Here is a 72,089-nt window from a genome sequence, read left to right as displayed (position 1 = left end):
CGCGTCCGTTTCCCCCCTCCAGGTGCCGGCGGCGCCGCCGTCCGTGAGGGGGGGCACACCCCGGAGACGTGTGCCAGGCGTTTGCATCCGCCACAACACTTCCAGACTTGTGAGAGGCCGCCCACGCAAGATTTGGCGGCATGCTAGCCCCCGGAGGCCGCCGACCACAGTCGTAGACACGCGAAGAGCAATCCGCATAGAGGGAATTGTTCAGATACTACTCCATCACGAACAATTATGAAAAATTACCATCAGTCCTACAGCACATGTGCCCGCGTCCCGTAAAAAACTCATGATTTTATCGCGCTCCGAGTATTTAATAATATTCACGCTGCATCATTACCGCAGAACGTCTAGTACCCTGTCATCGCCGTTCGTGAGGGGGGGGCACCCCCAGGAGACGCGTGCCGCCTCTTCGGACATGCCACCACACCACCCCACATGTATGGGGGCCCGGTGAGACGCTCGGGTGGCATTGCTAACCCCCAGGGCCCCCGTCCCGCCTAACCCTGTAGCGTTTGACCACGGGATCTAGCCATTTGATTTTGCACGGACGGGCTTTGAGCAGTGGACCTATCCACCCGATTGTGGTAGGTCAGCCCATAGGAACACTTTGGAGCAACATCCGGGCCAGACCCACGGCAAGATCCCCTCTGTGTAGACCCGACGCGTCTGTTTCCCCCCTCCAGGTGCCGGGTACCGGGTCCCATACAGACGGTAAAATAAGAATCTAAAAATGTAATAATTGAATTGATTAAAAACTCCGGTATTCATCATTGAAAATGTACAATTGATGTGAACCTTTTAGTGCTCGGGCACCGGACGGCTGCCCGGGCACGCCCGGTGCCCGAGCACTGAAAAGTTCACAGCAATTGTCCATTTTCTTCATATAAGTCTAATGAATACCGGAGCTTATAACGTATGGATTAGTGAACTATTTAAACAGGTCAAATTGCTTTTCCCTCGGCGAGGTGGGACTATTTTTTCAAAAAAAGTAGTTGCCATCTATGCCGACGGCTTAGCCGTCGGTATAGGCCTCCCATCTATGCCGACGGCCGGGCCGTCGGCATATGTCCACGTTATCCACTCCCCCCGGGTTGCTGACATGTGGGCCGAGCCTATGCCGACGGCCATGCCGTCGGCATAGGGTCAACCTTATCCCCTCGGCCGCCCTCCTCCTCCACTCATTTCTCTCCCTCACCGCACCCGACCCCGACCCCTACCGCCACCGCCCACCTCCTCCGCCGCCCGCCCTGAGCACGCCACCGCCCGCGCCGCCCCGAGCACGCCGGCGCCCGCGCCTCCCCGCGCCGCCCCACCCCGAGCCCGCCGCCGCCCGCGCCTCCCGACCCCGACCCCGAGCCACCCCGCCCCGTCCCCGGGCCGGCCGCCCCGCCCCGACTCCGCGGCGCCCCGGGCCGGCCCCGCGCCGGCCGCGCCGGCCGCCCCGCCCCGCCCCCCCTCCGGCCTCCCTGCCCCGACCCCGCGCCGCCCCGCCCCGACCCGCTCCGGCCTCCCCCCCCGACCCCACGCCGGCCGCCCCGCCCCGACCCCCCGCCGGCCTCCCCGCCCCGACTCCGCGCCTCCCCGCCCCAACTCCGGCCGGCCCTCTCGAAGGTGAAAAATTTATGTATTTTTTAGTGTTTTTTTAGTAATTTTGTAGCTAGTTAGATAGGTATTTAGATAGATATTTAGATATTAGATACATAGTTAGATAGATAGTTGTATACATAGTTAGATAGGTAGATAGTTAGATAGATAGTGAGATAGGTAGTAAAAAAACTTGGTTAGATGAGATGCTATATGTTGCATATCTTGCAAAAAAAAATTGGTTCGATGAGATGAATCAATGATTATGACGAATAGGTGATAATGATGATGGTGAATATGTGATGACGATGATGAATATATTGTTAATGTTGTCAGTTTTTTGCCTACATGATGCAAAAATAAATGAATGCATGTTTAAATGTTTTAAATATGCTCTATTAGTTGTGATGTTCTAAATTTTTGTCGCGATGGAATTTGCAGGCTTTGTGGTGTCGATGTGATGATGTTGCTATTTTTTTTATACTCATAATGATCTTGATAAAATAATTGAAGACAAAATTTTGAAACTTACTAAGATGTGATGATCTTGCTAAAAAAATGATAGTCATGACGATCTTGTTAAAAGAATAGAAGACAAAAGTTTGACACTTGACTGAGATGTGATGATCTAAGTTGTTTTTTCGGTGGAATTTGCAGGCTTTGTGGTGTCACATTTCACCGGAGTGGCCGTTGTCCGACCCGTTGGTCCCTGAGCATCCCTCTGCTGTTCGACTACTTCCTCTACAGCGGAGGGTGAGCTACAAATCCATCACCTCCTTTTTCATGTGACTAGATTTCATTCTCAAGTCAACTGGTGTAACCTAGGCGTCTCCCGTCTGAAAGGGTTGCATCGGTAAATATGCATTCAATTGCATATTTATCACTGCAGCTCTTTCAGATTGTCCAGCGTTTTCCAGGGACAGCCCGAGGATGTGTAGATTGGGTATGTTCTCCATGTTCTACCCCGTTCCGAGACAGGATTTCGGCGGCGCCTCCCCATTGTTCTCCGGAGCACATTCTCTCGGCTATTTGCCGAGACGTGTATCTGGAGAACAGCGGGGAGGTGCTGCCGAAATTTTCTCTCGGAACGGGGTGGAATGGAGAACGTACTCAATCTACACATCCTCGGGTGGGATTAGGACCCATCTTTACCTATTAGAGATGTAGGTGGATTAAACGCGGTAGAAACTAAAAATTTGATGTGATTAATTTCAATGAATCCTTAATTTTGGTGTGTGGCTTGCAAAAAGCAGAGGATGGCAGATAATCAGTGGATGTACAGTGGTTTTATCCGTCGGAATAGAGTAACATCATAGTGGATCGCGAAAACCGATGTCTATTTGAAGGAAATCTTCCGTCGTCCAATGAGAATTATCCCACCATGCCCCTGTGCGAGATGTGCCAGACGTCACCGTAGAAATCAGACGGACATGAGTGGGCACCTTCGCACGCACGGATATATGCCAAACTTTGACATGCCGCCGATAAACATAGCCGAGCAGGACCGTGGTAGAGAGGAGGTGATGCGACAACGCATCGATGGATATGAGGACGACGGGGTCAGGGACATGCTAGATGATGTCATTGTTGCAGAAACGGCAAATGCGACACCTTCAGAGAATGAACCGGAGGAGCCGGAGGCAACCGCAAAGGCCGTCTTGGAGGTCTTGGCCTCGTCGAAGAAACCTCTTTATGCGGGTGCGAAAATATCTCAGCTGGATGCCATCTCGCAACTGATTGCAGTCAAGGCTGAGTACGGCTGTAGCCAGAAATGCTTCGAAGCATTCTTGGGAGTATGGGCTAACAGCCTCCCTGAGGGTCATGAACTGCCGAAAAGCATGTACGATACAAAGAAAATCATGAAGGCACTCTCTATGGATTATGAGAAAATAGATGTTTGCCCAAAGAATTGCCTTTTGTTTAGGCACGAGTATGCGGATGACAAGTACTGTAGGCAGTGCGGTTCGTCTCGGTACATTGAGGTGGTCGGTGAGGATGGTGAGAAAAAGCAGCTAACCATCCCCTTTAAGGTTCTTCGGTATCTTGATTTTATAAAAAGATTGCAGCGCCTTTTCATCACGAAGGAGTCTGCCAAAATGATGAAGTGGCACAAGGAAGGTATAAGGTACAATCCAAAAAAAAAATCGTACATCCATCGGAAGGGGAAGCATGGAAGTCATTCGATGAAGAATACCCCGAGGAAGCAGCCGAGGCTGGGAATGTCAGAATAGCCATATCAGGTGATGGGTTGAATCCATATGGTATGTCGTCCAATCCATACAGCTGCTGGCCCGTGTTTGTAATTCCGCTCAATCTTCCTCCCGGTGCCCTAATGCAACGCAAGACCATGTTCTTGTCGCTCATCATTCCGGGGCCTGATTATCCGAGGAAGCAATTGGGTGTTTTTATGCAGCCGCTGGTGGATGCTTTGCACCATTCTTGGTACTTTCCGACGTTGACATACGACCGGGATCTGCAGAGAAATTTCTTGATGAAAGTTTGGTTGCACTATTGCATGCATGACTTTCCCGGCTATGCTCTATTCTGCGGATGGTGTACAAGTGGGAAGATGCCATGCCCAGTGTGCATGCAGGCTCTGCGAATGATTTGGCTGAGTAAGGGTGGCAAGTATGTAGCCTTTGACCTGCATCGATAGTTCCTCCCTCCAGACCATCCAGACAGGGAAGATAAGAAGAACTTCATGAAAGGCCGGGTTGTTCATGAAGTAACCGAGATTCCAACATTTTCGGGGGCAGATGTTCTTGCTCAGCTAAAAGCTCTCCAGCCTAAAGTCAAAGGCAAAGGCAAAGCCAAAGCCAAAGGCTTCAAGGGATATGGTGAGACGCACAACTGGACTCACATTACCCCCTTCTCACAGCTTCCCTATTTCAAGGACCTCAAACTTCCTTACAATATTGATGTGATGCACACCGAAAAGAATGTGGCAGAGTCCCTTTTCCACACGATCCTCAATATTCCTGATAAGACGAAGGATAACGTTAAAGCTAGAGCCGATCAACAGAGAATTTGTGATAGACCACGTCTGAACATGAAGCCTCCCACAGGCGGTCGAAAAAACTGGTTCAAGCCAGATGCTGACTTTGTTCTTAAACCGCCAGAAAAAAAGGAAGTACTTATCTGGCTGAAACACATTTTGAAGTTCACCGATGGTTATGCATCGAATATAAGTAAGGGAGTCAATCTTTCAACGGGCAAAGTGACCGGCCTGAAGAGTCATGGCTACCATGTATGGATTGAGCGGATAATGCCGGTGATGGTTCGAGGCTATGTCCCCGAGCATGTCTGGCGAGTGCTTGCCGAGCTAAGCCATTTCTTCTGCACGCTCTGTGCTAAAGAAGTAAGTAAAGACGTGATTGAAAAATTGCATAAGAAGGCACCGGAGTTGATAGTCAAGCTAGAGAAGATCTTTCCGCCAGGCTTCTTTACACCAATGACACATCTCATTCTACACCTCGCGAACGAGGTATTGTTGGGAGGGGGGCCTGTGCAGAATCGCTGGCAGTACGGCCCTGAGAGACACAACAAGCATCTCCGACAGAAATGTGGAAACAAAGCTAAGATTGAAGCTTCCATAGCTGAGGCAGTTATCCTAGAGGAGGTGTCAGACCTCAGGACATCATACTATCCAGACCACGTTCCCCATCTGCATAACAAGGTGCCTCGATACAATATAGAAGAGCCAAATTATCAACCCAAGCTCCATCTATTCAACGCGCAAGGTGGGAGGGCTGGGGCCTCGAAACCTTATAAAATGCCACGACAAGAGTGGGAGGACCTCATGTTCTATATCTTGCACAACATCAGGGAAGTTGAGGAAGTGTGGATGAGGTAATACCACTACACCATTCCTTTATGTCTTCCACATCATCATGTTTTATGTTCACTTAGTCCCGGTTTAACACCGGTTTTCTTTTTTTTTAGTGATTTCGTTCAAGAGGAATGGATGGGAATGAATCCTCCTACTGAGGCGGAGGCACTTACTCTTCTCCGTCATGGAAACCCTGGACGTAAAAATTTTGTTGCTTGATTCATGGAGAAAGTAATTGTCCACACTCCCCTATTAAATACGTAGTTCAACATTTATTAGTTAACTAATGCACGCAACAATTTCAATTATACTTGTAGGGAAAAGATCCGAACATATCTATGGATGATGAATTGAGATGGGTTTCCATGGGTTTTGACCCTGCCGTCATGACATGTAAAATGTATGATGTGAATGGGTATCGCTTCCATACAGAGGATCACCAGAACAGCCGGCCTGATACCAAAACTATAAATACCGGAGTGTACACCCCCGGTCAAAATTCAGTAGACTACTACGGAAGGGTACAAAATATATACGAGATTAAATTCCACCAGGGGCGCGAGACCCTAAGTCTGCCTGTGTTCAAATGTCGATGGTTCGATCTGCGGGAGGGGGTAAAACATACGCCTTCCATTGGTTTGGTCGAAGTTAAACCATCAACCGTCGATGCCGGAGCTGATCTCTTCATTGCGGCTACCCAAGCTACACACGTATATTATCTGCCTTACCCATGCCAGAAAGAGTACCTAAAGGGTTGGGAAGTTGTGTTCAAGGTGTCGCCACATGGTAAGCTACCGAACCCGAATGAAGACGATTACTACAACATTAACCCCATGACATACGAGGGAGTGTTCTATCAAGAGCAACCTGATGATGATGATGTGGTTAGAAACGATGACGCTAGACCATTGGGTGATGATGATGTGGATCCAAATGACGACGAAGCACGGAATGATGGTAAGACCATTGTCAATGAAAATGACATACTTATGCTAGAAAAGTTAAACGAAGACGCTGACGACGAGGAAGAGCCTCCACCTCCGTCAGACAACGAAGATGATATGATTGATAGTGATGATGAGACGGACCGAGAAAGAGGTTACAACAGTGATGATTCATATGGTTTCTAGCAGATGTACGTGTCAAGTCTTTTTTTTCTATAGTTTAGAAATATGCCTTTTATGCATTTTTATTAATGTGTTTATTATCATGCCTTTTCCTTCATTTCATTAATTTACTAATTGCTTATTCTCTTTTCAATGCAGGTTCGTGGAACATGGGCAAGGGGAAGGCCGACGGCGTGGGTTTCCTATGCAAGGTCGTTGGCCTGCCTAGTCGGAGTGGTCGAGCACGTAATCCTCCCCCCGGGCTACTTGACGATGACTCCTCACAGGGAGGTCGAGGGAGAGGTGCCCCTAGAGGAGGAGGGGGCGGGGGGAGAGCCCCTAGAGGGCGAGGTGGTGGGGGGAGAGCCACTACAGGGGGGTCGCGGCCAGAAAGAGCGCACCCTCACCGACTTAGGGGTGTTGTCTTCGAGGCCATCCTCTAGTGAGGTACCCTCCTCTGTTGAGGAGGAGGAGGAGGACGAGGCAGGCGAGGAGGAGGAGGTTCGGGATGGGGCCGAGGAGGAGGTGGAGGAGGAGGAGGACGAGGAGGAGGATGAGGAGGAGGTTGGGGAGGGGGAGGCAGGCGAGGAGGAGGGTGCTGGCGGGGATGATGGTGCTGGCGGGGAGGGGGTTGACAACAAGGGGTGGCTGCGTGGTAACGCAAAGCTACCAAAGCAGGTTCCTGCTACTGAGGAGTAGAAGTGGCTCATTGAGCCCACGGGGAAAGAGTAAGTGCCACTTTATAATAATTTCATTATTTTGCTTCTCACATGCTCATTCCGGTTGTTATTTATTTTGCTTGTCACATGCTAATAGTTCATTCTTTTGCAGCAACTGGATATATTCTAAAGGGGTCCGTATTCCCAACGGCCTCATCACCGTCTTGCTGAAGTTACACTGGCCGGGGTTGTACTGTCCGGATCCAGTCAGGCACCCGAACCATCGGGTCTTGGCCACGAGCTGGGAGCACTGGGAAGCGGCCCTCCACGAAGACCATGGGACCCATGCCAAGGCCGTGATCACCACTTTCTGGGTGAGTTCTCTTCAGAAGCACAAGTCCATTCTAGTTTCATGAATGATTTAACTCATGGCTTCTTCCATTCTTGTTTCGTGCATGATTGTAGAAATTCTATCGAGTTCTCCCGGAGCACAGGGCCAGAGTGGACCAGATCGTGCTACGCCAATGCAAGAAGAAGGCCCGCCAGATGCAGTACGAGGTGCGCTATGTGGCCATCTCGACATACTACCACGACTATCTTGGTGTGAAGATGACCAAGGAAGAAGCGCGGAGGATGGGCATTACCTTGGAGAGGGACGAGTTCTTGGCGGTAAGTATAAAAGATTTTTCATTATGCTTTCATTACCTTGTGGTACATTTCACCGTTTCGTGTTGACATGCCATTATGCTTTTATTATGTAGGTGTGTCCAAATTGGTGTTATGGAAAAGACGAGTCCTGGGCGGCATTGGTGGATCTTTGGTGTGATGAGGCTAGAGCCTGGGCGGCTATGAGAGTCAAAAACAAGGCTAACCGAGGGAAGGAGGGAGTACATGCTCCGGGAAACCGAAACCACTATCTCCACAAGGCAGTTAATGTATGACTAACCCCATTAAACATTCTTCTTCTTCTATTTATCATTACTTTCTTATGTATGACTAACCTCTGTTTGGTGGTGCAGGAGGAGAAACTGAAGCGGCCGCTCTCACACATGCAGGCGCGGGAGATCGCCCATACGCGGAAGGACCCCAAGCCTGGCGAGCCCAAGTACTACGGCTAGAAGACCGCGCATAGGAAGAAGGCCTACTCCGATGGGTATCTGGCGTTACATCCTGACACACCTGACCCCATTGCGGCGGATCTGGACGAAAGGGTGGTGCACTACAGGAAACAGCTACTTTGCCGTCTGCCATGGCGGACGGCAAAGGCTCGAAAGGCGGACGGCAAAGACCTTTGCCGTCAGCCGCGGACGGCAAAAGGCTCCGGCAAAGAACGCTACGGTAAACAGCTCCTTTGCCGTCTGCTTCCTGGCGGCGGACGGCAAAGGCTCTTTGCCGTCTGCGGCGGACGGCAAAGAGGGCGGACGGCAACAATTGCGCTGTCAGTCCGTTAAGTGGCTAACGGCAGACCTTTGCCGTCCGCCGCAGACGGCAAAGAGCCTTTGGTCTTTGCCGTCCGCCTTATGATGTCATCTACACGTCACTAGATGGCAGGTTCTTTGCCGTCTACCGCTGATGGCAAAGTGCAGGTTCTTTGCCGTCTGCCACGGACGGCAAAGTCTTTGCCGTCTACCACTGTAGGCAAACTGACCAAATGGGTCAGCTCCCAGGAAGCACAGTTGGCTGCCACGTGGCTTCTTTGCCGTCCGCGGCAGACGGCAAAGAGCTCTTTGCCGTCGGTGGCAGACGGCAAAGAGCCTGCATATTGTCTGTTTTTTCTGTTTTTTGTTAAATCCCACAATTTGCACAGAAAATATATATGACATATAGATATATTTCACAGGCATTCATCACATAAACAAGTTCATACATCATTTCATACATAAACAAGGTCCATCCATCATTTCATACATAAACAAGTTCCATCCATCATTTCATACATAAAGAAGTTCCATCCATACATAAAGTAGCACTCCATAGCTAAGGTGACTAGAATGAGAAGACAATAATGAGAAGACAAGAAGAAGAAGAGTAGAACAAGCACTCCATCCAGCACATAATGAAATCTGCAAAATGGCAAAATAAGAAAGTTAGAAATGGATCGTTTTTGAGGTAACTAAGGTGAAATGGATAATTTTTGAGGTAACTAAGGTGAAATGGATCTTTTTTAGCTCACTTAGGTCAAATGGATCGTTTTTGAGCTAACTTAGTTGAAATGGATCGGTTTTGAGCTAACTTTGTTGAAATGGATCATTTTAGAGCTAATTTAGTTGAAATGGATCTTTTTGAGCTAACTTACGTGAAATGGATCATTTAAGAGCTAATTTAGGTGAAATGGATCGTTTTTTAGCTCACTTAGGTCAAATGGATCGTTTATGAGCTAAATTAGTTGAAATGGATCGTTTATGAGATAACCTAGGTAAGATGGGTCATTTTGGAGTTAACCTAGGTGAAATGGGCCATTTTAAAGCTAACGTAGGTAAAATGGATCATTTAGGAGCTAATGTAGGTAAAATGGGTCATTTCTGAGCTAACTTGGATGAACTGCATCATTTATAAGCTAACCTAGGTAAAATGGGTCATTTTGGAGGAAAATAAGCTAACTCTAGGTCATTATGGTAAGCATATTGGAGGAAATAAAGCTAAGTCTAGGTCTTTATGCATTTGTTAAGCAAAACACTAGAGAAACTTACCGTGATCAGGGAGGTGTAGGAGCGGGGTGGCTAGTGCCGCTACCTGGAGAAGGATCGTGCGATGCGTTTCTGGAGTTAAGCTGCACCAAAGATCATTTCCAATGTCTCGTTAGCATTACGACACTCAAATGTTAAGACTACCAAGTAATGTCCATTCAAACTAAACTCACCGTGCTCCCAGGAGCAATCACTGGCATCAGCGGAGCGGGCTGACCGGACTTCTCGCACACAGACTGCACATTTGGTTTTCAGAACAGAGTCATACTAGTTAGTAATGAGACTCAAATGTTAAGACTAGCAAGTAATCTGCAGAAGAAACTTACCACAAGGAGCTCGTACATGGCCCTTGCCTGCATGTCATTCCGTGCCCTCTCCTCCTCCATCATCTTTCTCGTCCTTTCCTCCATCTCCCGCTGCCTCTCCGCCGCCTCCGCCAGAAGTTTCTCCGTTCTATCTCTCTCAGTCTGTATAGCAGCCTGCAACACCACTCACATGACCATTTGTAATCATTGATGGAAGCGCACACAATGTAATGGAGAAAGATAACTGAGTACGTATCACTAACCTTGATGGCGAGTTGCACTGGCCGTTCACGAGGCCTTATCTCAGGAGTGGAGCTCGACTGGCGCGCCTTGATCTCCGGGAGAGTGCTAGGACAACGGATAAGTCCATCTCCAATGGCTATGGAGCCATGGGACCTCCCGCCACCAGATATCATCACCAGCTCTGGATCAATGGGACCCTGGCTCGGGTTAAAGTCCTCCCCTTTCCTCGCCTTCCCCTCATCTCTATATCTCACGAGCTTGTTGTGGGAGGAGATGTTGGTGAAGTTGTTTGCATCATCGAGGTCAGACTGAGAGAAAGCCTTGACTTTCTTGTAAGAGCCAGTGTGGGCCATGGCATACAGGTCGTACACCTCTGGCACCTTATCCGCCTTATTGTGGCGTGCCTGAAAGAGAGAAACAATGAAAATTAGTAATTAAAGGGCTCAAGCTAGCATGATGAATGAATTGCATGAATCATGAAGCAAACCACATACCCAGTTGCGCCCGAACTGATATAAGTTTGAGCTGCCTTGATGGTGTGGCACACCTTCCATTTGGGCACGTTTGTCCTTGGCCTGGTTGTGGAGGGCTAGCCATTCTTGTGAGCACCACTCATCGACCAACACCTCCCAACAATCCATCTGATCCGCACACCATCTCGGAGGCGCCTAAGTTAGCAAATAGAAACTTGAGCGCTACGGCTAAGAATTACTAAATGAAGGAACTTAAGTAGAAGGCCTTAAGAATTACCTTCATGTACTACTCCTTACTCAGGAACTTATCGCGGCACGCCGGCTTGGTCTTCTTGATACCACGCAAGGCGTAGTAGTCTCGAACAGCCTGCACCCGAGCCTCGTGCCGTAAGTTCTGGAGTAGGCGCTTGCAGACGTTCTGGATAACATTTGCGCAGTCCTCCTCGTATCCCTCCTCACACCTGTAGAATGTCTGCAATCAAATGAGACAATATTGATTAGTACAATTAATAACTAGCTAGTTGAAGATTTTGAAATGTGTAAAGGAGAAATTACCCAGAACGTCCTGATCACCATGTCTGCCCTCGTGTCGCACACGACACCGTCGATAATGACATCCGGCGGGGCCGGGGCAGCCACGTAGTGCTCCCAGCTCAACCCAAGCTCTGGAAGCCGACCCTCACCAGGCAACGTGACAAACCCCGGGAAGTTTTGCCGGCAAAGAACTCCAAGGACGGAGTTGGGCCGGCGGACACTATGATGGTGGTCCCAACCCCTGCAGCATGACAAGGCCAACGCATTAGTTATTTGAAGAAACGTGAATGCAGAAGGTACAAAAATATTAAATGCACTTACGTACCTCTCCCCATCAGGGAAGATCAACCACCTCTGCTCGCGGGTCGCCGGCACGGACGGGAGCCGTGTAGCACCACGCTGGTAGACGGTGCCACCCTCCTCCTCAAGATCAGTCGGCTCCCCGCCATCATCAGCATGGCCACTCGGCTCCTCGCGCTGATCCGGCCAGGTACCCCATCCGGACGTGTGCTCCTCCGGGGTCTCGTGGGCCGAACTCTCATGGGCCGAAGGCCAGTCGACCCGAGGCTCGTGGGCCCAAGACCCGTGGACCGGAGGCTCGTGGACCGGAGTCCGTGTAGCCTCCTCCTCGGATGAGTCCACCCTAGCAGTCACGTGCTCGGGTGAAACAGCTGGGGGTGGCGGCGAGGAAGGCGCCCTAGGAGTCACCCTACCTCCTCTCCCGCGACCACGTGCCCCACCTCCTCTCTTCCTACCTCGTCCCCTGCTGGGCACCGCGGTGGACGAAGAAGGGCCTGGCGGTGTGGACATACTGTCCAGCAACGCTCGGCGAAGAGGTACGTCTGGAATCGAAGACCTCAGACCACGCGCCGAGGAAGAAGGGGCCTTGGCGCGCTCCCGACCAGCGCCCACCATCTTTCAACACCTGCCATGACAAACAGTAAACGAAATTAGTACAACATAAAAAAAAGACCGACATGAATAATAATATGTGTATCACTTAAGTGTATCATCATCAAGTACAACATTAAAAATTTTAATACCTGACACTACTAATAATCTCGATCAGTATCATCAATAAATGCATAATCATCATCATCACTATAATCAATGACGGGCTCATAGGGTTCAGTGGCATCAACATGTGCAAGGCCACCTTGACGTAATCGGTCAAGCAATGACAGGTCATCCGCAGCAGTAACCTCTTCTTGTTCCGGCTCTTCTTGTTCCTCCTCTGGGGTGATGTCGGATTCACTGTCCCTGTCTACTTCAATGTTTTGGGGTGAAGTATAGCGGTTCTTGAAACGCTTTTTGGAAAGACGTGTCTCTTGGAAGAATTCTCCTTCATATGTGTCTGGGTTAATGTGAGGTTCATAATCCTCTTCCTTTGGGGGAGATAGTCTAGCACGTGGTGGCACTTCATAAACGACATCCCAACCTTTCAGATTTGGATTAGTTTGGCAGGCCCACGGTAGATAGAATACTTGGGTCGCCTGTTGAGCCGCAATATAGACATCAGGAACATCTAAATGGGTGCTTTGGTTGATTTCAACTAGCCCTATATGTTCATGAGTTCTTCTAGTCTCCTTCGGCTGCAACCAATAACATTTGAAGACTACGACATTCGGTGGGTTTTCACCATAGAATAGAAGTTCATAAACTGCTTCAACTCTCCCATAATACTCGGTACCTCCTTCGCCGATAGCAGATACACAACAATTTGTAGACTTTCGGTCGGCCATAGATAGCTCTTTGCCATAGGTACGAAAGCGATACCCGTTGATGTCGTATTTGTCAAATGAACGGACCTTATAGTCAAAACCATTAGCGACTTGTCTCAATTCGGCTCCATTTGTTTTTGTGAACCATTCAGTGCTCCATTTGTTCTGACCAGTGTGACCGGTGTACATCCACGCACGATCACTCATCTTGACTTTCAGAGCTACTAGACACACAACAAATATATATATATATATATATATATATATATATATATATATATATATATAATTCACCATGTATGTATTCATCAGTTGATCTACTTTGTCAATTTTATTACGTCCATGCAACCTACACTCTAATAGGTAATGATAGGTCCTAATCCCACCCGAGTATGTTTAGATTGGGTTCATTTTCCCATGCTATGCTCCGGATCCTACGCAAAATTTCGGCAGCACCTCCCCGCTGTTCTCCTGATACACGTCTCTGCAATAAACAGAGAGGATGTGTACCCGGAGAACAACAGGGGAGGCACTGACGAAATTTATGCGTCGGATCCGGAGCAAAGCATATGGGAAAACGAACCCAATCTAAACATACTCGGGCTGTCCATGGATAGCGTTGGACAATTCGAAAGAATCAAGGTTATAAATATGCAAATGCATGCATATTTATAACTATGACGCTTTCGAACGGGAGACACATATTGGTTACGCATACTGATGATTCAAGACACATATGTAGCTAGCTATCAAGTTTCATCGGAATAGATCAAATAATTAATGGGGGAGGAGGACATGTCATTTGTGCTCATCCACGACCGAAGGGGCAGAGCTCGTCAAACGCACGGCGAGGTCGTCGAACACCAAACCTCGCAGCGATGAAACAACTGCACATTTAAAACTACCCGATCAACACAATTATTATGATGTTTTTCATAACAAAATCGAAAGATATATGACCTAACTAATAATTCACAAATATATGACCCCGTCGGCTTCTGGAAGGCCAAAGAACACCTTTTCGGGAGGTGTCGGGGGTCGGGGTGTCGTGTCGGTCTCGGGGTGCCGTGTCGGGGTCGGGGTCGGGGTCTCGGGGTCGGGGTGTCGGGTCGGGGTGTCGGGTCGGGGTGCCGGGTCGGGGTCGGTGTGCCGTGTCGGTGTCGGGGTCGGGGTGTCCGGTCAGGCTCGGGGTCGGGGTGTCGGGGTCGGGGTCCGGGTCGGGGTATCGTGGTCGGGGTCTCGGGGTCGGGGTGCCGGGTCGGGGTCGGGGTGCCGTGTCGGTGTCGGGGTCGGGGTGTCGGGTCAGGCTCGGGGTCGGGGTGTCTTGTCGGGGTGCCGGGTCGGGGTCGGGGTGCCGTGTCGGTGTCGGGGTCGGGGTGTCGGGTCAGGCTCGGGGTCGGGGTCTCGGGGTCGGGGTGTCGGGTCGGGGTGTCGGGTCGGGGTGCCGTCTCGGGGTCGGGGTGCCGGGTCGGGGTCGGGGTGCCATGTCGGTGTCGGGGTAAGGGTGGGTGTGGTGTCAGGGTGTCGGTGTCGGGGTGTCGTGTCGGTGTCGGGGTCGGGGTCTCGGGGTCGGGGTCTCGGGGTCGGGGTGTCGGGTCGGGGAGCCGGGTCGGGGTCGGGGTGCCGTGTCGGTGTCGGGGTCGGGGTGTCGGGTCAGGCTCGGGGTCGGGGTGTCTTGTGGGGGTGCCGGGTCGGGGTCGGGGTGCCATGTCGGTGTCGGGTCGGGGTGTCGGGTCAGGCTCGGGGTCGGGGTCTCGGGGTCGGGGTGTCGGGTCGGGGTGCCGGGTCGGGGTGTCGGGTCGGGGTGTCGGGTCGGGGTGCCGTCTCGGGTTCGGGGTGTCGGGACGGGGTGCCGGGTCGGGGTGCCGGGTCGGGGTTGGGGTGCCGTGTCGGTGTCGGGGTAAGGGTGGGTGTGGTGTCAGGGTGTCGGTGTCGGGGTGTCGTGTCGGTGTCGGGGTCGGGGTCTCGGGGTCGGGGTGTCGGGTCGGGGTGCCGGGTCGGGGTCGGGGTGCCGTGTCAGGGTCGGGGTGTCGGGTCAGGCTCGGGGTCGGGGTGTCGGGGTCGGGGTCGGGGTGTCGGGGTTGGGGTCGGGGTCGGGGTGCCGTGTCGGTGTCGGGGTCGGGGTGTCGGGTCAGGCTCGGGGTCGGGGTGTCGGTGTCGGGGTCTAGGGCTCGGGGTGTCGTGTCGGGGTGCCGGGTCGGGGTCGGGGTGCCGTGTCGGGTCGGGGGTTTTTCCTCTTTTTTCCTTTTCTTCTTCTTCCTATTCTTCCTTTTCTTCCTCTTCTTCTTTTTTCTTCTCCTCCTCCTCTTCTTCTTCTTCCTTTCCTTTTTCCTCTTCTTCTTCTCCTCCTCTCCTCTTTTTTCTTCTTCTTCTTCCTCTTCTTCTTTTTTCTTCTCCTCCTCCTCTTCTTCTTCTTCCTTTCCTTTTTCCTCTTCTTCTTCTCCTCCTCTCCTCTTTTTCTCTTCTTCTTCTTCTTCTTCTTCTTCCTCTTCTTCTTTTTTCTTCTACAACCTAAACCTAAAATTAAACCTAAACCTAAACCTAAAACTACAACTAAAACTAAATCTAAACTAAAACTAAAACTAAAAAGGAAAAAAAAGAAAAAACAGAAAAAAAAACTGAAAAATGGGGGCTCACCTGGGGGGTGGAGGAGGCCGGTGGAGGAGGGGGCGGGGCGGTGGAGGAGGCGGCCTGGGGGCGGCGGGGGGCTGGGGCGGTGAGGGCGACGGGGCCCCGGGGCGGCGGCGAGCCGGGGCGGCGGGGGCGACGGGGCGGCGGCGGCGCGCGGCGGGCGGCGGCGTGGGAGGAGAGAAACGGCGGCGTGGGAGGGAGAGGGAAGAAGCGAGTAACGGGCGGGGGTACGGGCCGTTAGGTAGTAGGCTCTTTGCCGTCCGCCCCCCTTTGCCGTCCGCTTTTTTGCCTCTTTGTCGTCTGCTAGCGGACGGCAAAGAGGTGTCCCGTTAAGTTTTTCAAAAACGGGCGGGGGGTGGGGGCCACCTCACTCTTTGCCGTCAGCTGGCCGACGGCAAAGAGCTGGCAGATGGCAAAGAGCTTCTTTGCCGTCTGCTTCTGGGTAGCTGATGGCAAAGAGCTGGCAGACGGCAAAGAGCTTCTTTGCCGTCAGCTAGCAGACGGCAAAGAGCTGGCAGATGGCAAATTAGCTAATTCCAGTAGTGGTGGTGGGCATGGGGCCGAAGGAGCACGGTCGGGAGGCGGTTCTCGATGCTGTGATCACTCCTACTATCTCCTACACACAGCTCCGTCGGATCGACCCGACCCTGAGCCAGCGCACGAGCACGGCCATGAGCAGTGCACCGTCACTGTCCCTCTTTCAGGAGCAGCAAGCTATAAGTATTTTCCCTTTTATCTTCATTGCTCCCTTTATTTTCCGCATTTAGTAGTTTTATGAGTCTCATGATGTCATACTGTAGGCCTACATGGAGTACACACGCCAGGAGACCATGGCGTGGCACGACCGCCTTCATGCATACCATCAGCAGAGGGATCGCGAGATGCAGCACGCTTTTCAGGAAATGGCGGCCGGCAAGTGTCCTCAATGGCCATCAGCAGAGGGTCCTCCAGCACAACCAGTGCTGCTGACCTTTGAGGAGTTTGTGGCACAGAACGCTGGCCCCTCGCTGGTTAGTTCATCCCCAATCAATTCACCCAAAGCATGTCATGCCTTTCAACATAGTCTTATATCCCGTTAATATATCTTTTCAACATCCAGGGAACAGGTGGATCTACCGTTGGCGGTGGTCTTCGCAGCACTCCGAGACACGGAGCCCGACCACTCCGATCCACGGAGGCGGAGGCGGACGTGGAGGCGGTCTTGGCGGTAGCGCTGCCGCTAGCAGTGACGACCTGGGCTTCGGCGGTCTTGGCGGTGACGACCTCCGCGGTGCTCGACGTCCTGGCGCTTAAGCCTTTCGGGCACATTGTGGCGGTTCTCGATGCTATGATACTTATATGCTTGTGATGTTTCTTATCTTATTGTTGTTTGTGAGATTCTTATATGCTTGGTGGTGATGATACTTATATGTTTATGCTTTGCGATCCTTCTTATGATGTGTGATGATGAATTTGTTGTGTGATGCTGCTCCATATTGTTACGTGATGCTGCTTCTTATATATGATGTTTGTTATATATGCTGTGTATATTCAAATGAATTGAGCTAAAAAGAAACAGAAAAAAGAAAAAAAAACTGGACAGAAACTATGCCGACGGCTTGGCCGTCGGCATAGGCCTGGCGTGAGATCCCAGTGGCCGACACGTGGCATGTCTATGCCGACGGCCTAGCCGTCGGCTTAGTTTGAAACTATGCCGACGGCTAGGCCGTCGGCCTAGACCTGCCCCAGGAGCGCCCAGTTTCTGACACGTGGCATGTCTATGCCGACGGCCTAGCCGTCAGCATAGTTTCAAATTAAGCCGACGGCTCGGCCGTCGGCATAGACATGCCCCATGCTGAACGGCGTCTCGCCACGTGGCGAGAAGCCATTGGGTAGTACTTGACGGCGGCCGCCGTTAGGCGATGACGTTGCCGACGGCCAGGGCCGTCGGCATAGATGTACGACCACCGTCGGGATAGGGTCTATGCCGACGACTTTTCTACGCCGACGGATATGTTGCCGACGGCGCTATTCCGACGAGGGCCGTCGGCATAGGCCTGCCCCGACGGCTAGTCATGGCTATGCCGACGGCCCTGGCCGTCGGCATAGGGTGCGATTCCGGTAGTGATACCACTAGTCGTCAACCCGTGCTGCTGCATGGGCTAGTTTTTTTTTCAAAATTCATAAATACTGTAAGCCACTAATAGTATTTGGAATATAGTACTTTCATCCGAGCCTGCTCAACCAACTTTGCTATTGTATTCTTCAATCTATTCTAGATAATATAAATTTATTTTCTGAATATGATCAGTAAACAAACTAAAAGTAGTAAGCATGAATGTTAACGGAACATCCGTAAATTGTATTAATTTATAAGCAAAATCTCCAAAGCACAATCACATTTACCTTAGGAACTAAATAATGGAACAACGGCATATTGCATGCCTCCTTCTTTCCTAACCCCTATTGCGAATTGTGTCCTATAAACGATTCAAAGCTCATAAATTTGTGTGCGTTAAGACCATTAGAAACATAGCATATGACATGGCAACCGTGTTTTTTCTTCTATTTCCAAGTTATCCAGTTTGTGTGAGGCCGTAATATTGTGAATTCTTCTACATGAATTTCGGCATGGGGTACTCGACACATATGAGTTTTACCAATGTCATCAACTCAAATGACCTTGGATCAGAACTTAAAGTGTGATGTGAACTAAATGCCAAATAGAATAATAGGTACAATGAAGCTCCATCTAAGACAAACATGTTAGAATTACTACCAAACATGATACATTCATCGGGTGCTACAACACACTGGGAAATGAGCACAATATGTGATTTTGATTTGTAACTATATTCATGTGTGTATTCTAAGTCTGGGTGATATAATATAGCACTGTCTGTCATATATATGTTCTTTATTGCTCCCAACGAACGGAAGAGCATGTGTAGCAGTCTTCATTCGCCTCCCAACATTAGGATTGTGGATCATACTCAACACAGATGCATTCTTGGTCGTCATATAGTAGTGTCGTTGTTGTGTCTGTTGACCGGCCCACGCCGATAAATTCCCATCTAATTTCATGCTCGCACATTAAAAAATCAAAAGAAATAGTGGAAATAGGTATTAATTAGCTTACAGTTAATTAAGATTGAATGGCACATATATGTTAATGAGGCATAAGCCTATCAACCATTGATGGCACACTTTATTTATTACATCATTTCCTATTGGCTTACCCGTACAATCAGCTCCACGGCAGTTTTCAGTTCTCACTCTCTAGCAAAAGGCACATTTATTAACTGAACATAATCATAAAAACTGTATGTCTTGGAAGTAGAAGGAACTGAGAGATACCTGTAGGTAGGAGGCATATAAATTGCCGTTCGCATGTCAGGAATTGTGTTCAGTATCTCCTACAATTTTTTCGTACACGGGAAAAGCTATTAATCATCCCAACGGGGTTTAAACTATGTAAAAGAGATCCTCCATGTCTATTTTTCAGATCAGCAAGGTTACTAAGTACATGGAGAAATATATTTCCGGCCCTTGGTTGCTTCCTAGGATAAAACAACTAGTGGTAGCATCACAATATATGGGAGTATTTTGTTTTTGTATAAGAAAATAAGTAATATGGTATGCTGCACGGATGAATATATATATTCATGGACTAATTAAAAGCTATAGAAACCTTTTTTTTCTCACCACATATAAAAGTTCTGCAAATTCTAGATTTGCACACCTGTATATATTGTGATAATCTGAAAGATTTATCATCTAATATGTGAATGAATGAATAGAGGATAGAGATGGACTCACGGGAAAAAACATGTCATGCACACGATGGCAATATTGTGATTGTCGTCCTTCATTTCTGTATATAAATGGTGGGTAAAAGATGTGCTCTCACAAAGCTGAAGGTTGGCCATCAAAGTTAGATGGAGTGATGGGCTGGAGACGATAACTTAATGTCCCTAGGAGGGTCATACGGGGTGACCTTTGGGAGCAAAATCTGTTCTAGAAGAGCAAGGGAAATGAACTACAAACTCCAGATGCCTCAAACATTACAGATATTATGATTGTTGCTGAATGAATCACCATTTTCTATCCAAAACCAACGGGGCTCATTTCCTTGTCAGACCTGCACAGATGATATTAGACAGCGACACAATATTTGGTTAAATTATCTGTCGGTCAAATTATCTAAATCTAGAATGTTCTTTGATTCAGCTAAGCTGGTGACATTTTTTCTCCATAATATACCAACACTTATAAGAAAAATGTCGATGTGAACTTTCTTTTAATTCAGGGCCATAGCCCATATGAGAGTATAGCTGAACATATACAAATACATAAATGGTTCCTACTAACTCATCAAGTACTAATCTACAGAGATTGTCAACTTTTCTCAAAGAGATACAAGGACTGGAAACTGGATGACGGAATTAAGCATCTGCAAGAAATAAGAGAAAACATTGGTCTATTTTACAATGCTGGCTCGATTTTAAAAAGAATTATATGAAACATGGAAAAATTGAAACAAACAATTAAATAACTCATTAAACATTAGCTATACCACATGTTCCTAATTGCTCACAACATTCTTTGCGCCATTTACCGTTGAAGTATAGAACTAAGGGAATAACTAAAGATTTAAAGTTGTGGTTGTAACATGTACAATCAGGGAAGGGCCCTGTAGATAAAATATATTTGTAAAAATTATCTAAAGTAGAGAATTATAAGTGTATATAGCCACCTTTTCCTGCTAAATGGGCATTGGAGCGTCATACAATGAATTTGTATAGTGTCGAGCAGGTGAACAGCTTCGCTGCTAGTCTTTACCAAGAAGTTTACTTGAGCATATTTTTTCTGGTGTTGCTTCCAGCCAATACTGCTAGGGCGATACCTTGTTGACCACTTGAATGCATATACGCTCCATGTGTGCAAACAGTACTATCAAAAAATTCCATCAGGACAGAGTATAGTCGTGCTTCTAAGATACACAAATCCTATTTGATCATTGGGTGAGCATAATTGAAAGAACAGATCCATGAAAACAAAGATGGAGTTTTGCTTGTAAAAAACAAAGAGAAGTATACTGGACAGATCATGTAATGCTAAAACGACTTATCCAATTCCCAACAAAATTTTAGGAGGTGATGGAGTCTGTGCGCAAGTACATCCCAATATTTGGTGAACTGAATCCCTTAATTGGATGGTGCATCAACTAGCAATCTTATCCATCCTACTAATACCTATCTAAACAGGCCGGAAACCAAATGACGCACTTCACCAAAAGCCAACAAAACAAAACCCTAGGCTGTACGTAATTGCTGATTAGAGACCAAGTCTCAAATTGCAGGATGGACAACATAAAAATCTTAAGAATCTTCAGAGAATGCTGCTAAGTGCACCTGTAACAACGGTCATGTTGTGAAGTTGGGAGTGCTAATTCTTGTGTTTCACGACGCTTCTTAAGTAGTCCATTCTTCTTTTATTTATCTATCTACCCATATCGCTTCCGAGCACGTTGCCTATTGCGTTCTTTCGTATCTACAGGTTCCCCTCCATTACTGATGTCAACTACACCTAATAAAATATACACAATCTAGAAAGCTGTTGAGCATCGGATGATACACTTACACATTATATCATCGTTGTTACTTGTGTTGATGGAGTTGGACAGGTCTTTCAGTGCAGTATGTTGACTTGATCATGTCGGAGCATCCATTTGCCAGAAAAAAGTAGACTTAATCAAATGATTCTATGGTGACGAAGACTCCATCCTGACCATTAATAACAGAAAAATAATTACATTATATAAGTTTTATCAAAAATACTGCAAACAAAATTAACATTAACATTATTTTTAAAAGTGAAAATTAATCATTGTTTTTAAAATCTAAATTTGTACAAAGCCCTTATGCAAACTCAAAAAGGAAATGAACCTAATCATGATAGCATACCTATTTATAACTTCTGATATCATGCATCTAAACTTTTAAAACAAAATCCTATGAAATAATAACCTGAATTTGTATCACACACTGAAATAGCACATCCTACTATTTTTATCCATAAATGCTTCTTTCATGATAGCGTAGAAGTGTGCAGGTTGCGTGGCATTGTGGTACTCAAGTTCTATGTTGTAGATGTTAAAACGCAAATTTTGTGCAAAATGGAAAAGGCCAACCACGCAAAGGGTATCTAAGTTAGTATTAATATCAGCTCCAACTCTTAAAAAAGCTATTATCAGCTCAACGCCTTGACCTAGAAGGGACGGAGAATCTGCGACCTATCTCACCACAGAGGCACATCAGCGACCTCACGGTGCCCTATCTCCCCGATGCCTGCTCTCCCCAACACGGTGTCGACAGCGCCCCCTCTCCCGCCACACGTCTTCTCCGTCTGGCTTCCCCTCCACACTACAGCGTCGTCCGACACATCCTCTCCAGCCACGGGTTTGTTCGCCTCCAGCCGAACTATGGTGTACCTTGTTTCAAAGTTTTGCTTACAGCTTTGCTGCATTGTCCTATAGCCAGGGTTCTCAACTTAGTAGCCAGTAGAGGTGGCGACCTTATTCAGGGAGCATAGGACAACAAGTAATAAAAAGAAAAACTACGTTCAGGAATAAGCAAGTTTGATACGCACTGCACCCAAAGCCTTGTGCAGTAAGCAAGTCCAGCAGGTCACATACACACCTTAAACCATGGATGGCTGAGCTCCCTTGTCGCTTGAAACCTGAAGGCCAGATTGGTTGTGCGCGAAGCGAGAAGGCGGAGGCAGTGTTCCTCGTCCAAGTGCTTGGAGATGGCATCCACGGGAGGCAGCCGCCGAAGCGTTCAGGTGCGAGGCGACCGCGGCAACGTCTAGCCGCGGGAAGACGACGTCCACGTGAGGCAGTGGCGGCGGTGACTTGCGTCGTCCAAGCGCGATGCCGCGGCGGCGGTGTACGAAGGCTCGAGGCCTTGATTGCGGTAGCTTGGAGGAAGCAATATGTACGTGATTTTAGGAAAGCTTTTGACCAAACAATCACGTGAAAGAGTTTTTCAAAAACGAAAGTGCAGGTGGGACAACCGGTGAGGACTCTTTGCTATATCGCATCTGTCGGCTATAAATTGTTAATATGATGATTATATACGGGTATGTCTCCATCGTAATAATCGGGTAGATCTTCACCATAGTAATTTGGTCCCACCAAAGATGTACGTCTTTTAATTTCTAATTAACGTGCTAATTTCTAGGGAGTCTGTAATTAGTATAGATATATATAGATATAGATATAGATATAGATAGATAGATAGATTGTGAGTCACAGAACTTATGTGGCATATTCAGTTTGGTGCTAGAACTTTGAAAATACGGTTTTGTGGTCACTTAAATTGACTCACGCATACAATATTGTCACATTACGCGTATGCCGGCGTATCCCTGTGCATGGCCTCAGTTGTCAGCGAGTGAGGGCGCTGTGCATGGTGTATTTTTACACAAAACACCCTCATGAACTTTTTATTCACGAAAAAGTAAAGCATTGCGAGTCATCACTATACCCCCTCACAAGTTTTTTTATTTACAGAAAACCCCGACCGTAGTTCTGCACAAATGTTCGAAAATTTTAACAACGAAAAACAGTCCGCTACGACTTGAACCCACGACCAATTTTTTCTACAGGAGACAATCTAGCCAATATGCACAAATTAATGGAGATCTTCACAATCAATCCAAAAATATCCCTATTGACTGGCAGGCCAATATAACCCATCAGCTGTGGCATGTTTCCATGACCTAATGGAGCCTCCATATAGGCAAACACATGACCTAAAATAGGAATATAAGCCTGCAATCAGGCATGACAAGACCTAAAATGTGTGTGATGGATGAAATTGCTGATCAATGTGTGGCCACTCGATGGCTCTCCTACATTTTAGCTATATTCGCTAGAGTTGTAGTCAACCAAAACATATGGCGTTGTTTCGTTGCTCCTTCGAGATGGATTAAAGACCAAGCATCCATTGAAATAGAAGAACTGTGTACCTCCGTGCTCTGATTATGATGTGTAATGCCACGTTGATTAAACATTAACACCTATTCCGCAGTTCCCCTTTTGAACAAATTGATGGGACGTTATTTTTCCAGATAGAACTCTAGACCGTTCACTTCATGAATTGTTCAAAGAAATCAAGGACTAAATTAAGTTCCCTATCTTTGGTTGGAGGAACACAAAATCTTCGATGGCCAAGGCTCTATTCTTTTTTAAAGTGGCACCACACTTTAAAAATTAAAATAATCATGGTTGGTTGTTGGTCGAGGCGGGAAATATGCTAAACATATTTGGCACTTGGTTACGAACCCTATATTTTTTTTTCTTTTTTCAAAATGGTTTCACTCCTTTCGTACTCAGCTCAATTTCTAACACAGTATTAAACTTTTCTAGTATTTCCTGTCATAAAATTTATATTCAAGATGCCTCTAATGGTAACAAATTGGGGAAACCATAAAAAATGTATTGCTAGTTCGGTGATCTCCATCTCTGAGCTGGAGATAGGCTAAATCTCATCCCCACCCCCCCCCCCCCCCCCCCCCCCACCCCCCAGTAAAAATGTTCAATACAAGCTTGACTAGACCTACTAGACAGGCCAAGGTCCTTGCAATGATGTTTCATTATAGTTTTTCCAACAAGTTCACATAAACATGAGAATTTTGTGCGGTGATATTGGGAAACAAAACAAAAAAAGGGAAAGTTGAATATGCGAAAGAGTTGTGCGCTATATAGTAGACACAAGGTAAAAAAGCCTCTTCATGGTATATTCAACATTTTGAACCAGTTATTTATGACTTACCTATACATGCTAGTCACCATAGAAAGTCACTAAGTCAACTTGCCGCTTTACTCCTTTATGATGTGTTATAAGAACTCTTACCTTTGTTTATTATTTTTTGTGGCAGTACAAAGAACATAAGAAGCAATAAAAATTACATCTATGTCCGAAGACCACCTAGTGACGACTACAAGCAGTAAAGCGAGCCGAAGGTGCGCCGCCATCATTACACCTCTCTCACCGGAGTTAGGCAAACCTAGTTGCAATCTACAGTCAGGAAGTCATCGTGCTAAGGCTCAAAGGACCAGCACACCAGAACAGCGAGCGCAACTGATGATGAAGAGAAGTGTAGATCAAAAACATCTAACATAAAGATACACAAACGAAGACAAACGAGGACTAGATACAAGTAGATCAACCAAAGACAAACGCCGACTGAATCTTGCACGATCTGTCGGACACCCACCTCCACACGCCCTCGGACGATGCTAGACACATTGCCGGAATGGTGGCTAGGCTGGGAGAACCTTATTCCATTTTCATGGATCAACCGCCATCTCGTCTTCCTGAGCAGGACACATACCCTAAAAAAAATCTAAAAAAAAAACTAAAACGGAGCATGAGCACTCCCACCCACAACGGCCAGGATCCTCTGCGCCTTCATGACCCTAAAGCCTCAAGGGACAAGGCATGTCAGCGACGGCGCCGGTGGGAGGCATGGAAACCCTAGTTTGACTCTCTCGTGCAAGGACAGGAGGAAAACTTTTACCTTTGTTTATTATGTGGTACTGACTATCACTATGTCGACATTGAAATAGTTATTTCACACTAAGGTCTACATGCTAGTGATCCAGTGGAAACTTTCTCATCCGTGAGTACATGCATGAATTTCAGTTGTTATTAAGTCAGATGATCATTGGTGTTGACTTAGAAATAGTTATTTCGAATCGTGTGCAACAAACATTAAAATCGTTAATATTTATCTTGGTCAGATCCATGAATGGAAGCTGAATGGTTAAACACATTGGACGCATTAATATTCTCCGAGTTGTTCCTATAATGCAAATGCTTCTTTCATGCATCGAGTTATCATTACACTCCGAACAAAGCTATCCTCCAACCGGTACATGAGAATGTGTAAGCTGCCAGCATGTCACTCATGCGCAGCTTACACATTCATGTCAGTCATCAAACACTCGTAAGTACCCGCATGACAAATAATTGGCCAGCTGCGTTTTGGAAAAGTTTGGCGAAGCATTGAAGACAGGTGACAGGCCCAAGTACTTTATGCGCTCATCCTCTATCGATAAATATTTGGCTTTCCTTTCCATGTGAGAAAAAACTGTCGCTGAATAACCGAGTAACAGCACACTCCTGCAAGACCACCACCTATTTGTTTACACTTTACAGGGAATAATAATAGTGGAGGCGGACGAGAGCAAAGATCAGTAATATACAAATTTGCACCGCGCCGGCTGCTGGGTTGAGATATCTGCTTATACTGGGGATGAGAATGAGATGCATCAGTAATGGGAGTTGGAACTCAGTTGCAACAAGTAGCCGCGCAGTTCTTTCAGGCAGATAGGACACGCGCTACAGGAATTCAAAACTCTGGTGATATGGTGCAGCAAGAAGAAAGAGGAGCACTACAGCAGGATGTGAGCGCTGGATGACCCAAAGAATGGGTACAACGCCAGCTTCAACGGTAGGATCTCAGGCGCGCATGAAGCCACGGTGCCAATCGCACGGCACGACGTGTCCCGGCGCTCTATGCCATATGCGCGCATGTTCGCCCGTTAACTATATGAAAAGCCCACCCTTCACCCGAACATCGACTAGGCTTTTGATTCGCTAGGAAGTGCTTTGTTTTTGTTTTTTGCGAGGAAATTTCTGATCTATTCATCTTTAATCATGATAGTAAACTGAAAACTAGAAACAATAATAATTACATTCAGATTAACAGACCACCTACCGACGACTACAAGCACTCAAGCGAGCCGCCACCGTATCGCCTTCCAGAGCAGTACACAAACCCTACCAAAACGAAAAATAAAAAAATTAAAAATGAAGCTTCACCACCAGCAAGGGCCGGGATCCACCACACCTCGATGGCCCTGGGGACACCGGAGACGAGGCAGACTGGTGGCGCCACCGGCGAGATGCAGATGAACTCGAGCCTTTTTTGGAGACGTGGAAGGAAGTGCTTTGTTATTCATGCTTATTTTTGTTCTGCAAGGAGCTTTGTCATTTGTGCTAAGCATTAGTTGGAACGTGGAAAAGCAAGCTATGATTACATCTTACAGTCCTTAGATTTTAGGCCCCAACAAGATTTTCTCATTGGTTCCTCAAAGACGGGGCGTCCTCTTACCATGGTGCCAAACTATCACATCAGGACCCCCTACCCAAGATCTGCTGGATTCAACTTTTAAATCAAAACATAATAATTAAGATTCATACAATTCACAAATATTACAAATTCGAAGTTATCAAACCAAATTATTCAAATTGAAACACGCTGAAGGGTTCAAAAGAAGAAAAGACCAAGAAAAGAGCACAACTATGTAGTGCTATATGGAAATGCCACCATTGCACAACAAGATCATCATGGATCTCGGTATGGACTTCTCAGTTCTAGATGTTGCGATGCACTATGAGGAAACTATCTGTCCTATCTGCATCATGCTCCGGCTCACTAGGATCCCCATTATAGATGTATGAGAAGTTATCTCGCTTGCCTTTCTCATCTCAATGATCATTATATGCAAGAATATGCAGTATTGAACCTCGGGGTTCCAGCACTTTACAGGACCACGGATGATGCCAAAGCGCTACTGAGCACACCGATACCTCTCTCCACATCCTTGCTTGTTGAATCTTGACGAATTGCCAAGTGAAATCTCTAGATACCTTTAGGACGCACGATAATCTTGACCAATGTGGATCACTGAGGATAGAAGCCATCTTCAAGGATGGCCGTAACCCATCTTGTAACCACGACCATTGACAACATAGTTACAAGGAGGAGCATCTCCGGTAACAAGCCTAGCAAACAGTAATGATCTCGGTAGCACATTCATGTTATTATTAGAGCCAGGCAATCAAAAGAATGAATGTCAAATCCTAGATCCTACAATGCAAAAACTTAAATAATGATTGTTGGACCTGTGTAGCGGCCTTTGTACTGACCTTACTGTCCCGCGGGACAATTCTTCCATGTCTAGTGAAAGAAGTCAATTGATCCAATCATCCTAGTCCATCCTGGATCTTCACTCAAAGCCAAAAGTCTCTCGGTGTCTTCATCATTTGGTGACCACAAGTACTTCGCCAATAGATCTCAATCACGGCTTTTGTGTACCTTCGAACCGCCTACAAAGTTATATCTCCTCAAACATGGACATAGTCATCAACAACATCGACCGAACATCTATAGGCAAGCACATGAACAACCGCGATACACTTCATCAAAGAGCTCGCGCATACTTCTTAGGATGCACCCCTCCTGAGCTTCACCCAATCCTCTTGCAGTAGTAGAAAACGGGGCCTTGGTCCTGGTTCCAGAGGCCCTTTAATCCCGGTTCTGCAACCAGGACAAAACGATTGGGACATAAGCCCAAAACTTTTAGTCCCATTTGGCTTATGAAACAGGATGAAAGGGGCTCCACGTGGCTGCTATGGGGGCCCAGGCAGGAGGACCTTTAGTCCCGGTTGGTAACAGCAACCGGGACAAAAAGGCTACCACACATCAGCAGCTGCCTGTCGCTGGGGTTTTGTTTTTTTAAGGAGGGGTTTAGGGGTTTTCATATTGTGTTTCCCCCTTTTATTTTTGTGTTTACCCTTCAATTCTATTACATTTAGAGTTTCATTTTTATTTAATATTCTCCATTCAACTCGACGCTAGCTACTACATATAGCAATGAAGGACCATTACACAAGATCGTCATGAACATATATAAAGAGAGAAGTGACCTCTCCATCTCCGTGCTTGGTCGAACAATAAGTGTTCGTATATCTATCCGACACTACAACATATATACAATATAATATCTCTTACGATGAAATCATCTACCAACATCTTGCAGTTCCCGATGGTATTCTCCGTCTTTAGGTATGACGTGGTCAACAAAGAATCCCGCCAATTACTCTTGAAGTGCTCGTATGCGATCATGTGATAGGAGTTTGTCCCGCATTTCGTCCCGCATCTGCCACATCTAATTTAAAGTAGGGGGTCAATATATATATGAATGAAACTCAACACAATTGAATGTAATAAAATAAAATTGTGAATATTATTTACGTACTTCATATTGTTGGTCAGATAAGCCCTGCTCAGTGGTCGAGTGGAGAATGAACTCGCAAACATAGTATCTACATAAATTATTCCCGCCTGTCTGCCACAAGCACTTTATAAGAATAGAGTTCAATCAAACTGATAAGCAAGCATGGTAATGCTATTGATGAAACTAGAATCAATGAGAGATGCGCGGAACTAGCTAGTACGACTTACTTTCGGGTGTCTAAATCGTAGCTCCTTCTTCTGTAGACCCGGAACCATTCCGGTGAACTTTTTCCAAACCCCGTCGGCAAAGAAAATGATCACTTGATATCAGAAAATGAACGAAAGTTCCGATATGGTGCGATAATGATTGAACTTACCTCTGGAGCATTCATGTCCAACCACTCCTTAGCCTCTTTACGTCTCGAGTCCAACATAGTTACTAGTCCCTTTTCCAACTCAATGGATAGCAGAATAAAGTGGAACCTGCGCACGCATAACTCATCAATTACACTTAAAAACTATGTGGCGCTTTGGCTCATCGTATGATGTATTCGCTTCATTATCTTTTCTTTTTATCGGTTTGGTAGACATGTCCTTCACATAGAAAACCTGCGCCACATTATTTGCTAGGACGAATGGTTCGTCTGTGTACGCAAGATTGTTGAGATCTACTATTGTCATTCCGTACTGCGGGTCTACCTATACCCTGCCTCCTGACGGATTGACCAATTTGCACCAAAACAAAGGGACCTTAAAATCATGTCCATAGTCAAGTTCCCATATGTCCACTATATAACCATAATATGTGTCATTTCCCTTGTTTGTTCCTGCATCAAAGCGGACACCACTCTTTTGGTTGGTCCTCTTTTTATCTTAGACGGTTGTGTAAAATGTATTCTCATTTATCTCGTACCCTTGGTAAGTCAATATAGTCAAAGATGGTGTCATGGCCAACAAGTACAACTCATCTCCAACAATGTTGTTACCCATGAGATGTGTTTGCAACCAACTGCCGAAAGTCCTGATGTGTTCACATGTAATCCAGTCGGCAAACTGCTCCGGGTGTTTGGAGCGCAGAGTATTCTTGTGCTCATTGACATACGGGGTCACCAAGGCAAAATTCTGTAGAACTGTGTTGTGTGCTTGACCCCAAGAATGCCCGTCCCTACATATTATTGACTCCGCTCCTAGCGTACCTTTTCTAGTCAGTCTCCCCTCATACCGCGATTGAGGGACACCAATCCGCTTAATGCCAGCAATAAAGTGAACACAAAACCCAATGACATCCTCTGTTTGATGGCCCATGGAGATGCTACCTTCTGTCCTAGCAAGGTTACGAACATATTTCTTTTAAGACTCCCATGAAACTCTCAAAGGGGAACATATTGTGTAGAAATAAAGGGCCCAGAATGGTAATCTCGTCGACTAGATGAAGTAGGACGTGCGTCATGATATTGAAGAAGGATGGTGGAAACGCCAACTCAAAACTGACAGGACATTGCACCAAATCATTCCGTAACCTTGGTACGATTTCTGGATCGATTACCTTCTGAGAGATTGCATTGAGGAATGCACATAGCTTCATAATGGCTAACCGAACGTTTTCCGGTAGAAGCCCCCTCAATGCAACCGGAAGTAGTTGCTTCATAATCACGTGGCAGTCATGAGACTTTAGGTTTTGGAACTTTTTCTCTGTCATATTTATTATTCCCTTTATATTGGACGAGAAGCCAGATGGGACCTTCATACTGAGCAAGCATTCAAAGAAGATTTCCTTCTCTTCTTTGGTAAGATCATAGCTAGCAGGACCTTCATACTACTTTGGATGCATGCTGTCTTTTTCATGCACACGTTGTTGATCCTCCCGTGCCTCCTGTGTATCTTTTCTCTTCCCGTACACGCCCAAGAAGCCTAGCAGGTTCACGCAAAGATTCTTCGTCACGTGCATCACGTCAATTGCATAGCGGACCTCTAGGTCTTTCCAATAGGGTAGGTCCCAAAATATAGATTTCTTCTTCCACATGGGTGCGCGTTCCTTAACGTCATTCGGAACAGATTGTCCGTCAGGACCCTTTCCATAGATCACATGTAAATCCTTGACCATATCAAGTATGGCATCACCAGTACGGAGGACGGGCTTCTTCCGGTGATCTGCCTCACCTTTGAAATGCTTGCCTTCCTTTCTTAAGATATGGTTGGACGGAAGAAATCGATGATGTCCCAGGTACACATTCTTCCTGCATTTGTCCAAATATATACTTTCGGTATCATTTAAACAGTGCGTGCATGCGTGGTATCCCTTGTCCGTCTATCCTGAATGGTTACTAAGAGCAGGCCAATCACTGATGGTTACAAACAGCAAGGTATGTAGGTTAAATTCCTGATGTTTGTGCTCATCCCACACACGTAAACCTTTTCCATTCCAGAGCTGTAAAAGTTCTTCAACTAATGGCCTTAGGTACACATCAATGCCGTTGTCGGGTTGCTTAGGGCCTTGGATGAGCACTGGCATCATAATGAACTTCCGCTTCATGCACAACCAAGGAGGAAGGTTATAGATACATAGTCACTGGACAGGTGCTATGATTGCTGCTCTGCTCCCCAAAAGGATTAATGCAATCTGCACTTAAATCAAACCATACGTTCCTTGCGTCACCTGTAAAGTCCCCCCACCTTCTCTCAATTTTTGTCCACTGCAACCCGTCAGCGGGTGCTCTCAACTTCTCCTATTTCTTATGGTCTTTCTTGTGCCATCGCATCAACTTGGCATACTCTTTGTTTCTGAAAAAATGTTTCAACCATGGTAATATAGGAGCATACCGCATCACCTTCGCAGGAACCCTCTTCCTGGGGCGCTCGCCCTCAACATCACCAGGGTCATCTTGTCTGATCTTATATCGTAATGCACCGCATACCGGACATGCGTTCAAATTCTCGTACTCCTCACCGCGGTAGAGGATGAAGTCATTAAGGCATGCATGTCTCTTCTACACCTCTAATCCTAGAGGGCAGAGAACCTTCTTTGCTTCGTACGTACTGTCAGGCAATTCGTTATCCTTTGGAAGCTTCTTCTTCATTATTTTAAGTAGCTTCCCAAATCCCTTGTCAGACAAACCATTCTCTGCCTTCCATTGCAGCAATTCCAGTGTGGTACCCAGCTTTGTGTTTCCATCTTCGCAATTTGGGTAAACCCTTTTTTGTGATCCACTAACATGCAATTGAACTTCAACTTCTCCCTACTTTCGCAATCTCTCTGTGCATCAATAATGAACCGGCGAAGATCATCATCGGGCACATCGTCAGCTGGTGCCTCTTGTTCTTCAGCTCCCCCATCTTCTTCAGTAGTATCACCGTATTCAGGGAACATAGGATAGTTGTCATCATCCTCTTCTTCTTCATTGTCGTCCGTCATAACCCCTCTTTCTCCATGCTTGGTCCAAACATTATAGAGTGGCATGAAACCATTATCAAGCAGGTGCCAGTGAAGGGTTTTCACGGAAGAGGAATCCTTCATATTCTCACAGACAGTACATGGACAATACATAAAACCATTCTGCTTGTTTTCCTCAACCACCTCGAGAAAAATATGCAGGCCGTCAATGTAGTCATTGGTGCGTCGGTCATCATACAACCATTGCCGGTTCATCTGCATGCATTATATAATTAAGTATATCAAAAACCATTACAGAACATCATGAATAGAGAAGTGACCAAATTAATACAAGTTCATCATCACATTAAAACCAAAGTACAGTAGTGATCAAAAGTTATTACTGAATAACTTAATTCATAAAGTTCATACATATATAGTTCTCATAGAACAACATATAGCTCTCTAGATCATCTAATTAAAATATACATTAAAACTAACATACAAATATGTAAAACATTCAAATGCAACAACAAATGCGATCATAATCACAACTAAGGTAACAATTGATCCAACAGCATAATGATACCAAGCCTCATTATCAATGGCATATCCTCTAATCTTTGTAATCTTCAAGCGTATTGCATGCATCTTGATCTTGTGATCGTCGACGACATCGGCAACATGCAACTCCAATTTCATATTCTCCTCTTCAACTATTTTCAATTTTTCTTTCAAGTAATTGTTTTCTTTTTCAAACAGATTTAACCTCTCGACGATATGGTCGATTGGAATTATCGGTCATAAACACTAAATGAAACAAATATTTATAAAATAAAATATACCACATCCGAATCATAGACCGAACGAGGGCCGACGGGGGTGGATACCAAAACCATGGCACTATATAATAACAAACAATAATAAAAGTAAGAAAATTATACAAGTATCTATCTAAATCATACAAGTAAGAAATTTTTTCTTTTAGAAAGAAGATAAGAACAAGAGGCTCACCACGGTGGTGCCGGCGACGAGATTGGCGCCGGCGATTGACGGCGGTGAGGACGGGGACGTACGGGACATGACGGACCGCCAAATCTAGAAAAATCTTGGGGAAATGAAGCTTCGAGGTCGAGCTTGGAGAGGAGAAAGATTAAGTGTGGCATTTCATCGAACACCTCATGTGCATCGGAGGTGAGAGCAGTCAAGAACACACCTCCCACACGCTGGACGGCCAAAAAGCAGAGGAGTGAGTGCGGGCAGGGGCGAGCATATATATAGGCATCTCTTTCGTCCCGGTTGGTGGCTAGCACCGGGACAAAAGATAGACCTTTGGTCCCTGTTCCAGCCACCAACTGGGACTAAAGGGTCTACGCCAGGAGCGAAGCCCTTTGGTCCCTGTTCGTGTCTGGAACCGGGACCAAAGGGGTCAGACGAACTAGGACCTATGGCACCCGAGGCCCGCCCGGCGCCCTGGCCTCACGAACCGGGACTAATGCACCCATTGGTCCCGGTTCGTAAGAGAACCGGGATTAATGGTCTTATCTGGCCAGGACCAAAGCCCTGTTTTCTACTAGTGCTTCTCCACGGATTTTGCAATGGTGAGAAAGAGACTTGTGCGCATCCGAAATCGCTAGCGAAAATATATCTCCAGATATGGATCGGGGTTGAAATAATCCCTTGTGATCTTGGCATGGCCCTCCGCTCCATCTCGGCCTATTTGTATACGACAAAATTTTCAACCTTTTCTCAGCCGCCAAAAATCCTAGTTCAAGAACATGCCAATGGCCATTTCGAGGTCATCATCGTCTTCTTCCTCCTCTGACAATGAAGAGTTCACGAAGATCATGTCCTCAACCTCTTTATCTTGACTGGAAATTATTCGGATCAATTCAATTGACAGAAGGAAGAACGAGATGAAAAAGCAGAAAAAGTACTCATCTAGGCAAATCGTCGAACACTTGTAGCACGACGGAGGTCTCACAGCCAGCCGACGAGGTTGAGCATCTGCTAGTTGTCGGCGGGACTTGGAGATAGCCGGCAATGGATGGAGAGGCTAGGAGGAAGAAGATATGGTTCATCCGTTCAGCGACGGGATCAATCCGCTGGCGGCGAAGGAACTCAATTACAGCAATGACAGTGGGGTGGGTGGCCAGCTCGGCCAGAGGTGGCTGCAATGTGTCGACAGAAGTGCTGGGTAGTCAACGGGAGCAACGCCGGCGCCGGTGCAGCAGGGTCGGAACGGCGCAGGCGTGACAGAAGTGGCCAAATTTTTTTACCCTAGATGGGTGGCCGAGGAAATCTAGGAGTTAGTACAGCCGCGGAGGATAACTACTTTTCCTCTAACATCGATAGGTATTCAGTTATGTGCAGGTTCAAGGAGGAAAACAGAATTTATCCTCCTCAAAGATGGGATAGGGAATCTTTTAGAAACACTCTTAATCTGATGCCTTCGAAGATGATATCATTTTTCACATTACACGTGGTCCTTGAAGACAAGGGTAGCCATTTTGGTGATTGTACAAATGCTACTATTGGATGTTGGATGCTGATTGATGTGGTGAAAGAAATGTCGGAGATATTTTTCCTAGGTAAGCATATGAAGAAATTTTTTTCTTTGTTGTGTGTATCGTACGATGCGGACGGGTTATCCCCTTTTTGAATAAGAAAAAAATCCAACCTTTCTATGCTTGGAGAAGCATGGTAGGCTACAGTAGCAAACACAATTTTATTTTCTACAGTACGGTAGCAAACAAGCAATATTGAGAACTCTATTCAACATACGCTATTGTAGAGAATGCTACCCGTGCTAAACTAAAAGCAGACATGTAGTGACGGCTGGACCCTTCCATACTACCGTTTCTTAGATAAACCCTGGCATACCGTGAGCATAATATTTTTTTTTGTTGCTTGTACCCCCTTGCGTCAACTCCCCTGTGAGATCTAGCACCGCCAGCCTCCCGTTCAGGTGCTCTAATCCCGTGGGCAGCAGTTAGGGCGGCGCCCCTAATCTTTGTGGCGTTGGCCGGCCCTCCATGGCCGACGTGGTGGGCGAAGCTGTGGGCTGCTCTGCCTCTAGATGGGTGGCGGCGGTGGCTGCGGAACTGTCATCGCTTCTTGATCCATTGCGGAGTGGCCTTTGTTGGTCGATGGGGCGTTGAGGGACCGGTGACGAGCCTCGGTTCAGATCCAGTCAGCTGCGAGATCAGGGTGACGGGAATTCTGGTGAAAATCTGTGATTTATTAAAATGGATGACGGTCCCCCTTTTGATATTAGCAAGAGATCGTTGGTTGAGCACATGATTGTGAATAAGTTTAATGAATTGTCTGACAACGTGTATTGAAATAGCCGGCAGAAAAACTTGTATTTATTCATCTTCTGTCACGTCCTTTCACAAGCCATAACACGGCATGCGACTAGCCTATAAATAGATGGCTCGCCGAAATAGTATGATCAGCTTATGTAGTGCAGTTTCCTTCTCCTGCTAAGGGGAGAACATGTGAAAAGAGTGTAACTCATCATCAAGTGCGTCTTGAATGGCTCCACATACTTTGTGGTTTCCTGCTTGTGACTGGGATGCATTAGGAATCTGATTCAAGGATAAAGTAGTCGGGGCTGCTTCCAGCGCAGATTCCTTCCATGTTCAACTGTTCGTGTCAGCGCTGCTATCTTCTAAGCATCTCAGCGGCACGGCTGTGCATAGGCTGCTCTATTGAACACCATATCAATCTTTCGGCTACGACCAAGTCGTCGATGGATATCACGTGCAACTCCGCAGTGCGGAGCTGTCTATTACTCTGTTAGGAGTAATCTTTACCAGCAAAGCCCGGTTTGTGTGTACTTGTTCAAACCGAGCTAATTAAGGCGGGCAGCTTGCCGTGACCGGATGCGTGTTTGCTGAGATGGTCAGGGTTGGTAATTACTAGTGGCACTATGAAATGATCTCAGACTGCTTGTGACCATTCACCTGTGGCACAGTCTCGCTCTCATAGCTCTGTCCGAGTTAGTACAAAGTTGAGTCACTTATTTTGAAACAGAGGGAGTAACATAATCAGATAGCAAAACACTGTTTCCTTTTTACTAGCGTGGATAGTGCGGCGGCACGCTGCTCCCGTGAGAGAGCCCATGTAAGTATTTAGTGCTAATTTTGTAAGTATGTTGTTATCTAACTATAATATTGAATCATAAATGTTACACACATCAATTACTTGATATTCCTTCTCCTTTTTTGGTCACCAATGCTACATTTTTCAGACAAAAACAGATATGTATAAGTACGTATAGTCATCTTAGATTGGGCAAAAAATAAAATAAGATATATGCAAATAGTACCTATAATCTATTGTGGTTGGAATACATACACACATTTATCAGGTCCACATCATATTCACATGAAGCTAAAATACAAAGCAAGGTAGGCACCTAACACTACTGGAAGGGAAATACATAAGTGCGCACATGCATCTCAAACATTTGCGATACTGATTCATTCACGGAATGCTGCTCGCAGTTGTCCGTAGAAAGAGAAGATGTAAGGTAGTATTAGTTAGAGAAACATGATCATGAAATCATGTAAAGAGATAATCTGAAAACAAATCCAGATAGAAAATTCAGAGGAAGTGCTTCCTGCTATGTGAAGTATAGCTCTAGTGACACAATACATGGAACATGACCTATTTATTTACTATTTATTTTAAATTTACTGTACATAAGGGAGTATATGGACCACATAGTGAAAACGGCCATCCGAATGCTAAACGTGGTACTTCACTTAGAGCATCTCTAGAAGACCCCTTATGTCCGACCGAACTGTAATATAGCCGCCAATTTTCAGTTTTGTATGGAAAAAGTAGCCCAAACAGATACCTTATACACCTTCTACCTTTAAACTTTTTAAGGGGTGCGATAAAAAGCTCCTCCCCTAGCTCCGCTGCCTCCCCTTTCTTCTCCCCTCCTCCTCGCCGCCGCCTGAGGCCGCCGCCGGGCAAGCCCGGGGTGTCGCCGAGGAAGGTGGCGGCGGGGCCCTGGCGCCCCTGCCTCTGCTGCGGGGGGCCGTGTTCCCTAGGGCGGCGGCCCCGGTCGGAGAGGCGTCACCTGCCCGGCGGCAGGCGGTGGCGCGGGCGTGGGCCGGCGATCCTGGCCGTGTGGATGGCGGGTGCCCCAGTGGACGGGAGCCCTGGTGGCTCGCGGTGGCGCCAGATCTGGCCGCCCCTGCCCCCCTGTTTCTAGAGCTCCGCCCCGGCCAGATCTGCCCGGCTTCTTTGCGGGCCGCCGGATCTTGCGTCGTGGGGGTGGTGGTGGCGAGGATTCGCAGACCGGGAGAAATTCCAGGCCGGCCTCGTCGGTCTTGGCGGCGGCGACGCTCGTGGCGCGGTTCCCCTCCCTGGAGGCGCCGTTCAGGTCAGATCCGTCGCCCCCCATCCCTCTAGTCTCCCGGGTGAAAACCTCAACTCTGTTGGGTGGCGGCGGCGCCCTCGGCGTCGCGTCCTTCCTGAAGGCGCCGTTTTTGGGAGCTAGGTGGGCTGTGGGCTCCTCGGCAATGTGGTGGGTGTGCAGCGGCGGCAGTAGCTGGTCTGTTTTGTCGGCGGCGAGTTCGTCAGCGGCTCAACGCCTACAGGGTCACTATGCTACTGCTCCTCCGTCCGTTCCGTTCCGGCAGCTCTTCCTCATCCGTGTCCAGTCCGTGGGTGTTCGGTGGTGCTCTGCTCCTTGAGATCATTTCGTGGCTAGTCGGGTGAGCTAGGTTCCTTTCCAAATGCAGCCTGCCGGTGTCTTTCCTCCCAGGTTCTAGGGTGAACTGCTACACTGTCAACGGTTCGGCGCCTTCGAGCCAGGCGAGGAGACAGGGGTCTTCTTTGACAGTGGAGCTGGGAGGACATGGCAATCCGGGGCCGCAGGTGATTTGGCGACGGCGTGCCCTTCCTCGCCGTCCGTAATGCTGCTCCTGTGCTGACATTCTCCTTCTCCCTGGTGATTTGTATGCGATTGAGGACCTACACATCCCCGAGCTGCGTGTCTCCTTGTTCGATCCTTTAGCTGGGTGTGTGTGCGGCTTGTGTGCGGTTGTCCAGCGCCTCTGTATCTTGTCGTTTTTTTCGCTTTCTTATGTTGGTTTCGAGTCTGTAATCCTGGCCGGTTGATGGCTTTGTTAATTCAAAGCCGGGCTCTTCTGGAGCCTTCATTCTAAAAAAAAAGCTCCTTCCTATCTGCAAAAACACAGTTTTCGCGTCCGCTTCTACAGTGCTCTGTATCAGAACAAAGTAGTTGGCGGGAGCCCAACTACCACGAAAACATCCGCGTCCGCCGTCCGCGCCGCCCTGAACGCCGCCTCTCCCTTCCCCGGACGCCGGGAGCCCGTCCCCAGACGCCGGCCGCCCACCCGCACTAGTAGAAAATAGGGCTTTCGTTCGGGCCAGATAACCCCATTAGTCCTAGTTCAGTCACGAACCAGGACTAATGTGAGCATTGGTCCCGGTTCGTGCGGCTAACGGCATTAGTCCCGGTTCAAATGAGACCTTTAGTCCCGGTTTAAGACACGAATCGGGACTAAAGGGTGCGATGCCCTTTAGTCCCGGTTTGTATCTTAAACCGGGACTAAAGATTAGACCATTAGTCCCGGTTGGAGATCTTTAGTCCCGGTTTGAGATACAAACCAGGACTAGGGGTGCAATGCCCTTTAGTCCCGGTTCGTGTCTCAAACCGGGACTAAAGGTCCCATTTTCAAACACTACCCCCCCCACCCCCCGGATCGCCTTACCCCCGCCCCCTGTGGATCGCCATCTCAGTTTTTGTAAAAAGCAAAAGAAAATGATAAAAACTTCAAAAATTAGAATCCTTCGAGATGTAGTTATGTTACTACATCTACTAGTTAGGAAAATTTAAAAACTTAAATTTGGCCTGTTTGCAAATTTTTAGAATCCTCAGATTCTAAAAGGAAAAAAAGTTATGCTTAAATTTCAGTTTTTTTGAATTTTCGTTAATTCTGGTCAAACTATGGTCATACTTATTCAAGAAGTATTAGTGTTACTAAATAATTATTCAAGAATATTAGTGTTACTAAATAATTATTTCAGTTTTTTTGAATTTTGGCCAAATCTGGTCAAACTGTGGTCAAACTATGGTCAAACTGTGGTCAAACTACTTATTCAAGAAATATTAGTGTTACTAAATAATTAGTTCAGTTTTGAATTTTGGTCAAATCTGGTCAAACTGTGGTCAAACAATGGTCAAACTACTTATTAAAGAAATATTAGTGTTACTAAACAATTATTATTTTTTAGTGAATAGCTTCAAACGCAAACAGTGAAATGTGTGACTTCATGCTCAAGCTAACCTTCTAAGGGTTAATAGGATTGACATCTTACTATTGTCAGGAAAACAACAAGTGCAGGCTTGGAAACGAGGAAGAATAGAACCCGGAAGTTCAGCATGCTCAGGCTGGGGTAGTGAGAGGATGGGTGACCGTCCGGAAAGTTAGATGATTTGGAATGATGAGGGATAGAGATTAGAGGTTAAATTGAGCAGTGATGAGGGGTGATTAGAGATTAGAGGTTAAAATAATTCATAAATTTGAAAATCGGGAAAAAAATTCAAAAAAAAATTTCAAACAAAATTTCAAAAAATTTACTTTAGTACCGGTTGGTGTTACCAACCGGAATTAAAGGTGAACCTCCAGGCAGCGGCCACGTGGAGGGCCTTTAGTCCCGGTTCATATAAAAACCGGGACTAAAGGGGGAGGGGTGCTTTAGTAACGACCCTTTAGCAGCCCGGGCCAGTGGCTATGACCAAGTCACACACTTCGGCCATTAGCAGCCCGGGCTCATCCTCTTCATTATTAGCGGCAAGGTGAGCTCTCTATCTCTCTCATGGGCTCAGGACAATCTGAAGAAAAATGTCCATATTCTCACAGTTCAAACACTTCACCTTGGTGATGTCAAATTTACGGTGCTTATTTTGCTTGCCACCGCTGTTATTGCCCATCTTGCCGCCACCACTACCGCTGCCACCAGTGGCACTGTTTCCAGTACATTGCCCCTGGTTCGGCTTCCCCTTACTACCGCTTCTGCCGGCGCCGGGACTGCCTTTCTTCTTCTGGAAAAAGGACTCGAGGGCCTTGGTCATAAGAAACAGCTGATCATCCTTGCCGCCGCAATCATCATAGCGGCCGGACTCGTTTTCCTCAAATGTACGAGACGACCCACAGCCTCAGCTACCGTCATCTTGCTCATGTCCGCCCACTGCTAAATAGTGTCGATGATCTGTGTAAACGCCTCGGCATCTCTGCAAACAACCTCTGAACCAGTCACCTCTCTGTTATCTTCTCTCCCAAAGACCTGATCTCGCACACCAGGGTGGTAAGGCGTCGAGAGAACGACGTCACGTCCTCCCCATAGGCCATAGTCAGTCGATCATGTCGCCGCAGCAGTGACTGGATCCGCGCTTGCACCACGCAGTCCTCTCCGACCCGCCATCGCACCTTGATCCTTCTCCTCGTCGAACTCGGCTTCGCCCTCAACCACTGACCAGACGCCCATCGGGCGCATGAGGGTCTTCATCTTCGTCGCCCAGAACTGATAGTTGGACTCCGTTAGCTGCACATACTGGACGGGAACGTTTGTGGCCCTCTGCACTGAACGCACCATGATGGAACTGCCCTCCTCTGAGCTGCCATCGCCGCCGGAGCGCTTCTTGGGCGGCTGATACTTTGCGCCGCCCGAGAGGTCCTTTACCGCGTCCTTCTCCGCCACCTGCTTCATGCCTCCGTCGCTGCTGCGCCTCCAATAACCGCCGCCGTATCGCCACCAAACCTCGCGACCAAGCTATGTATACCAATTGTTGGTTCTCGGGAAGGATCAAACGACGCCGATGACGATCACACGCACGCACGCGAGAGAGACACACACGAACACACAGGAACGAGAGTATTTATGTGACGCGATTAACCTGCGTCTTTTCCGTTCTTTCCTTTATTCCATTTGGAAAAAAACTAACAGACTTTACCGAATCGTAAGCCACAATCCACTTCCATCGTGCCATCCCACGATTGAGATCACGGCCTGGTCCTTCTACTAGACGCACCCCACGTGAACGCAGCACATATCGGGTTCTATTATTTAGCAACATGTAAAATACAAAACAAACTAATGGGCACGTACACAACATGGTTATGAGCACCAGATTTCAGCTGGAATAAATCTTACGTGATGAATCTGGACATGCTTGATTTGTATCAACATCCCGTTGATTTGTTAGTTGAACTATGTAACGAGCACAGTTGCCCGCACGATTGCGGGTCCAACATCTTTAGTTTTTGTTCAAATAAAATTGCTAAGCAATTTGAAATTATAACTTCTGCTGCTGATAATTAAATATTCTGCCGGCACACTGCTGGACTTTCCTCCTTTGTGGAGTGCCTCGTACACTTGGTTATGCGCCAATAACATTGGTAGATACTTTGCCGAGTGTAACACCCGGCATACGTTTATTGATCAATCCCTGGCCGGCAAATCCATGTTTAAGAGTATTTTTCCTCGGACAGTCGGTAGATATTTTGTTGAGTGTCTTTGTATTTGGAACTTGTCAAAGATCTGTTCTTGGTAAAAACATCGTGTCATAAAACCCAAAATGGGATGTGGACAAGTGGTAAGGCGGCGGGTTTTGGTCCTGTTACTCGGAGGTTGGAATCCTTCCTCCCAGAATGTTAAAGAGAGGCAATGGACTCACAAGCAAAGGACAAATGAAAATCAATGACATTCAGTAGTATGGTACTCAAAAGAGTACATAAATTTACTACTCAAGTTGACATCACCCGTCTACATTCCAACACTGCTATCTAGGATTTGATGGAAGGTTAATGGAAGGGTTATTGTAAGTGCATCAAGTGCCCCTTTTGTGGTTCTAGAGTATTAATTGATGACAAATATGGTTAAGCCAGTAATGTGTTTATGAGTATACACAGGAGAAAGTTTTTAAAGAATTGGTTTAACTGTCAAAAAAGAGTCCTACAAATGTATGTGACACATTGATGCTCAAGAAACCTATTTCTTCGAGTGAAGACTTTGAAAACCTCTTGCTATGCAGTCCATTTTCTTCAATGTCGGACACAATGTTTCTTGGGACACTATAGTAAATGTTCCCAGGGAAGAGTATGGAAACCACCGGTGGGGTTCTCCTATCATGAGAAATTTGAGAATTCAAATATTCTGACCAGTGCCGAGCTGGCACAACTGTTTACCGGGTCCCACCTGACAAAATATGGTGGCATTTATTATACAAGCCATGTGCCAACATAACTCTTGTCTTTGATATGTCCGATTTTCCCTTTGATATTTAAATATATATGTGTTTATGCATTACTCGTGTAGGATGAGCTCACGTCCAGGTAAGAATACTAGTATCCCAAGGAAACTCGGACCCTTATGGCATTTCTAACCGCCCCCCTACAAATAGTGGAGGATCCGGCGGAGTAAACCCTTAGTACAGTATATTTACTACACTAAGTTTTGGCCAGACCTAGTCAATCTCCTATATATAACAGAGTGAAACTTATTTTTGGTTTATGCATTTCGTCGAATACTTGTCATGCAGTCTACGGACACTCATACAAGAGTGATTGAGTAAATATTTGTAAAAATATGAGTCGACATCTGCTGTGAAAAACTAATTGTTCGTTTCCATGTCTGATAGTACTACAAGATACTTCTTGGATATATATAAGCAAAGCAGCCGTAACATTTATGCTGCCCTCCAACTGGCACAACCTAATGAACGATCCAGAGAGATTCACTACTACGGGAGCAATATAAAGAAAGCAGAGGACGCGGTGGCCCCCTCAGTGTGTGCCCGGCGGAGAAGCGCGAGCGCCCACTCCTAGTGGCCGCAGAGCTTGAGCGCCTTGAGCAGGGACGTTAGCTCGGCGGCGCGTAGGAGATCATTGCGGTAGGAGGTCAGGAATGCTAGGAGAGCAGGCAACGGCATGGAGGAGAGCTCGAGTACTAGCGCCTGTGCGGCCGGGGAGAGGGAGGAACTCACCGGGGTTGGGGTGGGGTGGTAGTACTGTTGCTTCTGCTAGTGGCTCCAGCGCTGCGGTGAGGTGGCGGAGGAAGGAGTCGAGCGGTAGCCAAGAGGGGCCCTGCGGCGGCGGCACAGCCGGGAGGAGCGTCTGCTGGGATGGGGGCACGGCAGTGTCGCGCGCGGGCGCTCGCGACGTCTTTGCCGGGAAGAGCGTTTGCTGGGACTGGGGCGCGGTGGCGGTGCGCGCAGGAGTCGCGTCAGGTGCGGCAACACGCGTGGGCTCGCGGTAACGGCAGCGGCGCGCAGGAGCAGCAGGGGGGGGAGAGCGAGCTGAAATTTATCCTCCGGCTCCTCTCAGTGGCGTATATTTACTCCTTCGGTTTATCCTCTCTTATACGTTTTTTTGGGATGGGCTTGGTGCCACATAAGGGAGTAAAATCAAATTTATCCTCCCGCCCGTCTCAGTAGAGTATATTTACTCCTTCGGTGCGGGTCTGAGGATAAATTATCCTCTCTTATACGTTTTTGGGAGCGGCTAGGTGCGTCATAAAGGAGTAAAATTAAATTTATCCTACACTAACGCCGGATAGGGGGTTGATTCGAAATGCCCTTACATCTATGACTAGAAGCAAATTTGAGAAAGCAAAGTTATGTATTAATTGATGACAATATGGTATATTAAATTTTGCCAGATATACTTAATTGAGCACATGTTTATGAATTAGCTTAATTAGTTGAGTGACAATACCGTATATTAAACTAGACACTTGGCAGAAAAAGGTTACCATAGGATCTTCTATCATGTCCTTTGACAACTCTAAGAGCACAAAGCTCGCCGCAACACAACAACATACATGGGAGGGACTTGAGCATGCACAGCAATAGGATGACACGCCCCACAATGGAAAGGGGATGACTCGATGGCATTTCAAGACTCACAAATGACGGATAGCAAAAGAAGGAGATTACTGCCTACCGAGAAAGGAACATAAGGTGGCGAAGAAATGGCAGCACCACGACACCACAAGCACCGCCACTAAACCCCAGAAGAGCACCACCAAAGAGTAACACATGAGGAAGATGGCAGCTCTCTAATATAAGATGGTGTCGTTGCCAGGCTCCGAGTAGCAGTACCAGCACCGACCCAAACAGACCGTACCATCACCACCGTGAAACCGGCGGAAAGCAGCACTGAGCCGACCCCATGATGCCGCTTCTTATCAAGCCATCCATATCTGCATTATGATCCGTGCAGGAATGTTTGTATTTTTTTGTTTCTCTCAAATGGAACAACATATAAACTTCAAACTTTGCAGGTCAAGAAAACATTCTAACTACAATGTGGGAAGAAAAGCTTTCGGATTTTTTATGCATCTTAAATACTTATAAAAATTACCTGGAGAAAATCTCATTTTTTATATTTATGTCGGAGCAAAAAATAATTTTTTCACATAGTGAAGTTCTAAAGTTTGTTTGACCTGCCAAGTTTGAAGTTCATTGTTGTTTCATTTGAGAGAAACAAAAAGGAAAAACATTCCTGTTGTAAGTTAGTTGGCTAGCACATATCTCATAGCAATGTTGGTGGGGTGAGGATAAGGCCAACTTCAATGCAAAGACCCAAACAGGCATACTTTTCGTCCGTCTAGGTCAGCAAGACGGACACCAGTGTCCGCTCCTGACCGCTGGCCCGTAGGTGCAGCAAAGAAGCCTATGCATTTCAACAATTTAGAATTTTAAATATTTTACATTGCCATCAAAAGTCCCGGCCGTGCATTAACTTCAACTAAAAAATGACATAAAAAACTTAAGCTAAATGGAACCCTAGATCCAGTACTGGTTGTCGTTGCCGTCGTTGTCGTCCGCGGTGAGGTCGAAAAAGGGAGGAGGCTGCCCCCGAAACGGCCACTTGAGAAGTGGCGCCAATACATGCGGTGGTTCGGTTTATGCCGAAACCGGCATACTTTGTGGTTCGGGTTATGCTTCGTATAGGGAAACATGGTCGTCGACAACCCTGATTGCCATTCCAATGCCTCAAATGGCACGGTCGGCTTCTCCTCCCCCCTCCCCACACTCCCACTCCTCCAGCTTAGGGATAGCTACATCGCATGCGGCTGATAAGGTTGGCTGCGTCCCCTGGTCCTCCCATTCAGAGAGCCAGGAGTGCTCGAATAGCTCTATGGCCTTTTTGAGGTCCTCGTCCTCCTCCTTGTTGATCTAGGAAACCTCGTCAGACACAACGGCTAGGAGCCGTGGAGTGAAAGCGCGTGCACGTGCATGCCCAAGAGCAGTCGGGACTGGTAGCGTGCACAGATGCGCGAGGGGGAGCACGGGGGGTGAAGTACGACCGGCGCCACACCTGGTGCTCATGGCGGAACCAAGTGTCCCAGAACACCGAGGAGATGGCGTATGCCGGGTCCCGGCGGAGACCCTAGGAGACCTAATATCTACGGCTGTGTATCTCCTGCAAAGGTGCACGCGACTGGTGGCTGTAATGGGAGGCACAAGCACCCTCTCTTGGTTGAGGTGGACGTCAGACCACGGCACCGGTGTGGCCTCATCCCAGTACCGCTGGCACTACTCAACACCCACATAGATATGCTGTCGCTGTACCGCGGTGGTCGCTAGAGCAAAGTTTGGCGCATGGCGGTGCGGCCTGGATGTCCCAGAGAATGAGTCGTCCTCGTGGTCGTGCTTCCCGGACTTTCCCGGGATCCACTTCCACGGCATTCTGGCTGGCGGGCGGTGCTGGCTCCAGTTTGACGGACATATGGGGGCTAGACGAGAGGAAGAAGACCGGGAAGTGCACTAGACGCCACCCTCCACATGCATGCACGACATTAAAAAGGACCAGCTGGAGGGGGGTCGGGTGGCTGGCGTGCGTGTCTCTCCCACATCCCTGGATTAAATGGGACCGGTGGATGGTGGTTGTGTGGCCGACCAGCGGGCCTGAGGTGGACACCCAGAGGACGTGCGGCGCGTCTATCTCGTGTCTGTGTGCATACAAACCGGTGCCAAATTTATGATAGAAATTCGTCCAAAAGGGCACGAGATGGACAGATTTTGCATTAGCCTCGCGGACCCAAACAGAGACCAGTAGACAAAATGGGTCGTCATGTGAGTTGGCCAAAGGGTTGCCATGGAGCTCAGCCTATCTATCTATCTATCTATCTATCTATCTATCTATATCTATATCTATCTATATTTATCTATCTATCTATATCTATACCTATATACCTATACTAATTTGTCACTTCCTAGAAATTCCTACGTTAATTAGAAATTAAGAGCCGTTTATTTGGTGGGACCTAATTATAACGGTGTAGATCTGTTCTTGCTATTTTGTTCTTTTGTTTATCTGATGGGACCGAATTATAAAGGTGTAGATCTGTTCTTGCTATTTATATTTCTTTCTGGCTCAATGTCTCATGCCTCTTTTGAAAGCTAGAGCAAAACTCCAAAAGAAAAAACACACGTGCACATACAGAATAATCAACTGCCAAAAAAACAATCCATCAACTCTCTCTCTTTAATGGCTCCGCTAATCTCTCATGCTTCTGTTTTTTTTTTCTTTCCTGATCAATCTATCATGCCTCTTTTCTAAAGCCAGAGCAAAACTCCAAAAAATATTTTGTTTTTCTTTGTGGCTCAATCTCTCACGCATATGCCTTCCCTTCATTGTAGCGGCCTCAGCTCAGCGTTGTCGAGCAGGACGAGATCTTCATCTCTTCCCTCCTGCAGGTGTGCTACCCATCGTCCACACGCACGGGCCTCCTCCGTCCACCTCCTTTCTCAGGGCTTCCACATGCCACAGTAGTACAATCAGGTACATGGCGATCTGTTTTTCTGCGAGCGCTTGAGAGAGTGCAGTAGTACAATTAGGTACTTGCGATCTTTATTTTTGTGCTGATAAGATTCTATGGTTTGTTCAAGTTGGCAGAAACGCTGAGCTGGACGATGGTGATGATTGCTCTAACTATGTCGGATCTTCTTCTGTCTTCCCAGCTACCCTTTCTCATGTTTTGTAGCAATGTGCTGTACTTTGCAAATTCCGCAAGGCAGTAGGGAGGGGACAAAGTTGACCTGAGGCAGCTTCTAACGGATTGAGGTGATCAGATCCGATGTGGATTGGTTTCCTAAGCAATTAAGCTTTTGGAATACGGTAAATTAGCACTGCAAACAGTAGCGGATTAAGATCTGGGAAATGAACACTTGAGGCCACATGTGTAGATTCAACAGCACTTCTGCCTCTTCATGTCCTTCCAAGATTCAACACCACACCATGGGGACCGTGGCAAGAATGCATCTCTATGTTGTAGCATCCTCCAAACCCAGTTATGCCAAACCCATGATATGTATGGATTTCGGCAATGTGTGCCATCGGTCGTGGCCTGGATGATAGAGAATAGCTGTGTTTACAGGAAGTACATAATGCATATACACACCTTCCTGTATTCCTACCTAGGCCTTTCTGTACATATATGATTCAAAAATGCGCATCAGTTCTTTGTACTCGACTGATTTGTGAGTTGTCGCTTTCTGTATTTCTTCTTTAATTCAATGGTTTATGTCAATGTTGATTTACCAATACTGTTTTTGTAACTTGCAATATATTCCTTTTCAGGCTTTTGTTGTTTCTATGCTAGCAATTCAGGTGGAAGGATAATATAATGTACACCATCATCTTTGTAAATAAAACCCCTTTGTAAACAAAGGGAAATATATAACAATTCCAAGTTCCATTACGGCCAACACATTGACTACCAAGTACCTAGAACCATCTTCTATGGGAAGTTGGTCCTGCTCCAGCCAGTTTAATCTGCGGATGTGTATGAAGTGGAATCTATGGTGGTCATGCTCCAGCCCCTTTAATCTCAGGTTCGATATTTTATCATTGTCCTATGCATTACCTCGATGCTACTTGCTGATACGTATATGGAATTGATGGATAGGAAGGATTTATGGATGCATAATTAGATACTTGACGATGAATAGATGGAATAAAAAGATGCATACATAGATGATCGGATTTTCAGTATAATTACCACCCCGTGTCGTCTAGGTCATGCCCCAATCAGAGATCACACAGACTCTTCATGATCCCAGTTGAGCTCCCTGGTATGGTTTGAATCGACTAATGCAGTTTGTTTAGATTTAATGTTGTTGCGCTTCCGCCACATGTTATTGCCAGCCAGCTGGTTTGTTTTGTTTGTAGTGAATTAGGCAACTGTTCAAGTCATGAAGATGAGTCTAGCACTACGTAATATGAAGTGAAGTGATACGAAAGAGACTTTTTGGCTATCCAAGTGGATGTAAATTTCGTTTCTTGATCTTCTATATCATTGAACTGGTGGCTACTTGCAGGAAGAGGTGTCGACCGGTCGGGGTACTGGCAAGTGAGTGAAGGTCCCAACAGGTGTGTGCAACATGATCAATGGGCTTACAAGTTCATATATGTAAATATTAATTGGATGTCCCCAGGGGAAAACTTGAAAGCGTTGTGTTGCAGTATGGCGGTGTGCCCACATCGCCAAAAGTGCCGGTTATTTCTCCTTTTTACACAATCTAGTATACGTGCATGCCGATAGTTCAGAACGTTCTGCAGCGTCTTAAATTATAATATTGTTTTTTGTTGCCCAAATACTACTGCAATGCAGACATTAGTGGTGCTGTAGCCTGGACAAATAAAATGAGTAGTTGAAAAATGTATTATCATTTCGAGTGGCAAAAGTGTAGCTTAGATGATACTAATTTTGCCTTCGGCATGGTCATATTTTTTAGGATATGGACTTTTGATGTCCAATAACAACACAGATTTTTCATCTATGTTTGATGAAAGGCACGGCAAAAAATAATGGACTAACTTGCCCGTGTCTGGTGTGTCCTTTTGTTAAGTAGGGATGTATGCTTCTGCTCATAATTTGTTAGATTCTTATTCCTTTGGGGTTACAAAGCCAGGTGACATTTAACTATGCAACTGTTTCTCCTTCTCATTAAAAACAACGAGTAATATTGCTGCATGTTGAAAACAGCCAAAATGGTTCCCAAATTATTATTAGGTTTTTGGTACAACTATATAAGTCTTTCCAAAAAGTAATATATTAATTTTGGGCCACTCTATTTCTCTTTCTTGCTCAAAATTTTCAATAATTTGTAAAGAATTATAGTCCATTCTGTTTTTACATTTCCTAAGGTAGTGTGCATCACAAGGCCCAAGTTATCCACCACGATGCATCTGATCTGTATAACCATTTGAATATTTGATAGCACCCCGACTTGATTTATGAGATTAGAAAAATAAGTGGCTGATACCTGGGGATTCAAGGAATTGAGTTTTCCTTTAGGAAAATAGAAGAGATGATACTAAAGGTGTATTTGGACGAAAATAAATTCATTATGTTTGTGATGTTCAGAGTTTACAATCGTCTAACAAATTTGAATTGGATAATTAAGAATGTGTACATAGGAGGAAACCATGTGTTTCTCGACATACCAACATGACAGAAACTCATGGGCTCATGTTTAGTTTTTTTTGGAGGGATGTCATGATTATACACATAATGCTTCTCTGTACATATTTCAATAATTATGCACTATATTTAGGAAAGTATCGAACAATTTTGTTTGTTTGTTTTCATTGTAAACTTAAGAATATTTTTTGTTCGCACAAATGTAGTTTCATTTCGAAAGCATTACTGACAGTAAATTTATATAATTAATACACTTGGGAGAGTTAACAAATGTATGTACTTCTTCCAAAGCCTAACAATTCTTGAAAAAAATTGTTTTCGGGAGATATTTGCACATGCTGACGAATAAATTAACGTTTTTTAGAGCAAGGAAATCAAACTATAGTGTTCTTATATGACATATAAATGTTAGTTAAATGTAAAATATATGATTAAAGAACAAAGTGTCATATTTTCAAGTGTAAATTTATAATTCATAATTAGTTCCTCTTTTGCGTATAACAATATTTACAAAAAAAAATCTACTAAGCTATTTTCCAAACTACTAGCCCGTGCGCACGCACGGGTTGACGACTAGTATAGAAAACCACACTCGTTCAATAACCAGTGCCAGACGAGAGGGTCACCATCATCTATTCTAGCTGCACCTCGAACATGGGATTTCCCCTAGAGTCTCGACCAGGATGAAGTCACCATTACAAAGAGGCCTTCAAGTAGATTAGCGGGCCGCATGCCTTCACCACCCATGGTGGCCGGAGAAGAGGTTTCTCCCAAGTGAGCAGACCCCTTCCCAACGCATTAGTAGATCAAGGTGGACTTCAGACCTGCACCTCCAGAAAACAGAGACCATGGCATTCCCGGCGTCCTTGGTGAAACCGGGATGCTGCAGGCCAAATCCGACATGTTCGCGCCATGGCCATCCTGAAGCACAACACCTAGTAGGAGAAGATGCTCACAGAACAGGTCGAAGACCACCCCTCCAAGAAGGTATACGACTCTAGGTGGCGTGGTCGTGGTCGGCTCACACACTAGTGAGCAAGGATTTCTCCCAGAGCATGTACGAGATCAATAGCCACAAGCCGAGGGACCGGTCATGGACCAGCCGCCGGTGGCCTCACAGCAGCGCAGCAGGACGATGAGAGCACCGGGAAAGGGGATTTCGGAGCAGTGGGGGGACCTTTTAGATCTAGAGGGAGAAGTAGGGGAGCTTGGGCCATGCCTCTCCTGCAGCAGCCGCCGGTGGCTCTCCCAACAGTGTTGCAGCTTGGCAACACATCAAACGGACAGTCACGAGCCCCCTTTTTCAAGTATATACCTCCAAGCTTGCAAGTTTACATCTCATTAGAAAACTAGAGTACTGCAAAATATGCTAGTTTCCTTATGCTGCGAAGAGGAAAATGTGAGAAAGGAGAGTAAGCAGTGCATCATACTAATCATCAAGTGCGGCGCCAACGGTTGAATTCACTTTGTAACCACCTTATGAATGGGATGAATTAAGAACATGAGTTGAAGTGGAGAAATCCAAATTTGCTTCAAGAGTATTGCCGAGGAAAGACTGAGATTCATCACTAACTCATAGTTTCATTTGTTGTCCATGTTTAGCTTTGTGTAAAATCAAGTTTTTTTGCAGCACTTTATTACTTGTGAATGGATAGGACCAAGCTTTTGGATTTCTTTTTCGGATTTTTACCGCACCATCGCATCACAGCTTTGAGATCCGACTAAAGCATCCATCACCGGCGGAGCACTTCTCACTGTGTCGTGTCGGCCAGGGGACAACCCCGTGTCACTCGTGCTGTAGATCTGCCGTCTCCAGCCGACGTTGTAACTGAAGAACGCGAGATCCACCACCAAACGGTTGCCAACCCGGTGTAGTAGGCGCCACCACCCTCTGCACACCGACACCATAGCCATGGGCAACGAGTATCCACCAACTCCTAAACAGCCTGGCGGATCGATGGACAACGTATGAGGAGACATCGCTGTGGCGGACGAAGATCCGAAGAGCAAAATCCTGCGATTTTTTTTTACAAAGTTAAGTTAGATGGGTAATATCTTGGCCTTTTGTCATTAGAACATTATTATTCGATTAGTCTAAATCAAAATTATAACCAAATATGGTGGCGTTTACAACATGAGCCGTATGGCAACAAGTTGTTGCCTTAAATATGTTTGGTTATCCCTTTGATGTTTAAATATTTATGTGTTATGCATCAATCATCTAGTATGTGCTCATGTGCAGGAAAGAATACTAGTATCCCAAGGAAACAGGGACCTTTACATGTAAGACCAGAAGAAAATTTGAGAGAGCAAAGTGGTAGCAGACGAGAATGATTATAATAAGTTGAATTAATTGACTGACAGTACTGGCTATACCGTATTTTAAACTACACATGCTGGTTGTATTTATTCATCTTATATCATGTCCTTTCACAAGCCATATCACGGCATGCACGTCACCCATAAATAGATGGCTCCTCCAAGTAGCAGTGCTTCTGCAAATAGGAGGAGAACATGAGAAAGGAGAGTAACTCATCATCAATTGCGCAGTGAACAGCTCAAAACTGAGTGATTTGCTCGTTGTGAATGGGATGTATTAGGAACTTGAGTTAAAGATGAAGTGGACGAAGCTGTGTCGAGCCCAGGTTCCCTCCAAGTTCAAACGTTCGTGTCAGCGCGGCGACCTTGGAGGCATCTGACGCCTGTGCAAACGCTGCTCTATTCAATGCTACGACCAAGACGTTGACGGCCGCGGAATGCACATGCAACTCTACAATACGGAGCTGCATGTTACTCAGTAATCTTGTCTAGCCAAGTTTGGTTAGTGTGTACGCGTTCGAACCGAGCTAATTAAGGCAGGTAGCTTGCCGTGCCTGTCTACGTGCTAGCTTAGCTGGTCTGGCTTGGTGAGTACCACCGCACTCCGAGACGATCTCAGAAGCTTGTGACCATATTCTTCCCTTGGCTCTCTCAGCTTTGGTCGTTAACGTTGTAACAGAATCACACAGTAAAATGCTAGTAGTGACTCTTTCCTTTTTATGACACGTGCCTTTGTTTCTAAATATACCCCATTGATTTGTTAGTTAAAATATGTAACGAGTGCAGTTGCCCACACGATTGCGTGTCCAACATCATTAGTTTTTCTTCAAATAAATTGTTAAGCAATTTGAAATTATAACTTCTGCCGATGACAATTAAATATTATGTCCTCACACTACTGGACTTGCATCCTTTGTCTAGTGCCTCATACACTTTGGTTACGCGCCAAAAACATTGGTAGAGACTTTGCCAAGTGCCTCATACACTCGGCATACGTATTCCGGCCCACCCCGGGATAGCAAATCCATGTTTAGGAGTCTTTTTCCTCGGCCACTCCGTAGAGATTTTGTTGAGTGTGTTTTTATTTGGGACTTGTCAAAGGTCCGTTCTTGGTAAAAAAATATAGTGTCTCATAAAACCAAAAATGGAATGTGGACAAGTGGTAAGGCAGCGGGTTTTGGTCCCGTTACAAAGTTTGTGAAAAAGCAATGAACTCACAAGCAAAGCACAAATGAAAATCAATGACATTCAGTAGTATGGTACTGAAAAGAGTACATAAATTTACTACTCAAGTTGACATCACCCGTCTACATTCCAACACAGCTATCTAGGATTTGATGGAAGGTTAATGGAAGGGTTACTGTAAGTGCATCAAGTGCCCCCTTTGTGGTTATGAAGTATTAATTGATGACAAATACGGTTAAGCAAGTAATGTGTTTGTAAGTATACACACGAGGAAGTCCTTAACGATTTGGTTTATGCATCAAAAAAGACACCTACAAATGTATGTGACACATTAATGCTCAACGAAACCTATTTCTTCGAGTGAAGACTTTGAAAACCTTTTGCAATGCAGTCAATTTTCTTCAGCGTCGAGGCAATGTTTTCTGGGACGCTATAGTCAATGTTCCCACTGATGAGTTTGGAAACCATCAGTGGGGTTCTCCTACCGTGAGAAATTTGAGTGTTCAAATATTCCGACCATTGCCGAGCTGGCACAACTGTTTACCGGGTCCCACCTGACCAAATATGGTGGCATTTACCATACGAGCCATGTGCCAACATAGCTCTTGTACTTGATATGTCTGGTTTTTCCTTTGACATTTAAATATATATGATTTATGCATTACTCGTGTAGGATGAGTTCACGTCTAGGTAGGAATACAAGTATCCCAAGGAAACTAGGACCCTTAGGGCATTTCTAACCGATTCCCTAAAAATAGTGGAGGAACCGGCGGAGTAAATCATTAGCATAGTATATTTACTCCATTTAGTTTTGGCCGGACATAGTCAATCCCCTATATATAACGGAGTAAAACTTATTTTTGGTTTATGCATTTCGTTGAACACTTTTCATGCAGTATACGACCATTGATACAAGGGTGATTGACTAATTATTTGTAAAAATATGAGTTGACATCTGCTGTGAAAAACTAATTGCTCGTTTCCATGACTGATGGTACTACAACATTTATGCTGCCGTCGAACTGAAACCGATGAACGATCCAGAGAGATTCACTACTGCGGGAGCATCAACAACAAAGCATTGGACGCGGTGGCACCCTCCGCGGCCGCGCGCGTGCCCGGCAGAGGAGCGCGAGCACCCACTCCTAGTGTTTGCAGTGCTCGAGCGCCTTGAGCAGGGACGGCAGGTCGGCGGCATGCAGGAGGTTGTCGCGGCAGGAGGCGAGGAAGGCCAGGACGGTGGGCAGCAGTGTGGAGGAGATCTCGAGCACCAGCGCCTACTCGCCCGGGGAGAGGAAGGAGCTCGCCGGGGTCGGGGTGGGGTGGTGGTACTGCTGCGTCTGCTGGTGGCTCCGGTGCCGCGGCGGCGCGGCGGTGAGGTGGAGGAGGAAGCAGTCGAGCGGTAGCGAAGAGGGGGCCTGCGGCGGGGGCATGGCCAGGAGGAGCGTTTGCTAGGACGGGGGCGCGCGCATGCGCTCGCGACGGACTGGCCGGGAGTAGCGTCTGCTGGGACTAGGGCGCGGTGGCGGCGCTCAGGGGTCGTGTCAGGTACGGCAGCATGTGTGGGCTTGCGGTAGCAGCAGGGTGAGAGAGAGAGAGAGCTGAAATTTATCGCCAACCCGTCTTAGTAGAGTATATTTACTCCTTCGATTTATCCTCTCTTATACGTTTTTTGGCAAGGGCTAGGTGCGACATACGGGAGTAAATTTGTCCTCCAGCCGGTTTCAGTGGAATATATTTACTAATTCGATAGGTGTGAATCTGAGGATAAATTATCCTCTCTTATACTACCTCTGTACCAAAATACTTGTAGTTGGGGCAAACTAGTACAAGTTGCACCAATTACAAGTATTTCGATACGGAGGTAGTACGTTTTTCGGATCGGCTACGTGCAACATAAGGGAGTAAAGTCAAGTTTATCCTCCACTAATGCTGGATAGGAGATCGGTTAGAAATGCCCTTACATGTATTACGAGAAGCATATTTGCGAAAGCAAAGTTATGCATTAATTGACTGATAGTACTGATATATAAATTGACTGACAATATGGTATGTTAAATTTCGCCAAAGATAGTTAACTGAGCACATGATCATGGATTAGGTCAATTAATTGAGTGACAATACCGTATATTAAACTAGACGCTTGGCAGAAAAAGGTTACTATAGGATCTTCTGTCATGTCCATCTAGTTATGCAAAGGCCGGGCGTTCTATGATGCAATTATATCAACTCAATATTTCAATTCAATGAAATGCCCTTTATCGAAAAAATGTCCTTTGACATGCCATATCACGGCATGCACGTTGCCCATAAACAGATGGCTCCTCCAAGTAGCATGATCAGCCCACGCAGTGCCAATTCCCATCTCCTGCTAGGAGTTGATCATGAGAAAGAAAAGTAACTCATCGTCAGCTGCGTAGTGAACGGCATATGCTGTGCGACTTTACTCTTTCGCGACCGCTCGCGGGAGCGAGCGATTCCCACGCGTGGAGCGCTCCATCCAGGGTAGATGATTGACTCCCTTTCCTCTTTTTATGCATGCTCCCTCAGGCTAGTCTATGTTACTATTCTTATAGTGCAAAGTGTCATAAAAGTAGTAACATATATGATTGCATTTATAGCTTGTAGACTCCATTTTTCTTGAAAAACGCTATGTGATGGTAACATCATATGTTATTCCAAAGACCTCTCTCCTCATTAACTACCCGCCACATAAACAAACTTGTCTCGGGATATGTTATGTTACTTGCTATGTTACTCTCACTATGACCAGCCTCACGTAATCACACCACCCCATGATTCCCAGGGTGGGCCCCACCAAAGCCTGCCTAATCACACAGATCTCACGTAATCACCTGCCTTATTCGTCAGATCTTCCCAGCCCAAGCCTGAAACCTGCCTAATCGGTTATGTCTGAATCGAGCGTTACAACGCGCGCTCGCAATAGTCACGCCCCTGTGCTGTGTGCGTGATTTCCTCTTGTGAATGGGATGTATTAGGAACTTGAGTTAAAGATGAAGAGGTTCCGGTTGCTTTGCGGGCAGGTTCCCTCCAAGTTCAACTATTCGTGTCAGCGCCACCACCATAGATATGTCTGTGGCGAAGGCCTCTGGAATATATGCTCTATTGAGTGCTACATCCATCTTTCGGCTACGAGCAAGACGTTGACCGAGTGCACGTGCAAGTCCCTCGTGCGGAGCTGTCTATTAGTACTCTATTTGGAGTAATCTTGAATAGCCAAATCTGCTTAGTCTACCTAGTAACATCACACATATCTAGATAAAATAGATGATGTGGCAAGCAATAAATGAAGAATGAGATGCATGTGGTAACATAGCTAGTTACTAGTAGTATGAGTAACATCACACATATCAAGGCAAGATGAGTCTATAGCCTAATAAATGAAGTGTTGCATGTTACCACACATATGTTACTCCCCACTATAAAGGTAGTAACATAGAGTACTAACATGAGCATGTTACTACTCTATGTTACTACCCATTGTGGCTAGTCTTAGTGTGTGCCTGTTCGAATGGAGTTAATTTAGACCGTCAGCTTGGCGTGCCGGTGTATTCCCTCCTTCCATATATATAGGGCCTAATACGTCTTTCGAGGTAGCATTTGACCAATAATAAAATTATTAGTATATCAGATGTATGAAATAAAAAATATATCATAAAAACTTCTTTCACATACGAATTCGATGGTATGCTTTTGTGTAACATGCATGTCATATATTGTATCACTGTGCTAACCTGTGATCAAAGGTAGCTGATACGTCTCCGTCGTATCTACTTTTCCAAACACTTTTACCCTTGTTTTGGACTCTAACTTGCATGATTTGAATGGAACTAACCCGGACTGACGCTGTTTTCAGCAGACTTTCTATGGTGTTATTTATGTGCAGAAACAAAAGTTCTCGGAATGACCTGAAACTCCACGGAACATATTTTTGGAAAATATTAAAAATACTGGAAGAAGAATCCACGTCAGGGGGCCCACACCCTGTCCACGAGGGTGGGGGGCGCGCCCCCTGCCTCATGGGCCCCCTGACGCTCCACCGACCTCAACTCCAACTCCATATATTCACTTTTGGGGAGAAAAAAATCAGGGAGAAGGATTCATCGCGTGTTACATTACGTAGCCGCCGCCAAGCCCTAAAACCTCTCGGGAGGGCTGATCTGGAGTCTGTTCGGGGCTCCGTAGAGGGGAATCCGTCGCCGTCGTCATCATCAACCATCCTCCATCACCAATTTCATGATGCTCACCGCCGTGCGTGAGTAATTCCATCGTAGGCTTGCTGGACGGTGATGGGTCGGGTGAGATCTATCATGTGATCGAGTTAGTTTTGTTAGGGTTTGATCCCTAGTATCCACTATGTTCTGAGATTGATGTGCTATGACTTTGCTATGCTTAATGCTTGTCACTAGGGCCCGAGTGCCATGATTTCAGATCTGAACCTATTATGTTTTCATGAATATATGTGTGTTCTTGATCCGATCTTGCAAGTCTGTAGTCACCTACTATGTGTTATGATCCGGCAACCCCGAAGTGACAATAATCGGGACCACTCCCGGTGATGACCGTAGTTTGAGGAGTTCATGTATTCATTATGTGTTAATGCTTTAGTCCGGTACTCTATTAAAAAGAGGCCTTAATATCCCTTAGTTTCTGCTAGGACCCCGCTGCCACGGGAGGGTAGGACAAAAGCTGTCATGCAAGATCTTTTCCATAAGCACGTATGACTATATTCGGAATACATGCCTACGTTACATTGATGAATTGGAGCTAGTTCTGTGTCACCCTATGTTATGATTGTTACATGATGAACCGCATCCGACATAATTCTCCATCACTGATCCATTGCCTACGAGCTTTTCACATATTGTTCTTAGCTTATTTACTTTTCTGTTGCTACTGTTACAATCACTATAAAACCCAAAAATATTACTTTTGCTACCGTTACCGTTACTTCCATATTACTTTGCTACTAAATACTTTGCTGCAGATACTAAGTTATCCAGGTGTGGTAGAATTGACAACTCAACTGCTAATACTTGAGAATATTCTTTGGCTCCCCTTGTGTTGAATCAATAAATATGGGTTGAATACTCTACACTAAAAAACTGTTGCGATCCCCCTATACTTGTGGGTTATCAAGACTATTTTCTGGCGCCATTGCCGGGGAGCATAGCTCTATTCTTTGAGTCACTTGGGATTTATATCTGCTGGCCACTATGAAGAACTTGAAAGACGCGAAAACAAAAAATTATCCCTCAACTACGAGGGGAGGTAAGGAACTGCCATCTAGCTCTGCACTTGATTCACCTTCTGTTTTGAGTAAGCTTGCGACACCTAAACCTGCTTCTGCTATTCATTCTGATATGTCGCAGGTTATTGATGATGCCACTTCTGCTATGCATGATACTTATGATGAAACTACTTCTATGCTTGATACTACTGTGCCACTTGGTGAATTTCTTGATGAACAACTTGCTTGGGCTAGAGAGAATGAAATTACTGAAATTGATAATATTGAAGATAGTGATGATGAAGACTCTCCCCCTAATAAATATGAATTACCTGTTGTGCCTAAGGGTTATGTTCTGGATGAAGAATCTGCTAGAGCTATTCTTGCTTGCAATGATAGAAGTGATCTTAAGAAGCTATTAGTTAAATGGAAGCAGCGATCTCTTAATGCTAGAATGAAACCTGACCCTGCTTTTGCTACTTCACCTATCTGTGTTACTGATAAGGACTATGAATTCTCTGTTGATCCTGAGATAATTACTTTGGTTGAGTCTAATCCTCTTTATGGCTATGAATCTGAAACTGTTGTGGCACATCTTACTAAATTAAATGATATAGCCACCCTGTTCACTAATGATGAGAAATCTCGCTATCTTTATATCCTTAAAATATTTCCGTTCTCATTAAACAGTGATGCTAAGATATGGTTTAATTCTCTTGATCCTGGTTGTGTGCGTAGTCCCCAGGACATGATTTATTACTTCTCTGCTAAATATTTCCCTGCTCATAAGAAACAAGCTGCTTTAAGGGATATATATATAATTTTGTGCAAATTGAAGAAGAGAGTCTCCCACAATCTTGGGGGAGGCTTCTCCAATTACTTAATGCTTTGCCTGATCATCCTCTTAAGAAAAATGAAATACTTGATATCTTTTATAATGGACTAACCGATGCTTTCAGAGATTATCTGGATAGTTGTGCTGGTTCTGTTTTCAGGGAAAGAACACCGGATGAAGCTGAAATTCTATTGAATAATATGTTGACAAATGAAAATAATTGGACACTTCCTGAGCTAACTCCTGAGCCTATTCCTAAACCAACTCCGAAGAAGAGAGGTGTTCTATTTCTCAGTCCTGAAGATATGCAAGAGGCAAAGAAATCTATGAAAGAAAAAAGGTATTAAAGCTGGAGATGTTAAGAATTTACCTCCTATTGAAGAAATACATGGTCTTAATTTACCGCCTGTCGAAGAAACATATGATCTTCATTCATCACCTATTGAAGAAACACATGGTCTTGATAACCCGACACAGGTAGTAAAGGTAAATTCTCTCTATAGATATGATAAAGCTGAAATCCCTCCTACTAAGTTTGCTAGCCAATGTTTGGATGATTTTGATAACTTTATGGTTAAGCAAGAAAACTTCAATGCTTATTTTGGTAGACAATTGAAATACATTTATGATACGCTTGAACACTTGGGTGATTATATTTCTAGAGTTAAAGGTGAACTTAAACTCATTAGTAAACATGCTTCTATGGTTACCACTCAAGTAGAACAAGTACTTAAAGCTCAAAATGATTTGCTCAATGAATTAAATAGTAAAAATAATGATTATGCTGTTAGATTGGCTACTAGAACCGGTAAAATGACTCAGGAACCTTTGTATCCTGAAGGCCATCCTAAGAGAATTGAGCAAGATTCTCAGAGAAATAATATAGATGCACCTAGTCCTTCTAAAAAGAAGAAAAAGAAAAATGATAGGACTTTGCATGCTTCTAGTGAACCTATTACTGAACCACCTGAGAATCCAAATGATATTTCTATTTCTGATGCTGAAACACAATCTGGTAATGAACATGAACCTAGTGATAATGTTCATGATGATGCTCAACCTAGCAATGATAATGATGTAGAAATTGAACCTGCTGTTGACCTTGATAACCCACAATCAAAGAATCGACGTTATGATAAGGGAGACTTTGTTGCTAGGAAACACGGAATAGAAAGAGAACCATGGGTTCAGAAACCCATGCCTTTTCCTCCGAAACCATCCAAGAAAAAGGAAGATGAGGATTTTGAGCGCTTTGCTGAAATGATTAGACCTATCTTTTTGCGTATGCGATTAACTGATATGCTCAAAATGAATCCATACGCTAAGTATATGAAAGAAATTGTCACTAATAAAAGAAAGATACCAGAAGCTGAAATTTCCACCATGCTTGCTAATTATACTTTTAAGGGTGCAATACCTAAGAAACTTGGAGATCCAGGAGTACCAACTATACCATGCTCCATTAAAAGAAACTATGTTAAAACTGCTTTATGTGATCTTGGAGCCGGTGTTAGTGTTATGCCTCTCTCTTTATATCGTAGACTTGATTTAAATAAGTTGACACCTACTGAAATATCTTTGCAAATGGCTGATAAATCAACTGCTATACCTGTCGGTATTTGTGAGGATGTGCCTGTTGTGGTTGCAAACGTTACTATTTTAACGGACTTTGTTATTCTTGATATTCCCGAGGACGATAGTATGTCTATTATTCTTGGAAGACCTTTTTTGAATACTGCAGGGGCTGTTATTGATTGCAACAAAGGCAATGTCACTTTTCATGTTAATGGTAATGAGCATACGGTACACTTTCCGAGGAAACAACCTCAAGTCCACAGTATCAATTCTATTGGAAAATTCCATCGATTATTTTTGGAGGTTTTGAATTTCCTCTTCCTACTGTCAAGAAGAAATATGATATTCTTATTATAGGGGATGTAGTGTTATTCAAAATTTCTCCGGTTCCATGTTATTCGGAATGAGTTTATTAACAAGACTTGATCAACCTTGTTAGTGGATTCCTTTTGATGAGCATGAGATGGATGAAACTAGAAGGCACAACCTTCTGTACCCTCTCTTTACTTTCTGTTATTTAGTTGAAATAAAGTAAAATTAGTATTTTCTGTCTGTTTTGTGAATTATCCATGCAATATAAAAATACCCCGAAAATAAAAGTTCTCCAAATGCCCTGAAATTGAAATATGATTTTTCTGGAATATTTGAGAATATTTGGCACTAAGAACACAGCAGGGGGAGCAAGCACCTAGCCACGAGGGTCCAGGGCGCGCCCCCTGCCTCGTGGGCCCATGGTGGCTCCCCTCCACTTATTCCTGCACCCACACACTTCTTCTTCCTCCCAAAAAATCACTATCCAACTCAAGCACGAGTTCTAGCTCATTTTGCTGCAATTTTCGATCTCCTTGCTCAAAGCACCTCTCACCAAACTGCTTGGGGGGATTGTTCCTTGGTATGTGACTCCTCCATTGGTCCAATTAGATTTTGTTCTAGTGCTTTATTCATTAAAAACTTGTGCTGCCTAGGTGACCATGTTCTTGAGCTTGCATGTCAAATTTATATGGTTCCAAGTAGTTCTAATGCATGATATAGGCTCTAGGCACTTGTAGGAGTAGTTGCTATCAATTTTGTTGAGTCTGCTTCATTTTTATTTGAAATTACTAAAAATTTCAGAAATTTTCAGAAAATAATGAAGAGATTTTTGAGGGACTCATCGAGCCGAAGCTTGAAGGAAAAGCAAAGTGAAGAAGCACAGAGGCCCAAATATAATTTGCCTCGCACCGCAGAGGTCCAGCCGTGTGAATGGCCTTCCAATGATTTCTTGAGAGCAGCCGAAATTATGATGATTTTTATGAATTGGCTGAGAATGCAGGCCTCACCGACTTCCTCCGCGACCAATGCGAACAATATCTCTTACTCACCAATACTTTTGTGCAAAACTTCTACTATTATCCTAAGGAATCACCTCCTTCAGTAGAGTTTCATTTATATGATGTGGTTAGGAAGATATCACTAGATGAATTTTGCAAGGTTTGCAAAATACCTTTCGAGGGTAGTTTAGAAGAACCAGATCGTAAAGATGTGGATGGGTTTATTGACACTATTACTGTAGGGGAAACTAGGAAGGTTTTCGATGCAAGAATCACTAGCATACGTTTCCCTGTTTTATGCTACTTTGCTATATTTGCTAGTCGTTGCTTAATTGGTCGCGGAAACTGTGGAAACCTTAGTGTTCCTGATATTATTATCTTGTTCCATGGTCTTTTCTGTGATAACACTGTTAGTATGGGCGGCATTATTGCCAAACGGTTAAGTCTGAACCGTAGAAAGGGCCCCATCTTTGGAGGTATTTATGCTTCACGCCTTGCTGCACACTATAATATACCTATTAGGCACTACGAAAAAGAAGAAAAATTGCTGCCCACTGCTTATTTAGATTATAAGAGTATGGTAGCGCATGTCTTTATTGTTAAGAATAGGGAAGGGGCGCTTAAATACAAATTGTTCTTTGATAAACATCACCCTGCGACTATTACCTTGCCTGCTCCTTCCTTGTTTGATTTATCTGCAGGTCCGTATCTCGTTCCGCTGGCGGCCATTCACGCCTACCGGAACCCTACATCAGCCACAGAGCCGGAGCCGGAACCACAATTTGATCCTCCACGACAATCTAATTACCAGTGGGATCCGGAGATGATTGCCAACAAGTGGCAGTCAGAGTCTTCTTCATCTCAGTACGACCCCAACTACAACTATGGATATCCGCCAAGCCATCTGTGGCAATAAACCAACTTAGGCCAAAAGCCTAAGCTTGGGGGAGTACGTATTTCTCACCGACATTACATTTATGTTCACACACTCATTGCTAGATGTCGGTGCTCATACTTTTTCATTGTACTATCCATGCTAATTCATTTTCTTTTTTCTTGCTTTCTTCTTGTGTGTTTAATAAATCTTAAGAAAAACAAAAAAATTAGTTGTAGCTTTAGCTAGTTTAATTTTCATGCCGTAGTAATAATTAAAAAGAAAACCCAAAAAGATTTCATGTTCTTCTTTTGCTTGTTGGGAGCTTTCCCGTGTAAATAGTTTTATTTCTTTTCTACTCTTTGGGGGACGATAGGAGAAGACCATAATTAAATTGTTGAAGTGGCTCTTATATGCATTATTGTTGATTTAACCAAGAGCCCATAGTGCCTTGTCTTCTCCTGTTTATTGAATGCTCGCAGATTCCGGCTTAGTCCAATGCACGTGCACTCTTGTTATTTTCACATCGTTCGGTCGTGCAAGTGAAAGGCAATAATGATGATATATGATGGACTGACTGAGATGAGAGAAGCTGGTATGAACTCGACCTCTATTCTTTTTGTAAATATGATTAGTTCATCGTTCCTGATTCAGCCTATTATGAATAAACATGTTTGCAATGACAATTAGAGATCATAGTTGCTTATGCCATGCTTGATTAGCTATGAGTTATAATGGTTTACCTTGCGTGCCAACATGCTATTAAAATGGTTGTGATGTGGTATGATGGGGTGGTATCCTCCTTTGAATGATTTAAGTGACTCGACTTGGCACATGTTCACACATGTAGTTGAAACAAATCAACATAGCCTTCACGATATATGTTCATGGTCGATTATATCCTACTCATGCTTGCACTCAATGTTTATTAATTTTAATGCATGTTCATGACTGTTGTCGCTCTCTAGTTGGTCGCTTCCCAGTCTTTTTCTAGCCTTCACTTGTACTAAGCGGGAATACTGCTTGTGCATCCAATTCCTTAAACCCCAAAGTTATTCCATATGAGTCCACTATACCTTCCTATATGCGGTATCTACCTGCCGTTCCAAGTAAATTTGTATGTGCCAAACTCTAAACCTTCAAACGAAATTCTGTTTTGTATGCTCGAATAGCTCATGTACCAACTAGGGCTGTCCTTATCTTCCATGTTAGGCGGGTTATTCTCAAGAGGAGTGGACTCCGCTCCTCACTCACGAGAAAATGGCTGGTCACCGGGATGCCCAATCCCATGCTTTATGCAAATCAAATCAAAATAATTGCAAACAAAACCCCCCTGGGACTGTTGTTAGTTGGAGGCACTTGTTGTTTCGAGCAAGCCATGGATTGATTCTTGTGGTGGAGGGGGAGTATAAACTTTACCATTCTGTTTGGGAACCGCCTATAATGTGTGTAGCATGGAAGATATCGCCATCTCTTGGTTGTTATGTTGACAATGAAAGTATGCCGCTCAAAATATTATTTATCTCTAAATCAAAATCGAGCTCTGGCACCTCTACAAATCCCTGCTTCGCTCTGTGAAGGGCCTATCTATTTACTTTTATGTTGAGTCATCACCCTCTTATCAAAAAGCACTAGCTGGAGAGCACTGCCGTCATTTGCATTCATTACTATTAATTTATATTGGGTATGACTATGACTGGATCTCTTTTACCATGAATTACAATGCTTAGTCAGTCCTTGATCTTTAAAGGTGCTATGCATTTATGTTTTGCGGTCTCAGAAAGGGCTAGCGAGATACCATCTTGTTATATCATATCATGATTGTTTTGAGAAAGTGTTGTCATCCGAGATTTATTATTATTGCTTGCTAGTTGATTATGCCATTGATATGAGTAAACATGAGACCTAAGAGTTATTGCGAATGTGGTTAGTCATAATCTTTGCTGAAAACTTGAATGCTGGCTTTACATATTTACAACAACAAGAGCAAACAGAGTTTGTAAAAGTTTTTCTTTATCACTTTCAGTTTATCAACTGAATTGCTTGAGGACAAGCAAAGGTTTAAGCTTGGGGGAGTTGATACGTCTCTGTCGTATCTACTTTTCCAAACACTTTTGCCCTTGTTTTGGACTCTAACTTGCATGATTTGAATGGAACTAACCCGGACTGGCGCTGTTTTCAGCAGACTTTCTACGGTGTTATTTATGTGCAGAAACAAAAGTTCTCGGAATGATCTAAAACTCCACGGAACTTATTTTTGGAAAATATTAAAAATACTGGAAGAAGAATCCACGTCAGGGGGCCCACACCCTGTCCACAAGGGTGGGGGGCGCGCCCCCCTGCCTCGTGGGCCCCCCGATGCTCCACCGACCTCAACTCCAACTCCATATATTCACTTTCGGGGAGAAAAAACCAAGGAGAAGGATTCATCGCGTTTTACGATACGGAGCCACCGCCAAGCCCTAAAACCGCTCAGGAGGGCTGATCTGCAGTCCGTTCGGGGCTCCGGAGAGGGGAATCCGTCGCCGTCGTCATCATCAACCATCCTCCATCACCAATTTCATGATGCTCACTGCCGTGCGTGAGTAATTCCATCCTAGGCTTGCTGGACGGTGATGGGTCGGATGAGATCTATCATGTAATCGAGTTAGTTTTGTTAGGGTTTGATCCCTAGTATCCACTATGTTCTGAGATTGATGTTGCTATGACTTTGCCATGCTTAATGCTTGTCACTAGGCCCGAGTGCCATGATTTCAGATCTGAACCTATTATGTTTTCATGAATATATGTGTGTTCTTGATCCTATCTTGCAAGTCTATAGTCACCTACTATGTGTTATGATCCGGCAACCCCGAAGTGACAATAATCGGGACCACTCCCGGTGAATACCGTAGTTTGAGGAGTTCATGTATTCACTATGTGTTAATGCTTTGGTCCGGTACTCTATTAAAAGGAGGCCTTAATATCCCTTAGTTTCCGTTAGGACCCCGCTGCATGGGAGGGTAGGAAAAAAGATGTCATGCAAGTTCTTTTCCATAAGCACGTATGACTATATTCGTAATACATACCTACATTACATTGATGAATTAATTGGAGCTAGTTCTGTGTCACCCTATGTTATGATTGTTACATGATGAACCGCATCCGGCATAATTCTCCATCACTGATCCATTGCCTACGAGCTTGTCACATATTGTTCTTAGCTTATTTACTTTTCCGTTGCTACTGTTACAATCACTATAAAACCCAAAAATATTACTTTTGCTACTGTTACCGTTACTTCCATATTACTTTGCTACTAAATACTTTGCTGCAGATACTAAGTTATCCAGGTGTGGTTGAATTGACAACTCAACTGCTAATACTTGAGAATATTCTTTGGCTCCCCTTGTGTCGAATCAATAAATTTGGGTTGAATACTCTACCCTCGAAAACTGTTGCGATCCCCTATACTTGTGGGTTATCAGTAGCCTCGAAAAATGTATTAGGCCCTATATAAGTGAAGGAGGAAGTATGTGTTAGCTTAGCTGGTCTGGCTTGGGTGAGTACTATGCTACTAGGGCCACTACGAAACGACCTCAGAAGCTTGTGACATTCTCCTCTGCTACAGTCTCGCTCTCTTAGCGTTAATCTTTAACGTTGTAACAAAATCACACAGCAAAACACTTGTCGTGACTGTTTCCTTTTTATGAAAAGTGCCTCCATTTCTGATTATCCCATTGATCTGTTATTCAAAATATGTAACGAGCACAGTTGCCCGCACGATCGCGGGGCCAACATCCTTAGTTGTTTTGTATATAACATTGGAATTTCAAATCATAACTTTACTGGTGATAACTAAATATTTGACCTCACACTACCGGACTTGTCTCCTTTGCCGAGTGCCTCATACACATGGCTATGCACCAAAAACACTTGGTAGTGACTTTCTGAGTGGCACACTCAGCATACATGTTTCGACCCACCCCGGGCAGGCAACCAAACTATGTGCAAAACATTGTTTTTTATCTGCATTCACTCAATCGGGCAGAGTTCGATCACACGTGCAAAGTGCCGAAAATAGGTGTAGGTTACCAAATAGGCCGATAGAGATACAAGTTGAACTACCAGATGTCTGATGGCATCAATCTCAGAACGGTCGTGCACCATCGATTCACTTTCAACCCATGACATAGAATGAATCCCAAGACCAATCGATACCCGCACAAATCTCATCATATTTTTTGAAGAAACCCCCTCCTAGTTTTCTCACCACATGTACACATAAACCCTTCCTAATTGAACTCACCTGCCCCAAATTCCTCCATTGTCTCGTCTCCCTCTCCGTCATCCTCAATCCCCTCGCCGCCCCAGATCTCTCCTCCATGAATCGACCTTGTGCCCTTTTTGGCCCTGAGATGCACCGCACTGGTTTGTCATGACATACGGGGCTGTCGTAACCCCATCGCTGTCCCGATCACCAACCCACCTATCTCCCATCCCGGGGCTTCCCTCCATTATCCACGACGGTCACAAACTTGCTCCCTACCCCCTCACTATTCTAGTATTATTTGAATTCTCTATGTGGATGTATTGCTTTATTCCATTGGGGGGGCTGATTTCACTTTGTATATATGTAGTGAATCACTAAATCGTCAATGAATATATGTGTATTTGGTATATACAGGACAAAAATATGCTTGTCCATGTTGGCCGCAAATTTTGTTTGGTATTGGCTTTTAAATACCCATGATTCCAAGTAATACTACTTATATGCCCAGGGCACTATTGTCATGTTTCTTCTCCGTTGTGCTTCTACATTGTTTTACATGTTTCTGTGGGCTATAGTGTATGCTTCAATTGGTTAATAGTAATTGGGTGAAAAATAGCAAATTAGTGCATCTTTTAAATAGAAAGAATCACGCTTCCTTGACTTGACCATATGCTTCTAATGCAGACATGTAGTGCTACATCACAACAATGTTTCGAGACATTAAGTTTGTGCACCCAAATCATTCCTAGAAAGCATGTAGAGTTTCACAAATCAAATTTATTTGCTTCTTGGGCATGATAGCATCGAATAATTCAATTTTTGTTAGTCATGCCTCGTATGTTTTGTCCATCAGTTCTCTGTAACACCCTAGATTTCGCCCTTTCTTTTTCTGACGATTTTTTTGGATTTCTTGTTTTGATTTGCTTTTCCGTGGCTATGTGGTTCTGAAACTTGGGAAGATCATGTCTTGCTAGGTTTTATAGTGGCTTGTCATCCTGATTATCATCCCAAGATCATGTCATTTTTGTCCTTGACCCAATTCCAATGTTCTTTTTCTAGGAAATATTCATTTTCTGTTAAAGGAATAACCCTTTAAACCCTAGGTTGTGAAGCAACCTATCTTTCTGTCACTCCATAAATTCCCAAATAATTCTCATAAGTTGTTTGGGTCATATCTTGCTCAAATATGGAAAAACATTTCATTGCCATCTTCATAAATCATCTTCCAATAATTATTTTCCTATTCTGCCCTAAATGGCACTTTGCAAAGCAAGTGCTACTTATCTTTGCTTTTTTGCCTCCAAACTTTTTGGAAACCTTTTCCTGTCCATACGATTGCCCTGTGCAAAGTTTCATACTCATTTGCCTAGTAAATTTTTTTCAATGATTTTCCAAATTTTCTGTCCAGGAAGGAACTTTGTGAAGGAGGTATATTCTAGGCATGTCCAAATGAGTTGAAACTTTATCACATCCTTCATTTGATCAAATCATGTCTCACCACCAAATTTGAGCTCATGTAGTACATGAATGCCATGCCTAATGATGGGATGGATGGTGACGGCTGTACAAATGGCTTGGTGAACTATGCATGCTCTGCTTCTTTTTCCTTCCGGAGTTAATATTTTCCCCACACATAGCTTTTACATCTACATCACCTTTCAAGGTCAGTTAGCTTGGTTGATTGAATGCACATAGATAACCTTGTAATATGTTTACAACGGTATATGTGGATGCGACTACGTTGAGCTCGCATGTAAGCAGTACTACTCAAGCAATCAATCTCATTCTTTAATATGTAGCCCTCACGATGAGAGCACTGTTGATGATGTGAATGCTAGTTGTCAGAATGGTGTAATAAGGACTGGGGATGGTGCTGATTGAGGTTGTGCTGCGACTGGACAATTATCCCAGATTGGTCAGCAATAGGGTACTTGCAACTAGTGGCTCTTTTCGTCGGCAATAAGGTCATCCGACATTAGCATGGACTTTATCTTGTGTGGCTTGATCAGAGAATGATTGGTGCGTCTATCAGATAAGGTGCCGAGAACAGTAACGATGCTTAGTTGCTTCAAGAAGTCATCAGAGTGATTGTAATCTTGCTGCAGGCCTGCCGCATGTGCTGTGAATTGAAATAGCTAGTCGGGTACACTAGTAGAAAAAGGGCCTAATGTCAAGCACATTAGTCCCGGTTTGCAACTGAACCGGCACTAATGTGATCATTAGTGCCGATTCCAACGGCTAGGCGGGCGGCGCTCATTAGTACCGGTTCGTGGCGAACCTCTAGTACCGGTTCATGCCACAAACCGGTACTAAAGAACCAGTGGATGGTTGTTGTCATGTTGGGGCCCGACCAGCCCCTTTAGTACCGGTTCGTGGCATGAACCGGCACTAAAGAGGTTGTGGCAGGCTATTTTTAGTCCCACCTCGCTCCCCTAATAGTGTTTTTACCACCTTAAATATGTTACTTCTGAAACTATCACAAGCACTTGGTCTTCATTGAACTCTATGTGTAGAATTTGTGGCCGCAATATGAGTCTTCACCGGTTTCTAAACCGTTGAGGACTCATATTGACAATTCAGATTCTACACAAAAAGATCATTGATGATAAATATATTTTTAATGTATATTTTTACATGTTTATACCCTCACTCTCAAAATTTTAATAACTTATTACAACTCCGGACGTTTTTAGCGTTCAGCATGCACCATTCAAAGCCACGTCATCAACTTTCAACCCTTTCTGACATAATTTGCTATTTTTAATGGATTTACTGATTTTTTTTGAGCTAAATGGCCCTGAAATTGAAAAGCTCTAGAAATAAATTCTAAAAAGGTTGAAACTTGGCATGGTATCATCATTTCACCCCGCATAGCATGTGCAAAAAAGTAGAGAGGGTCACGACAAAAACTGGATGCACTTCATGTACAAACTGGACAATCTCTTTCGAAGTATCAGGGTTTCGAACGAAAACTCATCTGTTACATCGGCAATTAAAAATTTAATAACTTATTACAACTCCGAACGTATTACCAATTTGAATATAATGATAAAACACACTAATATTAAACGTAAAGAAAAAATAGAAATAGCAAATTAGTGATTCACACAAATTTCAAATAATTCAAATTTAAACTATTCAAATTTTTTGTACCTAAAGCAAAAATATTCACAAAGAAACTCTAAATACAGCAAAAAACTACTCAGAAATAAATATAAGAAAATATATAAAGCAGAAGAGAAAAAACTATATATAAAAGATTATTTGCGCGCTGCCAAGTGGGCTGTAGGGTAACGCAGCAGAAAACAAAAAATTTCCGACCTACGCACCAGCCTAGGACCACTATGGAGACTGCATACATGGTTTGATCTTTTTCGTTACCGACTCGTAGCGCAGCGGGAAGTAGAGTCGATGACGATCGGCGGTGCAGATCCCCGCAGCTAGGATTTACAACCTCCCAACCGCGAGGATGTATACCCTCATCTGCTCCTCAGACAGCCCTTCGGGAGGCGGTCGAATAGCCCCCCGGACGGTGTCGCGGACAGCCCTTCGGGAGGACCTTCGAAACTCGAACGGTCACTCGGACAGCCCTTCGGGAGGACCTTCGAAACTTGGACGGTCACATGGACAGCCCTTCGGGAGGCACTCACGAACTAAGACCGAAACTACGATCTCTCTACGGAGTTGCACACATACGGTGTCATCTATCCGGCAGGGCTTCGCCATCCAGAACTAGTTCCTGTCGGAACCCAGACAGCCTTTCGGCTCTATGAAACTATTTCGCGGGGAGGGAGAGAGAAGCCAGATCATTGCATGGCACTTGTATGTGAGAAGGGATGAGGTTTGGGCTGCCCACTCCCCCTCTATTTATAGGAAAGCCAAGGGGTAGGGATGGCTCACAAAAACCCAAAATGCCCATGTAAATGTCACACATGAAGGGCATAATGGGGAGGGAAGTGGAGCTCCATGGAGCCCCACACAAGTGGCCGGCCAACCCCCTTGGGGGACCCCCATGAGGAGCATGCTTGGCCCCCAAGCACTTCTAGAAGCCTTTTGGAAATATCCCAAAAGGTGACTCCCCATAAAATATCCCAAAAAGCACTTTCACTATTCACGACGACATTTTTCAGCGTCTGTTCGAACTGAAAATATTTGTGTGGGCTTAGAACATTTCCAGTACCCACCAAAATTATTTCAACGCGTTCCGAAACAATTCCGGTTTAGTGATTTTCATCTGCGAAAAGCATCTGAAGTGGTTCCGGCAACTCCGGAGCATATCCGGTTATTATCTCGGAAAATTCCAGAAAGCTTCCAGAATGATTCTGGCACCCTCCAAGAATTATCAGGCATGTGCCGAAACCAATTTGACTTTATGGTATCCCCTGAAACAACTTTTCAGTTTCATCGAAACTCATCCGATGACCTCTTTCTGCGGAACCTTTTCCGGTGTCCGAAACTTTTCCGGTGTCCGAAACTTTTTCGGTGATTTTCTCTCAGATTCCTTGTCTAGTATTCAGCAGATAGATGACCCTTAAGCGTGTGACCCTATAGGTTCGGTGAAGTATAGACATGACTGGAACCCTTTCCGATCAATGATCAACATCGGAGCCGTGGACACCCATATTGACCCCTATACCCACACGAATAAATATTCGAGTGAACCTCCAGTTGCCGTGTGCTATTCCTGTTGCTTCGCGATATGTTACAAATACCCGAGGTGAGACATGTTGGCATTCCCGTGGATCAACAACTTGTCCACTATGCTAGTTACCTCTTTACCGGTAT

The 72,089-nt window shown here is 45.2% G+C and overlaps 1 long non-coding RNA gene and 1 pseudogene across 1 annotated transcript; one reads left to right on the top strand and one right to left on the bottom strand.

Annotated features, from left to right (window-relative positions):
* Positions 1-28,275: 28,275 nt before the first annotated feature.
* LOC141025717 (uncharacterized) lies at positions 28,276-32,219 on the bottom strand (annotated as a pseudogene).
* A 14,054-nt stretch (positions 32,220-46,273) lies between these two features.
* On the top strand, positions 46,274-49,059 carry LOC120967300 (uncharacterized). Its single transcript, XR_005761112.2, has 4 exons — positions 46,274-47,059; positions 47,167-47,341; positions 47,858-48,111; positions 48,598-49,059. It is a non-coding gene; the product is annotated as an uncharacterized lncRNA (long non-coding RNA).
* The last annotated feature ends 23,030 nt before the right edge of the window (positions 49,060-72,089 follow it).

This window comes from Aegilops tauschii, chromosome 6 (genome assembly GCF_002575655.3).
Source record: "Aegilops tauschii subsp. strangulata cultivar AL8/78 chromosome 6, Aet v6.0, whole genome shotgun sequence".
NCBI classification, from domain to species: Eukaryota; Viridiplantae; Streptophyta; class Magnoliopsida; order Poales; family Poaceae; genus Aegilops; species Aegilops tauschii.
Note: the sequence above shows the minus strand (reverse complement) of the source record. Positions and strands in the feature narration are given on the sequence as shown.